General features: G+C 31.3%; 2 protein-coding genes and 2 long non-coding RNA genes across 9 annotated transcripts; 1 reads left to right on the top strand and 3 right to left on the bottom strand.

Moving 5' to 3' along the window:
* Window positions 1–18,061: 18,061 nt before the first annotated feature.
* On the top strand, window positions 18,062–21,804 carry LOC127806884 (uncharacterized). Of its 2 annotated transcripts, none has more exons than XR_008024527.1 (4): window positions 18,062–18,208; window positions 20,066–20,186; window positions 21,040–21,117; window positions 21,225–21,804. It is a non-coding gene; the product is annotated as an uncharacterized LOC127806884 (long non-coding RNA). The 2 variants fall into 2 exon arrangements; XR_008024526.1 differs by having other exon boundaries at window positions 21,040–21,144.
* Window positions 21,805–24,610: 2,806 nt separating this feature from the next.
* On the bottom strand, window positions 24,611–27,280 carry LOC127806882 (trimethyltridecatetraene synthase-like). The gene is made up of 2 exons (XM_052344451.1): window positions 26,345–27,280; window positions 24,611–25,322 (listed from the first exon to the last, which is right to left on the bottom strand). The coding sequence occupies exons 1-2, from the start codon at window positions 27,251–27,253 to the stop codon at window positions 24,696–24,698; spliced, it is 1,536 nt and encodes a 511-aa protein (XP_052200411.1). The 5' UTR covers window positions 27,254–27,280; the 3' UTR covers window positions 24,611–24,695.
* An 11,786-nt stretch (window positions 27,281–39,066) lies between these two features.
* LOC127805991 (uncharacterized) lies at window positions 39,067–48,536 on the bottom strand. 2 transcript variants are annotated; one of them, XR_008024312.1, is made up of 5 exons: window positions 48,402–48,536; window positions 44,627–44,820; window positions 44,431–44,536; window positions 44,274–44,347; window positions 39,067–39,560 (listed from the first exon to the last, which is right to left on the bottom strand). It is a non-coding gene; the product is annotated as an uncharacterized LOC127805991 (long non-coding RNA). The 2 variants fall into 2 exon arrangements; XR_008024313.1 differs by lacking the exon at window positions 39,067–39,560 and having other exon boundaries at window positions 43,890–44,347.
* A 3,044-nt stretch (window positions 48,537–51,580) lies between these two features.
* LOC127806641 (uncharacterized) lies at window positions 51,581–57,159 on the bottom strand. Of its 4 annotated transcripts, none has more exons than XR_008024455.1 (4): window positions 53,347–54,428; window positions 53,014–53,136; window positions 52,567–52,658; window positions 51,581–52,350 (listed from the first exon to the last, which is right to left on the bottom strand). XR_008024455.1 is itself a non-coding variant. In XM_052344054.1 (2 exons), exons 1-2 carry the CDS (start codon window positions 57,123–57,125, stop codon window positions 52,636–52,638), a joined length of 570 nt encoding a protein of 189 aa, XP_052200014.1. In that variant the 5' UTR covers window positions 57,126–57,159; the 3' UTR covers window positions 51,581–52,635. The 4 variants fall into 4 exon arrangements, 1 of the variants encoding a protein (XP_052200014.1); XR_008024456.1 differs by having other exon boundaries at window positions 51,581–52,658; window positions 53,347–54,060; window positions 54,257–54,428; XR_008024454.1 differs by having other exon boundaries at window positions 51,581–52,658.
* Between the last annotated feature and the right edge of the window lie 3,789 nt (window positions 57,160–60,948).

Below are 60,948 nucleotides of genomic sequence, written 5' to 3'. Positions count from 1 at the left end.
TATAAATTTGAGAGAGATTTTGAGACGGAAAAATATCCGTCACAAATTGAGACGGATTAATTTCCCTCTCCAAAATTCCTCTTAAATTGAGATGGAGTTAGAGATGGAAAAAATCCGTTCCTAAATCCATCTCAAATTGAGACAAATTTTGAGATAAAAAAATTACGTCCCTAATTTGAGATGAAAAAATTTTCATCTCAAATTCCCTTTCAAATTGAGACGGATTTAGAGATGGAAATAAATTCGTCTCTAATTTGAGACGGATTAATTTTCATCTCGAAATCCGTCTCAAATTTGAGACAGATTTTAGAGACATAAATTTTTCCAAATCAGAGATGAGTTTTTTTTCGTCTCTAAATCCATCTCAATTTGAGAGGGATTAATTTCGGTCTCTAAATCTGTCTCAAATTAAAGAGGGATTATTTTTTGTCTCTAAATCAATCTCAAATTAGAAACAGATTTTTTTTCATCTCTAAATCTGTCTAAAAAAAATCCATCTCTAAATCCGTCTCAAATCAGTCTCTAAACTGCTATTTTCTTGTAGTGTATTGAGACATGAGTTGTTAAAATTTGTTTGGCAATTTGTGATAAAATAAAAAAGTTGTTTGAGCATTACAAGAAAATAGCGAATTAGAGATGGATTTGAGACGAATATTGTATTTTTTGCCTAAAAAATTTGAGACAGATTTTGAGATAAAAAATTTATCCATCTCAAATTTGAGAGGGATTTTGACACAAAAATGTGTCCGTCTAAAATTTTAAATGAATTTTTCGACAAAAAATTTGTCGTTTAAAATTTGAGACAGATTTTGAAACATAAATTGTCCGTCTTAGATTTGAGACAAATTTTGAGTTAGAAATTGATACAAAAATTTTCTTCTCAAATTTGATATGAATTTTGAGACATAGATTGTTCGTCTCAAATTTAAGATGAAAAAAAAAATCATCTTAAATTTGAGATAAATTTTGAGAAAGATAAATTCATCTTAAATTTGAGAGGGAAAATTACGTATATCAGATATAAGACGAATTTTGAGACAAAAAAAAATTCATTTTAATTTTGAGACGAATTTTGTGGCAGATAATATCCGTCTTATATTTGAGATGAAAAATTACCCGTCTCAAATTCGAAATAGAACATTATCTGTTTGAAATTTGTGACGGATAATATCTGTCTTAGATTTGAAATGGATTTTAAGATGAAAAAATTTTCTTCTCAAATTTAAGATGAATTTTTATCTATCTAAAATTTATAAACAAATTTTGAGATAGAAAATTACCTGTCTCAAATTTGAGACGAAAGATTTGAGATGGATAATATCTATCTAATATTTATAGACGAATTTTGCCACGAAAAAATAGTCATATTAGAGTTGAGATGAATTTTGAGATAGAAAAAAGTTAAATTGAAGATAATATATAAATACTATTTTTAAATAAAAAATATTATATAAATATTCTTAGATTGAAGAGAGAGACAAGAAGAACACATCAAATTTTAAAATCTTGGTAGGAACATCAAATTTGTTGATTCTAGAGAGTTTAGAGGAGTGGTGGCAGTTGTGGGTGAGAATATCATTAAAAAAATTTAGGCTTCTTGGAATAAAGTAATTTTTCATAATAACTATGAAAATTGTCATGGCATATTTATTGTGCAAAGTTAATTTGTCGTCACATTAGTCACACCATGTTTATCTCATTAAGTATGATGTGATAAAACTGATTTTTGTTACAATATCATCAATGTTATTGTGACAAAACTTATTTGACATAATTTTTAATGTGATAAAATAAATTGTCACATATTAACTAATTTGACAATATATTTTTGTTATTTTATAATGACAAATAATTTTGTCAGTTATTTAATATTGTGACAAATATTTTCTTTATAGGTCTATGGCTACTCAAGAGGGGATGAATTGAGTGGTTAAATTTTTTAATAATTTACTTAATTAATTTTTTTATTATTTTATTTTAAACAAAATAAATTTTTGTAACTATGTATATGTGAGTTTGAGATTAATAAATTACAAGCCACAAAATATAGCAATAATAAATAAATGAAATACAAAACAATTTATAATGATTTAGTGTGCAACACTCTACTTTCTCAAGCATGTTATAACTTAAGAATTTTGGGATATATTTTTTTTTTCCCTTAAGAACAATCTCAACATCATATTTATTCCCAAACTTTCCATTTACCTACCTAGCTTCATACATCATAAATGCTAGGGTAGGTATTCACCAATAGCGGAAGTATGAATCGAACCTAGATATACATCGAACCATATTAATAATATATGATCGCTTCGGACATATTCCATAACACAAGACTGTTCATTAGCAGAGCATAAGTTTTTCAACATGACTTGAAACCTAACATCACATAACCAAATCTTCATAAATAAGCAAAACATCATATCTACATGTAAAATTCATCGGCCACGTCATCACGTGCCTTGAACCTTAACTTTATCATTAACCTTAAATAAGGTTGTACATCATCATTTCTCAAAACGTTCATATTTCGAAGTAACAAAACTTAAATACATAGGCTACATAACATTCAATCATTTCATCTTGCACTTTGCTAAGTGTCATATCATGCCTCATTCATCCTCGTTTCTGCTACAATCTTCATTTAGAACGTTTGAATATTTCAGGGGCAAAACCCAAGTTAGATGATGAATCATCTAAGTTAGGGTACATAAATATATTTCGTGTATGAATGCAAAATGCAACATAATATCATTCCTTTCGTTTGAGTCGATAGCACCCAACTACTACTCTCTATTTTAACAGTTTCCTTACCAGACCGAGGTGTATGGGTGCACCATTGGCAGAGTAGCGGCGTCAGTCCATAATCCCAAACCCTTATGCGTGTCAAGATTAATAATATCATCGTAAACTTATGCATAACTTATCATCAATACATGTAAATGCACTCTACATGAAGTATAACATAACATAGCATGTCAATATGATAAAATCACTTGCATAAAATTGGTTTTGGATTGAACCACTTACCTTTTACATTAAATTCGGAGCACCTGAAAATAATGTGCATCATCACGATTTGCGTTTGTTTCATGGCTAGTGAGCTGATTTTTTGTTGCCACAGTTCAAGTGCAATGCATAATTATATATTTGGATTGTAAAGCACAATGCTTGGGAGATAAAGCATCGAGTACCGTGCTTTTCACACACGGATGATGCATCTTCTATTTGAACTTCTGAAACTTAATTGTCAATTTAAGTTGTATGGCAATTTTATAGTACGCATAAAAAAGACATGATGTAAACTTGACTTGAAATTTTTGATGAAATGTACTTAGTTTCTCTTGATAGTTTGTATATATTGACATCATAATTTAATCACTGCTAATTTCTTATGAACTGTTTCTGGGATATAAAGAAATTTCAGAGTACGGCTGTAGCAACAATTTCAGTGAAGCTGAAAAGGAGCAAATCTAAAAATCTAACATTCTTTGTTTAAGCTTTTGAATTTATAGGAAACAGGAATTAACATTGATGGATATGTGTGTTTAACATTCATGGCAATTCCTAGACCAAACTTATATATCATCCTTTTTGTTGTTTCGCTGATTTGGGTCTGTAGCTCGGGTTTTTGATGCTTTCCTGGTGAGTTGATGTTGTATCCTGTTCTGGTTTCACAAGATAGAGAAGATATTGCTTTGTGTTATTAGATTAGATTCGCACTGTTTCTTTTTTTTTTTTTCATTTCTTTTTATATATTCATATATATATATATATATTTTGCTTAAGGGAACCATTCTTCTTGTTTGTTTTCCTGTTTTTGTAGGTTATGGGTTTACCTTTTTCTTTTGAGTACAGTGTACAATTTATTGATGAGCTCTCTTTGAAAATTTTCTCTCTTAATAAAAAAGTTAGCAATGAATGTTTAGTGATATAGAAGGTAAACCAGTTCTCATTAATCATAATATTATATATACTATAATTTTATCTTCCTTTCGTTTTGATTTGATGACCAATAAGACCATTTTTATTTCAAGCAAAAGAAAAATTATAATTAATCCAAAGCAATTCCAAAACTAGATATGAGAACCTTTCTACAAATCTGATTATATGATTGGTTTTGTTAACCTACCCCACACTTTGTTGCATTTCATAGTGTGACTATAATAGGATAGTAGCCTGACCCATAATATATGTTGCTTGATGTGAATCCATCGTAGACCATGGACGTACTTGAGCAAAGGACATGGATGTACAATAGATTGGCACCTCGTGACGGAGGGCTAACAAATGAATTCGTATGTGGGGTTAAGAGTTTCATAAGTTATGTCTCTGCTCGACCACAATTCATGCAAGACAATGAAAGCTTAAGGTGTCCATGTGTTAAGTGTCGATGTAAGAAACTCTTAAAGGTGGATGAGATGAAGTTGCATCTTTATCATAAAGGATTCATGGACTATTATTATTACTGGACATGTCATGGGGAAGAAGAGCCCCCCATGGTCCCACAATTTAAGACTGAGTCTGAAAAGGTCAAGAAAAATAAGGCCTTGGAAGTAGGGGTGTGCACGGTGGGATTTGGGAAGGATTTAATAAGCCAAATCGCATGTGCGGTTTGGCATTAAACTAGACCACGCGGTCTGGTTTGGTGTGCACAAACCGCACTAGACCGCACCGTATTTGCGGTGCGGTTTGGTGCGGTTTCCGCAGTTTGATGCTTCTTTATTGTTTCATTTGGTGTTTCCTTCACTAACTTATAAATTTTTAATTAAAACATAAAAATCAATGCATAAAATCATAATTTTTAAATTTTTATAGTATCTTGGAGTTTAAAACTAAAATAAGTTACTATCTAATAAAAAATGCAAATTTAAAAGTTTTAAATCTACAACATAACCACATGCTCATAATATAAAAATAACACAAAAATCCACAATATAATTCATGGTCAAGAAAGTATATATTTTTAATTATTTTTTTTAATTTTTAAATTATTAGATATTTTTAATTTTTTTATTAATATACTACTTGGCCGGTTTGGTTTTAACCAAACTAAAAAAACCACAAACCACAAACCGCACGGTTTGAGAATTTCTCAAACCGTGCCAAACCGCACCCCCAAAAAATCGCACGGTTTGGTGCGGTGCAGTTTGGTGCGGGCGGTTTCCGCGGTTTGACGATTTTTTTGCACACCTCTACTTGGAAGTTGGAGGTACTATGTACACGTGTGACTCCATACTTGTGCCTGAGCACAAGAGAAGATTGATAAATATTTGATGTTTTCTATTATTTTTATTTTACTTAATTATTTTTCTAAAATATGTATAGTTGCATAAACAATTTTATTTTTTCTCTTTTCAGACTATGAAATTTGATCGCCCACCCGCACAAGCTGAGTTATTCCTCGCCACGCAGAAAAGAAAGGATAATTTGGGATTCGTCAATAAAAGGTCCAAGAAAATTTATTTAAGTATACATTAGTTGTGAATTTTAAATCTTATAATGCTTAACTTGCTTATTAATAATACAAATTATTCCATGTATCTATGATGATTGTAAGTTGACTTTCAAATGCGACAGCAGGAGGCATCATCACAAGCATTGGTAGGTGGCCTATCGGAAGGTGGTGATGGTGAGCAGCTCTCGCAGCCAGCTATTTACAAGACATCTTTATGGTTGCAAGTTGCTCGTGAGAAGAAAAAGAATTGCGTGTATGGGATGGAGTCCGAAGCTCATGTCATCCCTATTCATTGTTCTGACCAGGTACCATCACCATCCATTACAAAAAAAATACTTTTTAGCAACAGATTAGCAACGGAATAACCATCGCTAAATTTTTGCAACGGATTAGCGATAGTTTATTCCGTTGCTAACTTTTTGTAATATTTTTTTAATTTAGAGACGAAAAGACCTGTCGTTAAATAATTTTTAATATTTTTAAAATTTAGCGATGGATGCATCCGTCACTAAATAATTTTTGTTATTTTAATTTTAAAATATAATTTTTAATTTAATGACGAAATAATTCTGTCACTAAAAGAAATAAAATTAAAACTTAATTAAAAATAATTTAGTGACAGAATATATTTTTGTTAAATGAAAAAAATTAAAATAAAATTAAAATCTTTTAACAGCGAAATAATTATGTCGCTAAAAAAAATAAAATTAAAACTTAATTTAAAATTTTTGGCACTAAATAAGAAAAAATTTAAATTAAAATTTAGATCTTTTAATGACAAAATTAATAAAATTAAAATTTAATTTATAATTATTTAATGACAGAATAAATCTGTCGCTAAATGAAATTTTTTTTTGATCTTTTAGTAAAGAAATTTGTTGTTGAAATTAAAAATTAAATTATAAGTTTTAGTGGCCAAAGTATTCCGTTGTTAAAATATAAAATTTATAAAATGTTTAAATTAAATTTAAAATCTCATTTCACAAAGAAATTTTTAAAAACTTAAAATTAATGATAGAATATTTTATTGTTAAGATACAAAATTAATAAAAAATGAAATTACAAATTAAAATTAAAATAGGAATTAAAATTTTCATTGTTATTATAATAATTTATAAAACCTCAATTTGAATTAGTAACAAAATAAAATTAATAAATATTAAAATTAAATTTAATACTTATTATAATCAGCGACAAAATATTCTACTTTCGTTCGAATACAAACAAACAAAGAAATTAATATTCAAATACAAGCTAAAAAAAAATGATATAAGACAAACAAGTAAAACATATTTGAATATAACTCAAGATATAGACTCAAGTATATATTGTTTATCTGTATAAAAATTATTAATACAAATAAAGTTAGGGTTACTTATAAAATTTGTTAGATTTTAAAGATATTTTATATCAAATATTTAGAATTATTTATTTAAAAAATTATTCCTCTTAACATATAAATGGGGAATCATTTTTTTCAGCTAGTTTAACATTAAATTAGAATTTAAAAATATTATTTATATATATTTATTTAGTATAAATATATAATTTATATAATATTTTTTACTTCTTTATTTAATATATATTTTTTATCAAAAGCATCCAAGAACAGGAGCTGAATGGATGCTCAAAATTCCAGCGAACCCAAAGTATAATAATACTCCATCAGAACCACCTTTAAATCGAGCTGGAAAAGTCAATCAGGGCAGCAATAAAGCTGCCCAACCAGTCAAACACAATCAAGCATCCGCCACGTCAGGACCCATTGAAAATTCAAAATTTGAATTTTCAAAAACAGGCAGATCAGCCGCGAATACCAAGGGAACAACTGGGCCCCACCAAACAGAAACCCACCGTGAAAGTATCCACGAGGAAAACCTTTAATCTCTCAAACACCTTTTATATAAATTAAAACATAGACGTTAATTAATAAAAAATTATTAAATTCTAATGATACACACATAATAAATACAATTACCCTGCCGCCCTGTGATCTATTATTAACCCACATTTCTTGTCCTTATTCATCCTTCTAAATGTGGGTTTTCCTAAAAATCTGACACTTAATTGGGCTCCCGATCTAAATCCTTGCCTGTATGATGAATGTATGAAATAATAAGATAAAATACAAAATATTATATAAGTTCTTAAAATTAAAAACATTTAAGTATAAAAATAAATTAGGGTTAATTACACCAATAATAACCCAATTTTGCATTCTATTACTATTTAGTCATTGAATTTTGAAATGTTACCTATTAGTCACTGATATTACAAAACGGTTACTGCTTCGTCACTGAACTTTGAAATGTTATCTATTAGTCACTGATATTTCAAAATTGTTACTGCTTAGTTACTGAACTTTAAAATATTACTTATTAGTCATTAATATTTCAAAACTGTTACATTGAACTTTAAAATATTATCTGTTAGTCATTAATATTTCAAAACTATTCTTCATTCGTCACTCGTGAACTTAAAGTTCAGTGACTATCGAGTGACGGATGAAAAACGATTTTGAAATATCAATGATTAATAGGTAATATTTTAAAGTTAGGTGTAACAATTTTGAAATATCAATAACTAATAGGTAACATTTTAAAGTTCAGTGACTAAGTAGTAACAAACTTGAAATAGCAGTGACTAACAGTTAACATTTAAAAGTTCAGTGACTAAGCAGTGACCGTTTTGAAATATCAGTGACTAACAAGTAACATTTCAAAGTTCAATGACCAAACAGTAATAGAATGTAAAGTTAAGTTATTATTGGTGTAATTAATCCAAATAAATTACCATACTGTTTAAAATTATTATAATATATTTAATAAATAACTACTTAAAAATAATTTTTACAAATAAATTATATATTCATTTTATTTTTTATATATAATTAATATTTCATTAAAAAATTAATATAATAATTTTTTATTTCTAATTTACACATTTCCTAATGATTTCTTGTTTAAATCATCAATAATATATACAACTATATAAATAAAAAATAATATACATATAATAAATATAAATAAGAGAGAAATTAAAATTAATCATTAAAAAGTAATTAATAGAGAAATTAATCAAATAATAGTTAATTATTATAAATTAATAGTTAAAATTAATAATTAAAAATGATATGTTGTGATCATTTTATTTATTTAATATATCAATTAAAACAAAACAATCTATAACTAATATGAATATTTTTTATCTAAAAAACATTCAAATGTGCATTTAAAAATTAAAATAACAAAATACTAAAAATATAATGCACAAAGAAAAAAAAATATCTTATAAATTTTGGTGATGCTCGTGTCTTCTAAATAAAAACTTAAAAAAAAATAAAAAAAATTGAGATAACCAGTTGTTTTCCTCCTACCTTGAGGGGGCGTTTGGTACATGAGAAATTTTAAGATTCCTGGGAATGTTAGGTTGGGAATTTGTATTCTCATATTTGATACAATTTTTTTATAAAAAAAATCCTGGAAAATAGGTTCCCGAGAATAATTTTTAAGTAACTTTCCCACAAAAAGATTTTCATGGGGAAGGTTGGGAATCCAAGTTTCCCATGGACTTTGGAATGTTTTTAAAAAATAAAAAGACTAAAACACCCCTTACCCTTTTATAACCCCATACAAACATATTATATATATTATATATATTTATATTAAATATATTATATATACATATATGTATATATATTTATATATTATATATTAAATATAAAAATATATTATAATATATTTATATTATTTATTATAAAATATTATATATATTAAAGTAGATATTCATACAAACATATAGTATATATATATTATATATATACACATGCATATATATACATAATGTGTAAAAAAATAACATTTTTTTATTTTCTAAAGATATTGTGGGTCCCAATATTTTATATAGTAGAAAATTTTTATTATTTTTAAATAAAAAATTAAATAAGGGTAATTTTGAAAAAAGAACATGAATTCTCAAGAATGTTACATTTAAACCAAACATAGGAATGTATGATTCTCAGAAAAGAATACTCAACATTCCTGAGAATATTTAAATGTATCCAAACATAGAATTGCATAAATTCTAGGAATTAAAAATTTTCATGAGCATTCCCAAAAATCATGAATCTGAGGAATTTAAAAACTTTTCCCGTACAAAACGCCCCCTAAGTTAAGAAGATCTTCAATATCAGTCGGTAGCAATTTGTCATCTTCAACTGCAGTCGATAAGAAGAGTCGTGTCTACGGTCTCGACTCTCGAGTTAATCAGTCATACCCAGTTGCATCTAGTAACAAGTCTAGTAATTCATATGGGTGCATGTCACATGATTTAAAAGAAATGAGACTGAAGTTTACCCAGATGAATGAGAAGTTGCATTCTGTTCGGAATGAGATTGAGAAAATAAGACAGATGATAACCCAATTGATTAATGAGAATGTGCAGTTACGACAGTGGCAGCAAGAGATGAATGCGTGGAAGGATCAGATGGATAATATGATGTTTGTAATATTAAAGCAATCTACCACTGTTGCTGGACCGTCGATAGGCTCTGATTCCATCACTAAATCTATCCATCGCTAAATTCTATTGATGCCAATTTTAGTAACGGAATTTGTTCGTCGCTAAACCAATGCTTATCGGTCTTGGAAGATAAAATTCTAAGCCATTCTTCATTATTACCACACTAGAATCGTTTGAATTATTAGGATTTGCCATTAGCGTTGATAGATTTTAGGTTATAGCGCTTTCTAGATAGATCTATTCACGAACGATGCTATTTATTACTACTATATATTTATGCATGGATGATGTTATTTATTGTGATGAATTTATATTTATACATGGTTTTTAATTTCATTCGTTTGTTTTGTTATATTGATGCATATAAATACTGTGTCTATTAGGTTTAATTTTAAAATTTTGAAAGAAAATGAATTTTATTATTATTAAATTTATTTAAATTTAAAATGATTTTTGAGACGTATTTTATTTGTCTAAAAAAGTAGAGACACAAAATTTGTCTCAAATTTTTCAGACGAATATAATTTGTTTGAAAAGCTATCTTAAATTACAAATGAAAAAATCTATCCAAATATCTATATCGAAATTTCCTTTAAAATTACAGGTGAAAAATTTGTCTCGAAATTCATCTGAAAAAGTTGTCTCAAAATTCGTCTTAAATTACAGAGAAAAAAATCTGTCTCATAATTCATTTGAAAAAATTTGTCTCAAAATTTGTTAGAATATTCATCTCAAATTAAATATGAGCAAATTTGTTTCAAAAATTCATCTCAAATTATAGAGAAAATTTTGTTTCAAAAATTCATCTCAAATTACAGAGAAAAATTTATCTCAAAATTTGTATCAAATTTTGCAACAATTATTTTTTAGATGACTCGAAATTCGTCTCAAATTGACTATTTTCTACTAATAGAATGTTATTTCTATTATTCTAAAATTGGAAAATTTTTAGAAAATTGGTAGATGTTAAACTCCACAAAGTTCGTAGATATAGATTAATTTCAAATATAGAACTTGATAAATTTCTTAGTTTCTTTTAGCTTTAAAAGAATAATTATTTCGACTTATTCATTTTAAAAATTTCCTCCATATTTAACGATTGAAAAGATTATTGAACAACATTATTAAAACTAACACTAAACTCAATATACATATTAAAAATTAACTTCCTAATGTAATTTATTTTTTGTGTAACATTATAATCATTTTTTCCTAAACATTTAATATACAAAGTCAAATAGTTAAACAAATCGTCTAATTACATCTAGGATAAAATAGCAAAAGTAATAAGATAAGTTTCAAGAATTTCATCAAAATAATTACACCATTTTGTTTTCATCAAACTAATTGTTTGTTTTAACTCTTTATCATTTTCATACTCTTAGAGAATATTTACAATATTAATGCATACCATTAAAAATAATGAAGATGTAACATAACAAACACCAAATGATATATATATAGCATCATTAAACACTTTTAATAAATATTCTATTGTTGGAGCTATAAAACAATAGAGCTAACATTATTTACAATAAAAACACATAACAATTGTTTATGAGAAAATAATTCATAAGTTAAGTTTCAACATGTTGGAACATTTTTAGGTAATCTTTTAGGGTGTGTTTGATTGTAAGAATGGAGTTTGCATGAAAAAAAAATATTTTTTAAGCAATTGAATTGCCTAAAATTAAATTTTAGAGAAAATATCAATTGAATGTGTTTGATTAGTTTAATTTTGTATCTATAAATTGTTATATTTTTTTAACTTTTAGTGTTTAATTGTTATTATTTTTCATGAAAATAATTATATACACACATACATAATCAATAATCAAATACACAAATCAATAATTAACTACATAAAATAGTAAAATAAATACATATTTAAAAAAATCAAATATACATACACAAAATATTAAAAAAAAATCAAATATACATACTAATCTACCACGGCCATAGAAAATGCCTAGTGGAATCGAAATTACAATAAAAAACTTATTGGGTTTTGGTATGTGTCCCCCATCCCTTCATTTTTTGTTAACAAGGAACAATAGCCACAACTATAGATTCTGAGCGGAGATCTGAATGCTGGCAACATTTGGCATTGAAAAATCCTGAAGCTGTTGGCGGATCTACAGAAATAAGAACAAAACGTGGTTGGAAACTTTGTAGTGGAAGAAGATGAAGATGCACCGGTGGTTTGAAACTCGAAATCAAAGATGGTATTCTGTAGAGATGGTGATGGACACAAAGTCGGAACTGGTCTTTTGCGAAGATGGTGATGAAGTCCAAGACGGAGCTCGTCTTCGGCAGTGGATGGCAACTCATAGAAAGTCAGAGATGGCAACGAAGCCCAAGTCGAAGCTTGACTTCGACAGTAGATGACGACGAAGTGGAAGGGGACAAAGCTAGTGTGAATGGGAGAGGAAAACCCTATAGAAATCGAGGTGGACAAAAGCTGAATAGATATCGCAGTGAGTGAATTTCTTGAAAATGTAAAACTACCTCTCCTAGGAAAATCATTTCCAGCAAAAGCTAGAAATTTGCCTCACGTGACTGACAATTAGAACTCAATTTCCCTAATAAAATTAGCTAATCAAACAATATAAAAATTAGAATTTGAATGGAAAATAGTCATTTTTTATGAAAAATATAGGCAATCAAAGGCACCCTTAGATCTCTTTCAATTTTCCTTACAAAATCTAGCCATTCTGTTAGTACTTGTGGGTGAACCCACAAATATGAAATAGTTTTTTTCTTTAATAGAGAAAGATAAATTTCAAAAAATCTCAATACATTTTGAATACATAAATTTAATACATTACATAAACATCTTATATGAAAAATTTTACCACCAAAACTTGATTTACAAATATTTTCCAAATCTCTAATAGAAATAGTATTAGTAGAAGCATTCTCAAAGCGAAATAGAAAAAAAAATTCACTAAATAATATTCTTGCAAAATTAAACTAATAATTTTGTAAATATTTTTGGCAGTATGACTTTCATCAAAAAACTTTAAAGACAATAATACATTTTTTAATGTTCCAACTATCATCAATCCAATGACAAGTAATGCCCATATATGAATACTTTTACTAATGATAACTCCAAATATCACTACAAATAGTAACTTTAGCATTTAAATTTTTGAAAGTTTTATGTATCTCTTTTTTTCACTTTTTATAAAGTGAATGAGATGTGCATATAAGAATGGTTCTAGACACACGTTTAGTTCAAGTATTTAAAGCATTTTGACAATAACTAAACAAATTTTATTTTTTCACCAAAACTAAAAGATAAGGTTGTGTTCTCTTTAGTGTTTTTAAATCATTTTTAATTTTCAATTTTCTAAAATAATGAAAACGCGTTCTCTTTACTGTTTTTAAAAATACATTTTTGAAAACAAAAAAAAATTATAAAGAAAACTCAAAACAACAAAAAGTTGTTTTGAGTATTTTCATCCAAAACAAAGTCAAAACTCAAAACATATTTATTTATTCATATTTTATTATTGTAATGGGAAAAAATATTATAAAATTCATTAACTTTAAAATGTATATATATATTTTAATAATATATTAACATTAAATATTTATAATTTAATTAATAATCAAATTTATTGAATAAAATATCATTAAAAAATATTTTCAAAATTTCAAAGAGAACACGTTTTCTAATTTTCTATTTTGAAAAATAATTTTTTAAAATGACAAAGAGAACGCGTTTTTAATTTTCTAAAAACAGAGTATCAAAACAGAAAACTGAAAATGAATTTAAAACTCAAAATTAAAAATTAAAAAGCAAAGAGAACACACCCTAAATGTTCAATAGAACACATTTTAACTAATTCTTCTCTTTTTTTTTTTTCCTCGAAATGAACAAAAAGAGAAAAGAGATTAGAAGTTGCAAACCCAATTATTTAAGATGTGCCTTATCAAGACCCAATCGATGAATTATTTAAGCTGCATGCTTGCTATTCAAGTGCTTTTAAATATCCCATATTCACTACCTTCTTTGTATTTGAATTGTTACCCACAATAGTTGCATGTAACTTATTTGTCAAATAAATTTTTTGAAATATATCTTGAAAATGTTGGATTTCAATATTTTTTTCTTTTTTTATAGATTGCTCTTGTTGATCATCATCTTCATCATCAATGTTTATGTGTTGGGATTTTTGTACGTGTAGAAATATTTTCAAGAAAAAATGGTTCACTTTGGGTAGATTCCCTAACCTTACTTTTGTCTTTGTCACGTGACGTATTTTTTTGATAAAAAAAATTGAATAGAATTCGAAGATTAAGAAAAAAATAATAGCAAAATTAAATTGTAATTACTAAGTGAAAAAAATAAATAAATTGAAGTGGTATTTATAGACTTAAAATGAAAATTAAGAGAATGAATTAATAGTAAGAGGTGAGAATTGATTCGTGAATGAAGAAAAAATATATTGAAGTGTTATTTATAGAGTTTTTAACTAATTTTTTAAAATAATTATAATTATTAAAAGAAAAAACAATGGTCAAATTTTTGGTTGTTGATTTGATTTTTAAGTGCAAGTTATGCGACAATAAAAAATTAGACTGTTACACATTTATTTTTATTTTTTTTTTATGATTGGAACTAAAATTGAAATTCGATTACTATTTCAGTTTCAATTTTGATTATCTATTTTTAGGAATTGGAACCGAATCATAAGTTTTCGATTCTGATTTCGATTTTTGAACTGAAATAAAAAAAGATGATTTTGGTTCAATTTTTAAAGAAACAATTTTGGTTCGATTTACCATTCGAATCGAATTGTAATCACCTTAAACATAAGAGCTTTCTATAGTTCTTCCTCGTGGGCATCACCCAAGGTTTTTGGATTATTTATGAGATTAGTGATTGGATTGAATAATTTTTACTTGTCAATTAGTATCTGTGTACTTAGATTTATTTGTGGATGAATGGGATTGCAAAGAAGTTGCCTTATAATCTTATTGCTCTTAAGGAATCTATAATGTTATACCCACCTTTCATGCACTTATTGTTTTGGTTATGGGTTGATTTGAATTATAGTAATTTGTATTTCTTCATTGGATCAATCCTTTGGGAACGGCCCTAAAATCAAGTTTTTATAATGTCTCTAGCTAAGTTGCATCTTCAATTTTACTTTAGTCAAAAAAAAAAAAAAAAAAGCACCAAAATTGTTAAACTTTCTTGTATCGATTAATATTTTTATATAAAATTATTATAGCAACAGTAAATATTTTTATATAAATTTTTTATGTATTTTAAAATTACTTAAAAATAATTTTAGTAAAAAATAATATTCTTAGTAATACATATACTATGAAAAATATTTTATAAATTAATCAAAAATAAATTAATACTACAATTAGTATATTTAAAAATACTTTTTATTAATCATCAAAATACTATAATTTATATATTGAATATACTATTTTTATTAATCATCGAAAGTTAATTAATATGTGTAAATTGGTTCAACATTCTTGATAAAATAGAAATGGTGATAAAGCAAAAGGTATATGGATAATATTTATGACACTTGACATTTAAGAGAATTTGCTTTTGAAAGTTATAAGAAACTTAAATTCATATAAGAGAGGCAACATAAAATTTAAAAATATAATATAAATTTATTTTAATATAAATGACTTGTAATTTTTTTAAAATTAAATAAAAATATGAATCTAATTATACTTGATCCGTTTAAATTATTAAAATAAATAGTAATTAATTATAAATTAAAGTTGACCTATAGTTATAAATCTACTATACTTATATATGTTGATCTAATATCTTAAATGCTAAATTATTTTTTTTATCATGAATATTTAATTGATATTGAATAGATTTAACTAATATCATTAAATATTATAGATATTTTATGAAATTATTAATATTGCATAACAATTTACAAATTTTAAGCTATAAACATATAACATCTACTTTATATATTAATATTTAATTTATATTGTAAATATAAAATTTTAATTATATTATTGTAATTATTTAAATTCATGATTAAGAAATTAAATTTAATTTGCTATAATTGATAATCATAGTTATATATGTTAAAATTAGTAGAATAGATATTATGACTATTTAAAATAGGAAAGAAAAATATAATTAACTTAGTTTAAGCTCAATTAGTTTGCATCATTCTCCCTTATAGTTTTTTGTATTTTTTAATTATAATTTGCACTACAAGAAAAAGGCATTAACTACAAAAAAAACTAATGACGATATTAATTTTGATAATTAATGTAATATCACTAACGACTAAATATAATTCTGATAAATTTTAACAATAAACTAAAATTGTCATCAATATACTATTTTTCCATAATTATTGACAAATTTTTTTAATTCTAACTATGAAATAATAAAAAATAATTATTAAAATTTAACTAATACTTATATAATCTCTAATATAATTATATTTTTCTACAAATACATGAATATAATTATTAAACTAATATAGTTGAGCATTAATTATTTATTAATAATATAATATATTAAAAAATTATGAACATATTAAAAAGAATACAATATATTGAACTAATTTATTATAATTATTAGATTTTTAATATAATTATATTTTTAAATAAATATTAATTTGATATAATAATTTAAATTATTTTATCAATTATCATAATCATAAATCATTTTATTTTTATCATTAAATAATTATTAATATTATTTTTTATAAATTATTATTTTTTATTTCATAACTAATGTTTCAACAAAAAAAATAAAAAAAACCAAAATAATAGTTTTTCCAAATCCCCATTGCCTTCATCTCCAGCCTCTCCGTCTCCCTCTTTCATACTCTCTTCTTCGTCTCTCTCTCTCTCTCATACTCTCGCCGTCGCCACGTACAGGGCCATCTCTGATCAAGTCTCTCTCTCTCTCTGACACTACTGATTTTGTATTTTTTATATCCGATTTGTGACTAGGATGCCTAATTTTGGCTAAGGGTTTTTTGATTTTGTTGGCTTCCATAATACCCTCACTGTGAGCAGATTGTTGTCTTCGAATGATTGAAGTGGTAGGGAAAGGATGCCAGTTCCTGTTGCTCAGTGAAATAAATTGCTTTTTATTTCTTAAAGTACTACTGATGCAACAACATATTATTAAAACAAATAAACTACAATACTCCCATGTTCAAATCCTTAATACCCTTTATAGAAGAAATTAAGCACCAAACCCCCACACAAATCCTTCAGACCCTTTATTTATTTTCAGATGGTAATCCTATTGATCCATTTGTTTAATGAATTTGTCCAAAAAAATGCATATCAATATTTCCTTGCGTTTTCGAAGTGGTTGCTGAAGCTGAGGCTTGTAGGGGGAGTAGTAGTTCTGGTTGATAGCCTTAGTTGGTGTTCTTTTGTGTGTTTTCAGGTTAGTCTTACAGGAATTCTAACTCTTGGTTCATTTGTGGGATGGCTTCAAAAATTATACAATAAAGTTTGAGTGACTCATTAAAAATAATATACATAATAAAATGTGAATAAAACTCCTTCAATTACGTGAGAAAGAAAAAGAATAAGTTCTTTGGTATCCTATCCATCTATATAAATCTGTGAAGTCTCCGCGTTTGTTATATGGCTAGTGTTTGTTGCCACAGTGCAAGTGCACTGCATAATTATATAATTGGATTGTAAAGCACAATGCTTGGGAGATAAAGCATTGAGTACTGTGTTTATCACACACGGACGATGCATCTTCTATTTGGACTTCTGAAACTTAATTGCCAATTTAAGTTGTATGGCCATTTTATATGTTAATATATGATTCAAAATATATTGATATGTTATATGTTATTTGATTAATTCATGTAAGTGGCATATAGTATATGGTATTATATTGTATGTTAAATATAATTGACAAATAAATGGATTGGGTCAAATGAGTTGGGTTGGGCCAGTGGTGTTTCAAGCCCAAGCCGAAGTCTGTTGCTCTTTTATGTTAATTCCAGCCGTGTCCTCTGCCCCTAAGTATATAAGCTCTCTTTGGGATATTGGGATATTGAACCGTCACTTTTTCACTTTCACACACACACACACACACACACACGAACAGAAGCCCTAATCGGGCAAGAAGAAGAACAGTGCACGCGAGGAGCTCGATCGGGACGATCACGAAGGAACTCGACGATCAGAACGGACGAAGATCGCAAGGCGTTTCCGATCTCTGTTCTCACGGTAAGTGTGTATCACTTGGGGTTTTTCTTTGTGAGAGAGATTGAATTTGAGAGTGCTGGGTTTTGCGGGGAGTTGGTGCATTGTACTCTGTATGGTTGTCTTGTTTTGGTTTGGTTTCTGATTTGTGAGTGTCCGTGACGATCTTGTGCATGTATTCTGTAAATCCTATGTAAATATGTATGTACGTATTCTAGTGGATTGACTAGGGGCGAAACCCCTGCTGTGAGTAGGATCTTTTGATCCGAACACGTACATGCGGTGTTCTTTGATTCTGTTTCCGTTGTGTTGTGTATGGTCCGTTCGTATTTTGTTTCGTCCATTCTGTTTTCGATTTGGATCTTGGTACTGCCGAAGTTGTGGTTGTGTGATTTATTGCACAGGAGATTCTTAACATTATAGTACGCATAAAAAAAACATGATGTAAACTTGACTTGAATTTTTTGATGAAATGTACTTGGTTTCTCTTGATAGTTTGTATATATTGACGTCGTAATTTAATCACTGCTAATTTCTTATGAACTGTTTCTGGGATATAAGGAATTTATTTTAGAGTACGGCTGTAGCAACAATTTCAGTGAAGCTTAAAAGGAGCAAATCTAAAAGTCTTAACATTCTTTGTTCAAGCTTTTGAATTTATAGGAAACAGGAATTAACATTGATGGATATGTGTGTTTTAACATTCATGGCAATTCATAGACCAAACTTATATATCAATCTTTTTTGTGGTTTTGCTGATTTGGGTCTGTAGCTCGGGTTTTTGATGCTTTCCTGGTGAGTTGATGTTGTATCCTGTTCTGGTTTCACAAGATAGAGAAGATATTGCTTTGTGTTATTAGATTAGATTCGCACCGTTTCTGTTTTTTTTTTTCATTTCTTTTTATATATTCATATATAATATATATATATATAATATGTATATATATATATTTTTGCTTTTGGGAACCATTCTTCTTGTTTTCCTGTTTTTGTAGGTTATGGGTTTACCTTTCTCTTTTGAGTCCAGTGTACAATTTATGGATGAGCTCTCTTTGGAAATTTTCTCTATTAATAAAAAAGTTAGCAATGAATGTTTAGTGATATAGAAGGTAAACCAGTTCTCATTAATCATGATATTATATATACTATAATTTTAACTTCTTTTCGTTTTGATTTGATGAGCAATAATACCATTTTTATTTCAAGCAAAAGAAAAATTATAATTAATCCAAGGCAATTCCAAAACTAGATATGAGAATCTGTCTACAAATCTGATTATATGATTTGTTTTGTTAACCTACCGCACACTTTGTTGCATTTCATAGTGTGACTGTAATAAGATAACAGTCTGACCCATAATATATGTTGCTTGATGTAAATCTGTCGCAGACCATGGATGTACTTGAGCAAAGAACATGGATGTACAATAGATTGGTACCTTGTCGGGGAGGGCTAACAAATGAATTCATATGTGAGGTTGAGAGTTTCATAGGTTATGTATGTGCTCAACGACAGTTCATGCAGGATAATGAAAGCTTAAGGTGTCTGTGTGTTAAGTGTCGATGTAAGAAATTCTTAAAGGTGGATGAGGTGAAGTTGCATCTTTATTAGAAGGGATTCATGGCTCATTATTATTATTGGACATGCCATAGGGAAGAGGAGCCCCCCATGGTCCCACAATTTAAGACCAAGTCTGATAAGATCATGAAAAATAAGGCCTTTGAAGTTGGAGGCATTATGTACACGTGTGACTCCATATCTGTGTCCAAGTACAATAGAAGATTGATAAATATTTGATGTTTTTTATTATTTTTATTTTACTTAATTACTTTTCTAAAATAAGTATAGTTGCATAAACATTTTTATTTTCTTGCCTTTCAGACTATGAAACATGATTGCCCACCTACACAGGCTAAGTTATTCCTCGCCACGCAGAGAAGAAAGTCGTGGCGAGAAGAAAGGATAATTTGGGATTTGTTGATAAAATGTTCGGGAAAACTATGTAAGTATATATTAGTTGTGTATTTTAAATTTTACAATGCTTAACTTGCTTATTGATAATACAAATTATTCTATATATCTATGATAATTGCATGTTGACTTTCAAATGCAACAACATGAGTCATCATCACAGGCATTGGTAACTTTAGAGACAGTTTATTTCGTTGCTAACTTTTTTTATTATTCCATATAATTTAGCAACAGTTTATTTCGTTGCTAATTTTTTTTTTATTTTTTAATTTAGAGATGAAAAACTCAATGTTAAATAATTTTTAATATTTTTAAAATTTATAATGGATATGTCCGTCATTAAATAATTTTTGTAATTTTATTTTTAAAATATAATTTTTAATTTAAAAATTTTTAATTTAGTGATGAAATAATTTTATCATTAAAAAATAAAAATAAAATTTAATTAAAAATAATTTAATTATAGAATATTTTTGTCGTTAAATAGAAAAAAATTAAATTAAAATTAAAATCTGTTAGTGATGGAATAATTTATTGTTAAAAGAAAATAAAATTAAAATTAAATTTTATTGTGTATATATTATTTATAATTTAAAGAAGAAATCATTAGAATATGTGTAAATTAGAATTAAAAAATTATTATGTCATTTTTTAATGAAATATTAATTATTTATAAAAATAAAATAAATATACAATTTATTTGTAAAAATTGTTTTTAAGTAGTTATTTATTAAATATATTATAATAATTTTAAATAAAAAGCTTTAGTTGTAAGATGATAATAATTAGTTTTTTTTAGTTTTCTTATTTAAATGTTTTTAATTTTAAGAACTTATATAATGTTTTGTATTTTATCTTATTTACTTTATATATTTGTCATGCAGGCTAAGGGATTAGACTGCGAGCCTAAGGTTTTTAAGAAAACTCACACTCGAAAAGATGATCAAAGACGAGAAGTGCAGGTTAATCATAGATCAAAGGGTGTCTTGGTAATTGTATTTATTATGTATATTATTATAATTTTTATGATTTTTTTTTATTATTAACGTTAATGTTTTAATTTATATAGGAGGTGTTCGATAGTACAAGTATAGAGACATCTTCAGCATTTGTCGGTAGCAATTCGTTCTCTTCAATTGCAGTTGACAAGCACATCTTTTGTCAGGCTATCTCTCTTAAGAATAAAAAGTGTGTTTATGACTTCAACTCTCAAGTTAATCCGTCTTACCCGATTGCATTCGATAATACCTTTAATAGTTCAAATGTGTTCATGTCCCATGATTTAAAAGAAATGAGACAGATGAAGGAGAAGTTGTATTCCATGCAGAATGAGATTGAGGAATTGAGACAGATAATGACCCAAATAACCACTGTGCATGTGCAACTATGTCAATGACAGCAAGAGATAATTGAGTGGAAGGATCATATGGATAGCATGATATCTGTACTATTAAAGCAATCTACTACATTTGTTGGCTCATCGATAGACTCATCAGGTGGATCTTCCATTAGTGTCGATAGATTTTAGGTTGTAGAGCTTTCTAGATAAATCTATTCACGAACGATGTTACTTATTACTACTATATATTTATCCATGGATATTTTATTTATTGTGATGAATTTATATTTATGCAAAGATTTTAAGTTAATTCGTTTGTTTTGTTATATTAATGCATATAAATATTGTATATATCAAGTTTAATTTTGAAATTTTAAAAGAAAATGAATTTTATTATTTTAAATTAATTTAAATTTAAAACGAATTTTAACACATTTTATTTATCTTAAAAAATAGAGTGAAAAATTCTTTTCAAAATTTGTCTTTGAGTTTTTAGACGAATACAATCTATCTGAAACGTCATCTTAAATTATAGATAAAAAAATCTATCTGAATACCCGTATTAAAGTTTTCTTTCAAATTATATGTGAAAAAAATTTGTCTTATCTAAAAAAATTGTTTCAAAATTCATTTGAATATATGTCTCAAATTAAAGAAAAAAAATTAGTTGAAAATTATAAAAAAAAAAATTCATCTCAAAATTTGTTCAAAAAAATTTGTCTCGAAATTTGTTTAAATATTCGTCTCAAATTTAATATAATTTTTTTTTTTCAAAATTAAACTCAACTTACAAAGGCAAAAAAAAAATCTCTCAAAAATCTTTCTTAAATATATCTTAAACTTCGCATCAAATTTTGCAATAACTATTTTTTAGATGAATTAAAATTGTCTTAAATTAAAAATTCGTCTCAAATCGATTGTTTTCTTATAATAGAATGTTGTTTCTACTATTGTGAAATTAAAAAAAATTTAAAAAATGGATAAACGTTAAACTCAAAAGAAGTTGATAGATATAGATCAATTTCAAATATAGAACTTGATAAATTTCTTAGTTTCTTTTCCTTTTGAAATAATAGTTATTTTGACTTATTCATTTTAAAGAATTCCTCCGTATTTAAAGATTGAAAGATTATTAAGAAATATTATTAAAATTAACACTAAACTCGATATATATAAAAAAAATTAATCTCCTAATGTAATTTACTTTTTGTGCAACATTATTATCATTTTTTCCTAAACATTCAACATACAAAGTCAAATTAAACAAATCGTCTAATTACATCTAGGATAAAAAAGCAAAACAAGAGATAACTTTCAAGAATTTTATCAAAATAATTACACTATTTTTTTTCATGAAACTAATTGTTTCTTTTAACTCTTTATATTTTCATACTCTTAGAATATTTACAATATTAATGCATTTCATTAAAAATAATGAAGATGTAGCATTATAAACACCAAACACTATATATGTAGATCATTAAACACTTTTAATAAATTTAATTTTTCTTACAAATATTCTATTGTTGGAGCTATAAAACAATAGAACTAACATTATTTATAATAAGAACACATAACAATTGTTTATGAGAAAATGATTCGTTACATAATTCATAAGTATTCTAACATGTTGGAACATCTTTAGGTAATCTTTTAAATCTCTTTCAATTTTCCTTACAAAATCTAGCCCGTTCTATGAGTACTTGTGGGTGAACCCACAAATATGAAATAATTTTTTTTAATAGAGTAAGATAAATTTTAAAAAATCTCAATACATTTTGAACACATAAATTTAATACATGACATGAATATCTTATATGAAAAAATTTATCGCCAAAACTTGGTTTATAAATTGTCGACGTTCAATTTCAGCCGACCGTGATTCGTTTTGGGTCGCGCTGAGTGAGTCCAAAGTGGCAAGAAGAAGAAAATAAGGATCCCAGATATGAGTCAACACATGAATTTTTACGTGGTTCAACCAAAACGATGCATACTCCACGACCGCACTCTGATTATTCTTTTAGAATGACGGTGTTTGATTATTGTCCTTGTACCCCTCACGGTATCTCTCACTCCTATTTATAATGAGGAGCCTTTACAATTTGTATAATATATAGAAATATAAATATGACATTTTGGGGACAAACAGCCCTTATCATCTACACAAAATTGGGAGTGTGATCCTCATTACGAGGAGCATGGGCTGTTGCAGGTAAAGTAAATGGACCCTGCCCCTGACTTCTCAATAGCTTTGCCACTTATGTGAGTTGGAAGTTTTAGGCTAGCGAACTAAGGGTTTTGTCGCGAGCTCGTTAGTCGATCGCTGAGAGCTCGCTAGGGGCTTTACTGGGAGCTCGCGAGGTGTTCGCTTTACGAGTTTCGGATTTCGATGGTGTATGGACTTTCTTTGGGGAGGCTGCCTGGGCCTTCTGGGCTTCCGGCGATTGGGCCAGCCCATTAGACTGAATCTGGCCCATGAGAAATGATGCGGGAAATGCGTATAACACAAATATTTTCCAAATCTCTAATAGGAATAGTATTAGGAGAAGCATTGTCAAAACCAAAAATAAAAATCGATTCTGATTTTGATTTTTGAACTGAATCAAAAAAGATTGTTTTGGTTCAATTTATAAAGAAACAGTTTTGATTCGATTCACTATTTGAATCGAACTGTAATCACCTTAGACATAAGAGCTTTTTATTGTTTCTCCACGTGGGCATTCGTCTTTTTTAATTATTTATGAGATTGGTGATTAGATCGAATGGTTTTTACCTGTCATTTATTATGTGCGTATGTAGATTTATTTGTCAATAAAGGGATTACAAACAAGTTTACTTATAATGTTATCGTTGTAGTTAATCGCTATTAGAGAATCTATAATGTTATACCCACCTTTGATTCACTTATTATTTTGGTTATGGGTTGATTTGACCTATAGTAATTGGTATTTCTTCATCAATCCTTTGGCAACGGCCCCTAGAATCAAGTTTTTATATTGTCTCTAGCTAAGTTGCTTCTTCAATTTTACTTTTAGCAACAAAACAAAATATATTGTTGAACTTTACCGTATCGAGAAATAAATAAATAAGCATACAGTACTATCAAACCCTTCTGATAAGCAAATACTTCATCAAGACTTATTTCTAATTAAGTCTCCATTTTATTATTTGGATGATTATTAATTATAATTAAGGCAAAGTTCACTGATAAAGATAACTTGGAAGCCGAGGCTCCATAACTGCAACAAGAGGAACCTTTCGAAAAGTAGCCAATCCATAAACTTCCTCCATGCTCACATCTTCTTCCTTCACATCCTCAGGCAACTTCAAATGAAACCCATGCAGAACATTGGCCAAGCTCGAGCATATCATCTTCAATCCAAGGTTATATCCTGGGCACATCCTTCGCCCAGACCCAAAAGGTATCAACTCAAAGCTATGTCCCTTCACATCAATGGCTTTCCCTAAAAACCTTTCTGGCTGAAACTGTTCAGGTGATTCCCACAGCTTAGGGTCCCTTCCCATGCTCCATACGTTGATGAAAACCCTAGTTCCTTTGGAGATATGGTAGCCGGCTACCTGACAATCTTCAAGCGCCTGGTGCGGTGCAAGCAGTACGGCCACCGGGTGGAGACGCATTGTCTCCTTTACTATTGCGTCTAGGTAAGGAAGATGGGGAAAGTCTCTTTCTTCTACCCATCTTTCCTTGCCCACAACTCTGTCGAGCTCTTCGATTGCCTTAGTGATTAGGTTTGGGTGCTTCAAGAGCTCAGAAAGAGCCCATTCCACTGTTGTTGCTGAGGTATCTGTGCCGCCAGCTATGAGGTCCTGCAAACCGTGTACATGTATTTTTCAGAGGAAGACGATTGAAGATTTGGCCGTATAAATAGTATTTTCAAGCATAGTTATTATAATTAGGCTAGGATACGGTATCCTAGTTCATGGGTTTTATAGTACTGTAATTCATTATTTGAATTGTTGATAATATTATCGAAAATTATTAACATTCAAAAAAATGTTAACATAACCCAAAAGCACGATCTCCAATTTAATAGTTACAGACTAATTAAGATGTTAAAACTTTATTATCACAATATATGCAAATATTTTATCAAAAAAATAACAGTACATGCATGCAAATATTAGAGTTTGATATAAAGTATTAATTATTGAAGATGAACACAAAGCTATGGTTTTTAGATGAAGATAGCTTGAAATTGAGGATTTTAAAAAAGATCACTGACTCGAAAATGTTGGGTCGAGTGGAAAATTTGTCACAGGGAGTTGGAATACTCTTAAATCTTTACTTTTTAAATTTGTCAACTTATTAAAAAAAAAAAAGATCTTTAAAAATATAAAGGATTATTCTTTTCGTGTTTCAGTTTTTAATTTTGAATCTTGTGTTTTGAGTGTCTTTTCTGTAAGGTTTTTCGCATGTTGAAAATTTTGAATGTATTTATGACGAAAACAGTCAAAATAACTTTTGTTATTTTGAGTTTTTTTTATAAATTTTTTTCTTACGAAAATAAATACATTTTCACTTTTTGAGAATATGAAAATAAACATATTTTCATTTTTTAAAAAATTAAAAATTAAAAATAACTTAAAAACAACGAAGAAAACAACAAGAGCTAAGCTATTTCGTACCTAACAGAAAAAAATACAGTCTATTAACAGCGACGGCTTTTTATGAACAGATGAAACCAAATAAACCAATGAAATCAACCAATTTTGTCTGTTTTTGATCAGTTTAAGCTTAATTTTGGTCTTTTTCAGAACCAAACCGACTTGGTGACCAATGCATGATCCGACCAATATAGTTTGGTCGGATCTTAGCTGCTTATTTGTACCTGAATGAACCCCTTGACACTGTCGCTGGTAAACTTAACCTCGAGATATGAGTCATCAGCCAGCTCCAGCAGCACATCCACCATGTCCCTGGGCACAAAGCCCTTCCCTTCTAGCTTCCTCCTCACCTCATGCTCGACAAGCACATGCTCATTAAACCTATCCAACTTCTCCTTCAAGGTCTTCATCCTTTTCACATACCCCTGCAAATCCAAGAACTCAATCCATGGTATCCAATCTCCAATATTCAACACCCCATTCAGCAGAAACAATTCGTCCAAGATCTCCTGGAACTCTTCAAGCACCACAATCGACTTATCATCCACAGATTCCCCAACATACTTTCTTCCCAGCACGATTCTACTTATAACGCTTAGTGTCAAACGCGAGAGATGATCTTTCAGCCTGATCGGCTTGCCCGAAAGCTTGAATAGCCGAGCAAGGGAAGCCTGCCGCTCCTCGACGCGAATGTACTCGAAAGATTCCAACCTTTTGAGGCTGAACAGCTCTGAGAGGAAAACCTTGCGACCTTGGCGCCAGAACGGCCCGTAGGGCGCCCAGGTTAGATCATTGTAATTGTAAGTGGTGTACTTTCCGGCAGCCATCGCGGGACGAGAAGCAAAGGTCTGATCATGTGTTTTCAGAAATTGTTTGGCCATTTCGGCCGATGAGGCGACAACCACTGGGAAAGAGCCGAATTTTAGCTGCATTAGGTGGCCGTATTTCTGGGAAAGGTTGTGAAGGGATTGGTGCGGGAGAGGGCCGATGAGGTTCAGGTTGCCGACGATGGGCCAAGGTCTAGGACCAGGTGGAAGGTTACGCCGGCGCCCGAAAATGAAGAGTTTTGAGAGGATGGCTAGTGTAAGAAGCGATGCTATGGATGGAACAAGCCATGAATAGGAAGGCTCCATGGCTTCAGATGGTTGGGTTTGTTTGGGTGGTGCGAAAGAGAGTGGAGGAGATTTGAGTATTTATAATTATAAGATCAAGAAATTAAGATGGCTACAACTTCTCTTTCACCTTAACTTGTACCCATAATTTGTACAATTGTCATTGTCAAGTGTAAAATAATATAAATAATTTATCAACCAAAAAAAAAACGTTTTAGAAAACATTTTTAAATCTTTAATTCTATTTTTATAACTAAACATTTTATTATGTTCTAAAAATCATAACATTCATTTTCAAAAAAATATATATATATAAAATAATTTTTTTTAATTCATGTTATGAATTTAAAATTTAAAAAATTGATTTTTTTTTTCAATTTTAATAGAAGATTCAGTTAATTAATTAAATTAGAAAATTGATTAGTGATTATATATTGTGTGAACCTAATTGGTAGCAATAGTAAGATTGTGCAAAATAAGGTCAATACTGCATATAATTAATATAAATTTCTCAAAAATATATTCTCGTGTATTAAATGTGTCTACTTAATGATATGAAAAAAAAAAAAGGTGAAAGTTTTGTCTTTTGTCAAAAGAGAAAAAATGTTTTTCTTCAAGAAAAAAGATAGGAATTTTTTTTTAAAATGAATAAAATGTTAGGTTAAAAGAAAAAGAAAATAGCTAAAAAGATGAAGGAAAAAAAACTTTGAAGATGATAGTATTTAGTCAACCAAATCATGGTTTGGTTGACTAAACAGTTTTCTCAAATAAATAAGTTTGAAAAATCATAAACCATTTTAGATGAGCCTAGTCGACTAACATATGGTATTTGATTAACCAGATAACCATGGATAAGCATTATCTAGGGCTAATAGAACACTTTCGTTAACTAAACACTAGCTTTAGTCGACTAAAGTTTGGTATTATAAAAGATGAATAGCTTATTATCCAATATTATTCCACTAATCTTCCGCATTAGTCAACTAAATCGATTCCCAAAACCTTCTAGAGTGGTTCAAAACATTTTAGACTTATTTTGTTAATAAAGTTGATATTTTAATAGATTACATGATGAGTTTTGTGTGTCTTGTGATTTTCGATAGAATTGATTAATTAAGAAAAGGAAAATAATTGACCGGATAAGTCTATATATAGTGACACTTATGCATTGTTAAGATTTGATCGACCAAATTAGAATAGTTGGTATTAGATTTCATTAGATTGCAAGATTCAAAACTTTTATTCAATTCCAGCCAAGCGTTCTCTCTATAGTTGGTCAACCAAAAGTATATATTTGGTTGACTATCCTAGTAGTCAACAACATTTAGATGGTTTAGACTCAGATAAATTTTAATGAATTTAGCTAGAAATACATTTTGACATAAAAATATTTTGTTATCATCAAAAATATATAGATTGTTATACCTTGATGTTAACAAAATACAAATATATCTAATTTGAAGAAAATTATTGGGAAGAAAATTATTTTAGAAACTAAAATAAACTCAAGTCACCCCTCTTTTTAACTCTTCTCGACTTTAAACATAAGAAAGAGACCAATAAGTAGGGGTCAAATTAAATAGAGTGAACTTTTTTCGAAAAATCAAATTGAACGGACTAAATAATTGCTTAAATCAAAAAAAACTGAAACAAAAAATAAAAATTAACCCTTTTGTTCTGATGAATAGCTTCTTCTTGTATGGTTCCATCGAATTTTTCCTTCTCTACTTCTTAATTTAGTTCAAAATGATATCGTTTTAGACATTTCGGTCGGTTTAATTATTTTAATTTTTTTTTAGTAAAGAGAGCGAAACAAACTAAAATAACTTAAAAACTCAAATTTAACAATCGAACCGAATCGGTCTGCAAATTGAACTAATTCGAACCACTAATTTTTATCAATTCAAATCAATTATTTTAGTTTAACCAAAATTTTAGAGACTACTCTTTCAAAAAATAAAGAAACATTTGTTCTATCAAACCAAGCTCATTACATTTTTTTTTTAATTATTAGATTACTCTATATTCTGAACAAGAACCAACCAACTTGTCTTCACTAAAATAAACTTTCATCCTAATTGGGGACTGGAATAAGATGACACTACAAGAGAATTAATTTTTTCCGGCGGTTAAAAAATCGCCGGAAAAAGTAAAAAAACCGCCGGTAAAACTTTTACCGACGGTAATTTATTCTGCCGGAAATACGTCCGTCGGAAAATATTACCGGCAGTTTTCAACCGCCGGGAAAAAAAATTTACCGACAGTTTTGTTGAACCGCCGGTAAAAATAAGAATTCCCGGCGATTACTCAACTCTGCCGGTAAAGCGAAAAAATTTCCGACGGTTTTAAACCGCTGGCAAAATAAAAACATTTCCGGCGGTTTTGAAACCGCCGGTAAAGGTGAACCGCCACAGAAAACCAAATCACACCAGCTAAAATTTTTTTTTTTACAACCTGTACCTATATCATTAATCAAATACAATCAAAATCAGTATAACAAAAAACTACCAACAATTTTAAAAGATCCACCCACTACACACAATACGTATAATAATTGTATATAATAAATCTATTTAAATACCATTACAATTTTAAAAGATCAATCTTGTCTCATCTCATTACACAATATCATTTTTGCACATACAAATCAACCCTAAACTAAAACACATCCAAGTGACCTCAGATAACCCTTGATTACCACCATGCTGCTTCAACCAAAATTGCATATCATATTTTTTCAATCTGCATTGAAAAACAATAGATCTATAAGTATGTACATTAACTATGAAATTGCATAAAAAGATAATGCATCTGACATAGTAAATAGTAATTAGTAATTAGTCTAGATCTCAAATCTATATCACAGAGCCACAAAAGCATATTCTATTATATCCTGTTCTCATGGTATCTTACCAAATAAAAAGGAAACAACAATATACCGAGCAATTAATAACAGAACTTTTAAAGTTCACACTGGTGCCGGTCCTACAAGCCAAAATTTTGGCACATGCTTAGTTTGTCCTCACAGTGGCAACCAAAATACGGATGCCCCCAAACTACTTCCAGCAATTAATGTCAAGCATATCCAGAGTTCTTGCACAAACAATCATTCTAGAGAGTTCTAAGAAATGGTAAGAAAGTACAATAAAGCAAAACATAAGTTCCCATTACAACAGTGTCGGGTTAAAGTACACTCCTAGGTTACTGAAACAATGCCCGCTACAATTTGAACTATAGAACACAAACCAGAGCCGATAGACGGCCCTGTATTGACTGAACGAGACAAAATGAAGCTTGAAAGAAGGAAGAGGAAGGAGGAACGCCAAAGGGAGGTAATTTTTTTTGTTCTGTTTGCTCTCTCTCTCTCTCTCTCGCGAATAAGTTAAAAGTCCACAGAATAAAAGGTGCTATTGAAAGTGGGTGGCAGTCTTCACAAAAATGCATGTTAAAACCCCCCAAAGCTTTATATCCACAAGTACACATACATTTCACAAAATTCAAAAATGGAAGGCCAGAAAGAAACTGACTCTGCCATCTGATTGGATAGGGAAACAAAGAAGATTCTGGTAAAACTATGAATCAAATTCTTCCCTATCATTTGTTTCCTCTTAGTGCTCCATCCACATCACTTCAGACTGGAGCCACTTCTCAATGCCATTCCTCCCTTTGCCTTGGGTAAAAACTCCAGCACACCATTAACTCCACAACTGAAGATGGCATAACCTATTGTACTCCAAAAGGAAAGAAGATAAAGTTTCATAACTACCCCTGAGGCAATGAAGGAGGGGATGATTGACTAATAAAACAGTCTTTCTGCACATATACATGAATAAAAAATAACCATCCTCCTCTTCCAAAGTCTATGCACCAATTGATCAATCACCAAGGAAACTGCTGCACCAGAAAAGGCCATGTTAGGAGTACATGAACCAGAGCTAATTCAAAGCTTCCAAATGCCCAATAAAACTAGCAGACAATAAAGTAACACTTGGACGCTTTCCACATTAGATGTTTAAAGTTTAGGCATTACTAATTAAATTATCAATAAATATATATAAGTAATATCCATTCTATTCTTACCTGGTGTCTAACCTGAGGATGTGATCGCCTACCACTGGTGTGACCCATCTTTTGCTTATCTCGATTGGCACGATTTGTCGCACTACGTTCCTACTTGTAACATAATATTAGAACTAGGTATAGAGAATCCATTTGATATATCTACCATACATAAATCATACATACCTGTGTTTGCTCACATCCCCAATACTCCACAAGAACCTTCCACTGTTCCGGGTCCACCCCAGGCAGTATTTTTGATAGACGAGCCGCATCTGTCTCATGGCAATCATAATGCCTCTTCAAGGTGGCTTTGTACTCTCTCCACTTCTTGGAAGCATGTTGCAAGCAAATTGATCTCCATGTTGTGGGCACATTAGTGTTATCCTGCAATGATACACTTGTTAGAGTATAAAAGTTTAGGGTCAAATAGATAAGAATCGGAGATGTTATTTACTCACCAAGACCTCTTGCCAGATGCGCTCCTTATATGGTTCCATCCCTGGTGATCTCCAATCAATAAATGTAAGGGGAGCAATACTCCTTACCATCACACCTAATTGGGTTTCCAACTTAATTGCCATCTCCCCAATTGGTTGTCCTTTAACATCAAATTCAATATGAATCTTTTCCTTTCCCCACTTTGAAATTTGTCTTGATATTCCTCTTCCTTTCTTGGCAGTAGATGACATGGAGCTTGTACTTGCTAAAACATAATAACACAATATTTTCACATTGAATTACAAAATAATAATAATTTATGCATATTGAATAATTTTTTGGTATTTACCTTGCTGATTATGTGAGTCTTGGGGATTGGATTGTGAGTGGATCAAGTCCTCTTCAGGATGCTGGGGATGTGATGGGACTGGGTTTGGGGTTGGATGATGGGATGAAACTGATTGTGAACCATTGTGGTGTGAATCTGTACTACGTGACAAGGATCCAATTGGCCAACGAGTCTGCCTCTTAGGTGCCATCTGTTAACATATCACAATTAATATCTGAATAGGCAATACAGTCTTGGGTCCATTAATGTACCAAGGAACCTAGTATTTCCCAATATACCAGTCTCGTTTATCACCCTAAATACCCATTGGAGTGATTGACATATACCAATATACTAATCTCATCTCTTCTTGTTGAGAAACTAAAATTCAGTTGTAGTTAATTTCTAGTTGCTAGAGTAACCCCTGGGATTTCACATGGTCCCAAAACAACTTATAACACTTGTTAAAAACATCAATGAATCTTTTCAAGTTTCTGAAAACAATTTCACAAATCAGCATTCTCACCACCCTCTTTTTTTCTTTTTTCCCAATTAAGCATAGAGTTAGCTATAATTATTAGTATTTAATTAATGTGTGCTAGAATACTCAAACTCTAGATATATAATTATAATAATAATAATCTTTATTAGACATTAAAGTGATTTGTTATGATAAATATATTTTACATAATTTTATTTTTAATTATTAGTACTGGAAGCCAGCCTAGTTTAGGACTACATACGTACGTAACCCCTTCTTGAACTAGCTAGCTAGCTAGCTAGTAATATCACATTTGTTTGTTGCCCCTTCCCCACAAGTCATCCACCCCAATTGGGAAACATTTATACGTAAATGAATATTATATATTATAAAATTAATAGTAACTTGGGTTTAAATTTTTTCGAAAGTAATTAGTGTACCTAATTTATGAGTTATACATGTATCTAGCTAGTACTCATGATTCATGCCACTTCAAAATATAGATAAATGAAATTATTAAAACAACAAATCTTGGTGATCCAAGAAGCACGACGTCGTATATATGGGGGTACAAGCTTTGAGATCTCTCTCTCTCTCTCTCTCTCTCTCTCTCTATTTTTTCTTTTTGGTCCCTGTTTTCAAACCTAGTATGATTACATATGCATACAAAGGCAAAATGGCCATGTCTTCCAATCTTTTCAAGTTTCTAAGAATGTTACATTTAAACCAAGTTTTCAATCATGCATGAGAATAATTTTCAAAACATATTATACGTGGAAATAACCATTCATCTGATTCATTTATAAAGAAAATCCACAAAAAATAATCTTTCTTGATATCCTTAACATAAGCAATCACATGATATTTCCATGTCATCTAAATCCAAAATTTAATGGTCTTGGTCAAAACCAGCTTTTTTCCTTCAAGATTCAAAAACCAAAAGTTGTCCCCCCATACTTTTTACAAACGTTGGTGTAAAGGCTTTTAAGCTAGGTAGAGCTTTTCGCTATTGGAGCCTAGCCAAAATAGGTAACCTTTTTAGAAAAGCTGATCTATAGCTTTGAAGTTCTAAGCTTAGCCAAACACCCTCTAACTTATATTCATTCATGCACTCAAATTCCTTGATGCTATCACTTATGTACATTCACATGCTCAAATTCCATGAATTTGCATGCCTAAATGCACATAAGTTCAATGCATAAAACCATAAAATTCAGATACAAGTAGAAGTGGAAATCTAAGCAAGTGACCAAGGTGGTCAGTTTTTTTTGTAGAAGCTTGTCCTGTTAATAAGTGCATGTCACTTTCAGTTGACAATATATTTTGTTTTGAATTTGAATCATTCTATAAATGTTTTCTTTGTTCAACAAAAGGCCTAGTTTTCTAAATTTGTCATGTATTTCCTTAAGGTTGCGTATGGATAGGTTCATGACTTCATCATTTGGAATTTGAAAAATTCCAAATACATTTTTGGTTATATAATTGTTGGAAGCATTTGTATTTGGGTCCAAATCCAGGATTTGAAATGCAAGTATTTCAAAATGACAGAATCAAACATGGTCATTTGAAATTTCTCAATCCAAATGCAACATGGTCAAAATGTTTAGTGTTTATATATTCAAATAGTATTTGGATATATATATGAACCAACATTTTTCTTTCTGCTTCCTAATGCAGCAGCTAAGCATTTCATTTCATTGATTGATTGATTAACCAAAACGAATGGTATCTTTTATGGGAAGGACTACTCAAAGATCAGGGCATTCAATCTTTAATCTAATTTCAAGTATTTTTATTTTAGATTTTTATATACTAGTCATGGGCAAGTAATGAAATATTAAGCTATAGTTGCTGTCCATCAACAAAGAAAGGTAGTCACCAATCCTTTTTAAAATTTGAGAGCACATACATCAGTAAATATCAGATATATGCAAACAACAATTGTGAGTAATTGAGGGGATTTGGATTTGGATTGACGAACAGATTCAGGGGCTCTGTTCGTCAATCCAAATCAAAGCAGAAGCTTCGAGGCTAACCTTTTTTGAGGGCGAAGGCGAAAGCAAGCGAGGGCGAGAGCGATTGAGGGCGAGCGACAGAGACAGAGACGAAGAGGGCGAGAGCGAGCAGCGAGGGCGAGAGCGCGCGATTGAGAGTGGGCGAGCGAGAGCGAGGCGAGGAAGAGAGAGGCAGCGACTCAGCGGCGAGAGCGAGGGCGAGTGAGCGAGCGAGAGAGACATGGCGAGGCCCGAGCGAGAGAGGGTTCTAGGGTTTGCGGGGGGGGGGGATTTTATAAGATAAGGGGATGAGAGGAAGATTTGGGTGGGGGCGCGAAGGAGTGGTTAATTTTGGCGGTGCTATATTAAATCATATCCCCGGCGGTTTCAAAAACCGCCGGGGATAGTCAACATCACCGGCGGTTTATAAAAACCGCCGGTGATGTGTACTCATTACCGGCGGTTCATAAAAACCGCCGGGGATTTTGGTGTATTCCCGACACTTCTTTAAACCGCCGGGAAAAATTCGCCGGCAATGCCCCATTTTCCTGTAGTGTGAGAAATGTGACGGAGATGAGCAACTCGTCCTTAGAGCGGTGTTGTCCCAAGTTAAGTTTATGATCAGTCATTCTCTTACACAGCATCCCCTTCTCATGCCCCTTTTAGGTAAGAGACAAGTGTTCCAGTGGGGCATTGATCAACAGATCGAGATGGATGTAAGTGATCGTGCCATGTTCATTTTGTATTGGAAGGTCTGTATGCCTTCATTCAGGGACAAAATGTGGTGAAGAATTATATATCGAAGGCATGACTGGAAGTTGTATGCATTGGTACTGCAGAGCGCAGAAAGTGGAAGCATTTCGTCGAGAATGTATGGAGAGTGATGAAGTGCTTGAAGGGGTTTTCTACATGCAGAGCATCATCTAGTTTTGGTAATCTAGAAGCTACCATTGTTTCTTTTACAAGAACTCAATACTTTGCTCTCTTCTCACCAAAAGTGATTGAACCAACTTGAGTATCTCCTAGATTCTCAAACTAGACATTTGGGACTTTCCTTCCTACACCAAATTGCTCTAGAATGGGACTTCAAAGTCTTTGAGTATCTCTTTTTAATTAAGTTACTAAAATCCTTCTTCTTCTTGTCCTTTTCGGACCATGAATTGCTTCTTTTAGGTATTTGAGAAGTTTGTCCAACCTTCTTTACAGTGGAGTTTTGCTTCTTTTTTCTAATTCAGCTAGCTAGATTTTAAACACTCCCTTATATCAACTTTGATTGTAAGGAAAGATATCAATTTAATAATAGTAAGGAAGTGTATAACTTGACTCTCACCACAGTGATAACAAGCCGACACTCACTTCTTGGCCTTCTTCCTTTCAATTGAAGTACTAGGTTTGCTAGATAGCACAAAACCTTAGTCAGAAGGATTTATGTGTTTTGAGAATTGTATGTAGTATTACCATTCCCCCAAGTGAAACCTTGCGGGCTTTCCTTTTAGTCGCGCTACTTTGTTCCTCTCCCTATTCTATTAGTCGAGTCAGTTCATTCCTCTCAAAGATCCATAGCTCATTTAATTTTTTGTTATTTTTTACTATTTTAATTCTTAATGTAGAAGTTAGTTTAATTACTTTTACGGCTGTAATTCTTAATGTAGAGATAGTTACTCCCGCATGCAAGGAAGTTAGGGGAATATCAACTTGTTAGGCTATAGAGCTCACCCTGACAAGAGAATCCCTCCTCTCAAAGGCTGGTGTATATTCTCTTATTCGAAAAATGAAGGAAACTAACGAAAATATCAAAATTCTGCAAGATCTCTCTTCTCCTCTCTCTCTTTCTCTCATTCTTCTCTCTGTTTCTGCTCTCTATTTTTGTGTTTGATCCTTCTAATTTATATCAAATTAGAATGCATTGCCAGGCTCAGACCGTGACACGCATCACATGTATTCACTATATTTAAGTAAGTAGTCTCTAGAATACTTTTTAAATTTTGATAATAACCAGAGAACGGATGCAAAGGGGGGCCTGGGGCTAGACTATGCCTGGATTTTTATATATTTATACATATATTTTAGTGTTTAGTATATATATATTTTACTATTTAGTTGGGGCTGGCAGCCCGTGCCAGCCCCCCCTACATCCACCCCTGATAATAACTTGTACAATTATTTCTTCTCTTATTTTTGTTAATTGTTACAGTTATTTTCCTGTCTTTTCTTTTCTGTTTGTCTATTTATAGACTCCCTTCTCCCATGGTTAACACTAATCTCAGTGTGCTCATCGATTGTTCATTTCTCTTCTTCTTTTTTTAAGTTTATTGTAGTGTCATTTGCTTTTATCTTTTATATCTGGGTCAATTGCCTTTAAAAACTCTATGATTTGGATTATTTGTATAAAGAACTTATGTGATTTAAAGAGAGAAGAAGAATCCTCACCCTCTAAAGTACTCAGTGGGAATCCAGGTTGAAGATCACAACCTTCTTCACCCAATCAATCTCCCCTTCTCTCTCTCTCTCTCTCTCTCTCTCTCTCGTTGTGGCTGCCACTGTCAAATTTGGTTTTGACAAAATAATCAGGTGGGTTAAAAGAGTTTTTCATAATTGGGTCCATTGATGGAAAACCATCAATGGTTCCAGAAGCGATGGGTTTTCATTACTCCCATCGCCATCGATTTTACCTTCTCCTTGTTTTTATTTTCTTTTAATTTTTAATGCTTAATTACTAATTTGATAAATAACAAATAAATTAACTTTAATTTAATCTTAATTAGTGCCCATTGACTCAACAATTAGTGAATGAGTGTCCAAACAACCACATATACCTTATAGATATTTTTAACTCACGAGATCTCCGTGCAACATATCCAAATCATAAAAATAAAAAAAGATTAGAGTAATTTATCTTTTTACACTGTATTTTAGTAAGCTCTCTAACAAGAATTTTAAGTGTCATCAATAATAATCTAAGATCCTTGTGTCTGTAATAGATTCTATCAATTTCGAATAACTCGCATATTGATTCTCATCAACTCGTAATTTTTAACAAATTCAAGATTCTCAAAAATGATTCATATCACTTCCATGTATCTCGACCCTCTATCCTTCCACGACAACTAACAACATGCAAGATACTTTTATTTCTATATAAGCCAGCCTGATTACGGAACAAGGTAAGTTCTTTCTAAACCTTATCAATACTCTGACATTTTGAATTTTTATTAACTTAAGCATCGAAATATTTATAAATCCCAACCACCTCATCACGAAGATTGCTAGATCGTAACATTCCACCGTCACTACAACCAATCCTATCAACCTAGTTGGGCCAGAATGAACATTTACCCTTTTACATATAATCCTATGAACCTGGGTGAGTTTATCCATTCACTTCAATTAGATTGAAGCTTGAATATGTCAGTCTAACCACATTCTTAATATAGACATTGATTCATATAGCCTTGTATTATTGCTCATGGTTAGGCAATCATGCTTTTAGCAAAATAATATCATATTTTGTTTGGTAACAAGTCTTGCTCACGGTTAGGCAATCATGCTTTTAGCAAAATAATATCATATTTTGTTTGGTAATAAGTCGTTGTTTCATTATTGAATTTGATCTCTAGTCTTGACATATGCAATTTGTTAATTTATAGGATGAGTCATTCATAGTTTTCTAAGTATTTAATATATAAATATCGTTGTATATAACCTTTATTAATTATAAAATTAAGCGTGAGAGTGAAAATCTTTCTTTTCTTTTATTTATTTGAGTACGCATCATCTCAATAGACGTAATTGAGTAAAGATCTTTCTTTTCTTTTATTTACTTGAGTATGCATCATCTCAATAGACGTAATTGAGTAAAGATTTTTTTATTTTTGTACAAGTAAGATTATTATATCATTTAAAATTAAATGAAAAGAGCAATTGAAATTCATAAAACTTAAATTTTATATCTGACTCACCAACATTACCACGTTTCATTAGACTATTAAGTCCAAGAACGGATTTAAGAGAGGCAGGTATGGACTGCAGCCCTCCCCCATTTAAGAGAGGAAAGACTAAAATACTCATGGATGGCTAACTCTCCCTAAGGTCTACCCCTAGATCCATCTAAGTCCAATTATTAGCTTCCCTATATCTCCAAATCCATTATTGTTTGTTAACCAAACCTTAGTCATGAGACCATCACTATCGATAATATATATATATATAAGTATAAATCAACTACTCCATCTATCTATTCGTATGAATAGATGCATAGTCCAACACATTCATTTTTTAGATAAAAAAAGGTTTCCATTCCCCTGGACTTCACGTGCTAATAAGGTGGTAATCAAATGATGTTGGTAGGTTGGAAGATTAAAAGTATAACTGCTTTCCAATTGGTTGATTTTGCATTAATTGCTATATCATCGATCTTGAAATGATTGCTCTTATATGATTCTCAATACTCGTGCTTTCAATTACGTCAATTGAGATAAATCACTAGTTGAGCCTTTAACCCTTACGCATGACAAAAATCGAACTCACAATTCACCAAATTGACACTAACATATTACTTATCCGATCGCTCAACCTATACCCCCGAGAGTTATAACATCAATCTTATCAACTAGGCTACTCATTCGAGATGTAAATTTTAAGCCCTAATAAAAATATTGTATTTTTAAGAACATCCCTGTGGATTGGATCGGTTTTTAGGTGGGTACCGGTCATGGTTGGCGATTTTTCTTCAATTTAGGAACTGCCAAGGCAGCAGCTTCTTCTGTAAGCTTCAAACTCCTTTTGTAAGGTAACATCCATCCTATGATCCTTTCTGTTTTGAGCTTCATTGGTGGGTATTTCATGCATGGGCACAGTTACAAATTGATATTCACTTAATATTATACTTCATTTGTTTGGGAAGAGCAAGCTCCATGAGAGAAAAGTACTGATGAGATGATGAGGTCATGGGAGGGGCTTGGGATTAGCAGTTGCAACTAGTAAATACTAGTCATAGTAAAGCGACACCTGTAACAACATAAAATACTTCCAAATATAATAAGAAAAATGTTAGGATCTTATAGTGCAAACCCAAAAACATAAACACACAAATGAAAAAATAACATTGCAAAAAATTAACATAATCTAGCTCAACATATGTGCAAGATCCCATCATAATCTACTAATTAAAGCAAAATAACCTCATGAGGTCACACCACACACCCGAGCTAGTTATCAAGATGTGGGACACACCATAGACTAAACTAGTCACGCCTATATAGGCAAAAAAATGGAGTCATATTGAGGTTGGAATTCCCCTACACGAATCCTAATCCCCTAATCAAATTCACCATCAAAGTGAGATTAATGTGAGAAATGTTTCCTCCATCAAATTATTCACATTATCTCTAATCTAAACAAATGAGATAAAACACAAACACAAATAAAGTAGAATTTAACGAGTTATCTCAACTATTACTACCTCCATTCAAATTCCCAAACACTTCAACCATACTAGAAAATTGTTTTCAGCCTTTGTTGGAGTATTCTCTGGACTGTTGCTCTCAAATTCAATCTTCATAGGCAGGGAATTTCCATCCAAACAAAACATAGACTACACATTCTGCTTCTATCGCAACACCAAGCGATCACCTCCGTATACTTAGTTCCACCTTCTATCACTAACATATCTAAAGCCCCAAGATGCTAGCCCACCTAACGAAATCATGTTAGCACTCACATCTAGCATATACCTCACATTGGAAAGTCTCATCACAACTCCATGGCAAAGTTTCAAGCAGACGCATCCGCCACCTTCAATCTTCATCTTGTTTCCCAAATTGATGTGGACCGTTTCTACATTAATACGCAAATTATCAAACAAAGTATTGAGGTGTGACACCCAACAAATCCAAGGCGATGATGTTTTGGTTGGGTAAGTTATCTATCATAGGCCTTGGCCCAGAATTGATAGTTATATTGAGAGGTTCAATCCCACAAAGAGGTGGCCCATCAAGAAGATGGCCCAAGCACATTTATTTTGATTTTGAGGAAAGCTGGGCTTGGCCTAGCTGCTCAACACAAAGACCAAGCCCATTTCTTCACAAGCCCACTGCCTTATCTAAAAGCCCACATATATAAGTCCTTGTTTGACCTAGCTTCTTCAATTCTGTTCTCCCAGCCGATTCCTACGCAGGTTTGTTTTCTGCTTCCCTTATCTTATCTCAATCGTTTCGGATATCCTGATGGTTATCCTCATCCTTGGAGAGATCTTTCCTGGTTCTTGGGAGTTATCTGGATTTTTAAATCGGGGATATAGGAGGCGCCAAATCGAGGAGAATGCGTGTGAAGAGAGAGAGAGAGCCGAGAGTGAGAAGAGGGTTCTCCTTGGTGGGGTTTCTTCGTCCTTGTGTGGGTGTGCGATTCTCGGTTGTGGGTTTTGTGTTTAAGGCAGTTTTGGGTGTTAATTGAATGCGGTTCTTGGGTTGTGCTTGGAACCGATTCTTGGTTATCTTTTGTGGGTGTCGAACTGATCAACGCTGAGCCTTGAAAATCCACCTTCTTCTTCCTCATTTTTGAGCGCCTAAAGGGAGTTTACTGTTCTTATTTTTTCAGCTTGCTGTTAATCCATTTTACATACTGTTTTTGCTATTTTCTTTGCCCTAACGATCTGTTTTTCTGGTTGTTTTGCGAGGCACAAACACAACACAAAGCTTGGTCTTTAAAAAAATAAGCATTGAAGCAGGCAAATCCAATACTTAATGATTCTCAACAGAATCACTAACAGCAGCATCTTCACCACTAGCCATCAGGATATTTCCACCACTGAACTGGCATGTTTCATGGAGGAATCTTCATTAGAGTCGTCTCATCATTCTGTATCTTGCCGATGTGCTCTTGCATCTGTTGTTTACGTCTTCTAATATTCAGAAAACTTCAGGTAGCAACTCTTTTTATGACTCATCTCGTCGCAATAATGGCACTCCACGTTACCAGGTCTCTCAACCAAAATCTCCTATAATAGCCACCTTTCTTCCTACATCAATTCCTCCCTAAAACAGAACTCTCCACAGCTACTGTTCATCTTTTCCCATTGCGTGCTCGGACCTTATCGTCTTCCATTCTCAAGTAGAATCGCAATAACATCATCCAATCTTAATGTATTCCTTCCTACCAACACTGTTTGCTCCAACCAACTGTATGATGAGGGCAAAAATACCAATAAGAACAACAGTTGGTCTTCGTCCTTGAGCTTCACATCTAAATTAAACAATTGGCGCACTACCGAGATAAATGACATGACATGGTCAACATTACCTCCTTTCATCCATTTTGAACGAATATCATTCCATCTTCAAATAAAAAAAATCTCTTACCATTTAAATAAAGTTTTAACAAATAACTTTTGAGATTTATCTAAATTGCACCTATCACCTTCTGTATTTTTAAAATGTCACTGACCACCCATAAGATTAACTACCAGGTAACACATGCCCCCTTGACGTTAACTAAAGAACTTAGGTTTCTCAGATTAGGAAATTACAGGCAAACAAAATCAAAGAGGTGAAAACGAAATTGTATCTAGTGATTTAGGTTTCTCAAGTACATATCTCTTTTTTGTTTACAAAATTTTGAAATCAAAAGCAAAAAATAAAAACAAAATTAGAGCCATACTAGTCCTTAGTAATTAAAATATTTTTGTATCTAGTGCATTTAAGCCTAGGCCTTGAAAATATATTTTTTGCCTGTATCTCAATCCATAATCACTCCTTGTAGTGTGCAGCAAGTTCAATGTAATTTAGAGAAGCATAGGATCCATATTGTGCCAAGGCCCTTAATTATGTGGCCATAATACTAAGCCCCTCCCTACATGGTTGGTCCCTTTCATGGGCAAACAACACATGTTTTCTTGCCATCCTTTAACCAAAAAGTGTGTCACATGTAGGTCAGCCCACATACACACCTACAGGAAGAATCTACACAAATGACAACAGTAATAATCCATATCATTGTATTCCTATTATAACAATAATTGTGACACCCCATTATAGCCAAGAGTATTACAGATGCACATGACCTTTCAACTAAAGGAGGACACCCGACTAGATAATATCAACTTGGGATGGTAGGGTTTTGGATGACTAAATCGTCCTCCCTAACCAGGCTAGTAAAATTTGCAAGCATGAAATCTTCTTGATGAGTACTCCTTTCACATTTAACTGAAGTAAATGTAAGCTTTTTGCATTCTACATTTATGAAATTCAGTTTACATATATAAAACGTAAGCATGCAATGACCTCATTCGAGATCCAAAATAAAATCAAACCTATTGACTAACATTACATAACATCCAAATCTAAAACAAGCATGAATAAACATGAAACATAAACTGAGCCTCTAACTTGTTATACTCGTACATTCTTCAAATAATATAACAACCCACAACAACCTACCCTCTGACTAGGGATTACACGTGCATAACTCAAAACAACAATAAACTTTACAAAAAAGCCTTGGGTTAGAAGTTACAACTTAAAAACAAACTTATTTACAACATAGGTGTTCGTCATATCCTATGCATCCAACTCGTCGACAGCGCCTATGGTCTATTGGTCTTTACCTTTTCCCATGTCACTGACCCTTTTCCTAGACCTCTTTGATCACTATCCTCTTATCTTCTAAGGGAACCTAATGACTAACAATAGAGGAAGAAATAACATGAGTGATACGAGCTTACTAAGATCTACCTACAAATGTGTGGGTGCCATGTGAGTGCAAGTCACACAAACCTTCAACCACCACAGGTTACTTCTCCTAACCCATTCAGTTCCCAGTGGTTCCACATACAGTTATCGAGATATACTATTTTTGGGATCTATCGAATCAAGTCTTTACAGATTACTAAGATAACCACACAGTTTCTCACCATTTCCAAATTAATCCACATAAATTTAAACTAAACATTTATGGACCCAACCATACAGTTTCCTTCCCATCTTAGGTATGACAGTGTGTCCTCTACCATCTATCCTAATGACCGTAAATAACTAAACTCAAAATATAATAATTCAACAGTTTAAATCATGGATATGAATGCATTATGCTATGCACACGAGTTGGCGTTCTTGTCACAAAAAACAAGAAATCCTGTGTTAGTGACTACCTTGGGATTTATTTACACTTAAGCCCTTAAATTTCTCAAAAGTACACTTTTATCCCTATACTTCTAGAATTTACATTTTAACATTTATTTCTTTTAGAAGTCCTTTTTGAGCCAAACTTTTACCAAACCAATACTACAGCCCCAAAATCCTGCAATATTTACATCTTTACCATTAAACTTCTATGAATTGCATATTAGCTCCCCAACTATTATAAACTGCATTATTTACAGAAAAAAATTATTATAAACTGCATTTTACCCTCATAATTTCTTTAAAATCTCATTTGAGCACTAAGCTTCCCAAAATATCACAAAAAACCCAAGACTTTCACATTCAACCGCACCAAGACCCCAGGATCTTCCTTTACCGCATCCAACACCCTTAATCTTTAAGTAAATTTCATTACTGCCTTTGGATTCTATTAATATTACACAAATCCCTTGGTTGAATACAATCATGATTTAAACTCCAATTTCTACCAAATTTCTTGCTATATTTTTACATGCCACCATTTACCAACAACGAGGGGTCTCAAACAATTAGAAAACAACTATTAAATAAAAATAAACCAAGCAAAATCAAGAATAAAACTCACCCAAAATTCACAACAAACTGGTTAAACCTTCTTTGGCATTAAACTTCACATTTTTGCCTCCCTTTTGCAGAAACCTACACATGCAAGACCACGATCTAGGCCAAATCTGAAACAAAGTTTCTAAAAAAATCAAGAGATAAGCCAACTCAAAGCTTACCAAAAATTGTTCCAAACTGGTTATGCTTCTAGCCTTCTTCTACAACTGCAGTTCACCCAACTCATTGTTGATTGCTCCTCTTCAAATCAATACCCATAAATCAGTCCTAGACACATGCAAATCATCCACAAAGGTGTAAAGAGTAAGTAAAAGATGGAACTTGGGTTAGATCAAAAAATTTGGTAAGAAAACTCACTAAAACAGTATGTTACTCATTGCTACTTCTTTCCAACTTTTTTGGTGAGATGTTTCAACCCTCCAACAAAATTTTCAAACAATCACCGGCGTTTATCCATGCCAGCAGTCACTTCCTCTCTTCTCCCTTATCCTTTCTTGTTTCTTCTTTCCCTTTTTTTTTCCCTCGACAAGAATGCTTGAGAAAACAGACCCCTACATACATATACATCTTCAAAAAGTCATTCTCATTAACCCCAAACAATTATCTTTAATTACATTTAGGCCATAGTCAGATCCAAATATGAATTCTAGACAAACTATCTGTTAGAACATAACCCACATAGAAGTCTAAAATTCATATAGCTGACCCCACATAATGGGATAAAGGCTGGATATGTTGTTGTTGTTTACATTTAGGCCATCTTTTTATTCCACTTGGGCCCTATTCATTTCAATAAAAGATTCTCTTTAACCTTACTGCATTTATTAATTTTACACTTCAACCTTAAACTTTAATTTTTAAGTTTCTTGTGCACTTAAAATTCTTCACAATATTCTCGAGTTTGACCTTCAAGGTCTCTTCAAGCATGTTTTAAGAATTTTCCATAACCCAAGCCCATTAACTAGTAACTTCTCTCAACTTGAGTACCTACAAACCTTCAGGGTCCTCTATTTCATCCAGACTCATTTTAATTCATCATTAGCCAAAAACATATTCTCACTTAGGTTTATTTTGATTTCCCAAAGTCCCTTTTGATGTTCCGAACATTGTCCCAATTTTGAAATTGAATCCTATCACTAACTTGTCTTGAGTTCCTCATTGTGTTTCTCATTGTGATTCCACTCTCATTTTCCATTTTTTGAGGTTCAAGACATTTATGTAGATGAAGGTTGCACGGAAACAGCTCAGAGTCATTTCCCTGTTTCCAAAACGTTTCCTATTCTCGTTTCGGACCCTATTTATGCCTATTTTTTTTAGAAGAATGTCTGTTTCTACATTTTCATTTTGTATCAGAAATGTTTCCCGTTTCCGTTTCCGTGTCACCTAGGCTGATTCAATACTCCCCTAGCTTATCGAGTCATTAATCCTCAAATCAGCTTTTTTCAACCCTCAATGTCCACCTTAACCCTCAAATTTTCCTTTGGACATGCTTTAAACCTCAACTAAAAATGGGCATGTAATATTGGGTATTACAATAATAATCTTAATTCCATTACAAAAATACTATACCCCCAAACAAATTTGACAAATAACCCTCACAAACTAATAAAATTTATAATAGTTCTACCCAAAATTAACAATAGTTCATAGTGGTCCTATCCAAAATTAATAATGGTTTATAATAGTGACCTAATCTAATATTAATTTTGGGTAATACTATTATGAACTATTGCTAATCTTGAGTAAAACTATTATGAATTTTGTGTGTGCCACATCAGTTTATGAGAATTATTTGTGAGAGTTATTTGAAGGTATAGCATTTCCGATTGAATTTAAACAAAATATAAGAACTACTAGCTAAAGAAACTATAACTCATTGTTTGACAATTTGTGCAGTTCTCAAAAAATTTGAAAAAAAGAAAAAAAAATGGCAAGTGTTGCAATAAGGATCTCAATAAAATTCAATAGAAAGTAGAATTAACATTCTTTGTCAGATCGTAACAAATTAAATAAACCTATATTCATGGACAGACATAAAACTATAATGCATATGATGCATATCCAGAATTTTGCTTACAGAAATTTAGAAAAAGAAAAAAGGATTGAAAGCGAATTATATATGTGAAAAAGTCCTCATAGAATTAGGCAAAAATGTATATAGTATAGTTTGTGACAAACTATAAAATGGAAATATAAAAACGAGTTGACACATTCATCTATCTTGCTAGTTTTTGTTGGCAGCAGCAATGAGGGATGGATGCTAAAACCAGAATATGAAACAGAAAGAACGTGTTAAGTCGTCATATATGTGTCATGGGGGAGAAGTAGATGCTTCCATTGTGGATGATATGTTTTAGTAAGTCTGTTTGAAAGATGCAGGTTATGTATGTGTGTGTGTGTGGATATATATATATATATAGGAGGATTAAACCAGATTAGAAAGAAAGTGAATAATAACAAGTTTCTCTGATTTTTGCTGAGGAGAGATGGAAGAGAGAAAAAAACTGGGCAAATTCCAAGAGAAGAGTTGTTGCATTGTATGGAAATCTAATGAAAATACAAAAAGCTTTGCTGGAAGGGACGTATCTTAGGAACCAGCAAACTGTGAGATGAAGAAAAAGAGTTTGTTACATATATATATATATATATATATATGTATATACACAAACAATTGTTATGTGCGTGAAAAAAACAGGGGTTACACAGTAATGGTTCTGGGAAGAATTAGAAACTGTGCATTGTGAACCGTAATGTTAAATTGATAGGCAAAAAGATATGCAAAATATAATAATCTTAAATTGATTGCCAATCACTTTAGGGTTCTTGAGAGTCGTGTTACCTTTCTTCTCGTATAACATATTCATGTCGGTGAAAGGATTTAAGTAGCTTACAATAATCCTGAAGATAATGATCTCAATCTTCAGCACGAATGGCTCAATCATTCATACTTCCATTTGATACATAGTTTTTACAATTCTTGCGGCTGGATGTAGGACTGATCTTTGATCAGTTCGAACCAAGATAGATTGTGTGCCTATTGTGTTGGTTTGGTTGTATCTTTTTCCTTTCTTTCATTGTTAAATTCTGTTCTTATATTTTACAGTTTATATTTTCTGTTGTTGATTGATATCAGGTGAGGAGTGTTGAGAGAATTGGCAATTAGAAGTATTGATTGAGTAAAGATCATCAACATAGTAAGTTGAGATTCAATCATACACTGTTCGCCAATTCTATTGTGGTCACCTTGTTGCTTGATAACTAGTCAATTTGAGCCAAGCAATAATCACAATAGTCACAGTTCTGTTGATTATTATCACATTGCTTCAATTATAATTCTGTTATAATGCCTTTTCTTTTATTTTTTCTCCAACTCAAAAGTAAAAATCCGAGCGGGAAGGGAATAAGGTAAAACTAATCTTTCAGATAGGAATGAACCAATCTAATCTTTCACAGTAAGCTCGCAATAACAACACAAAGCAGCAATCTGAGAAGATTAAACTCCAAGTCTGAATAAAAAGCATCAATAGATTGAATTGCATTGAAAGTATCAACACATAACGGTGAGGAAGCAATCTAATTTTTTCATAGTGGGGTATGGATTAAGGGAAATTGCAACTAAGCCCTTGCGTTCTGAGTTCATGGGCAGCATCCATTGATGAGATGCTAAAAGCATCTAGATAGACCATTACAAATATTCAAGTGGTTACCTTGCAAAAGTTGTTGAGAGATATATTGGAGACAAATGTAAAGAAAGGGCAGCCAATTAACCTCCTCACTTCTCAATCTAAACAGAGTACAAAAAGAGGAATAGAGTGAATCACTGCCACAGCAGGCAATTTTTCTGTACTTGCACTAGTGAATAGTATGGTCCCAGAGCCCTCTGTTTGTCGGTCATCAGTTTCCATTGGGAAAGTAACAACATTTAAGCACTAGATATCACTGCATGTCTTGCATCTAACTAGCGAAGCAATCAAAGAAACCGGCAACTACCAAACGCGAAATCACTATATTACGGAACAACTCGTTAAAACCCTATTTCAGTCCCAACTCCAACAATAGCAGAGACGGTACAGCTTAAAGACTAATTTGATTACGCATAAATGGAAAGATAAAAGGGAGAGATTTCATAAACCTAAGAAACGACTAACGGTGAGCGATAAAATGGCAATGATCGGCCAGCGAGACCACGGCGGCGAAAGAGAGCCCGGAGGTTCAGCAGCGATTGGCGATAACGGTAATGACCGACAGCAACGAATAGCTCCGGAGCCTCCACACACACAGAGAGAGAGAGACAGAGAGAGGCAGAGCGCCGCCGTATGGTTGGTTAGTTTTCGACATCATATTAACGTAATAATATGGTATTTTATTATAACAAATGTTTTTTCATGCGTATTATTATTATACAAGTAAAAGAATAAAATATTATAATTTTTAGTGGTTATTTTTTAATTTTTAGGTGAGTATGAGACTTAATGTAATGTTAAGATTATTATTGTTTCATTGGGATTTAAAAATTATGTGTTTAAGACTTGTAATAGTTGTATTTTTTAGGTATTATTTGTTAAATGAGTAAAATAAAATTATATTAAGATAATTTATTTATAAAATTTAAAATAATTTATGAGGGCGAGATCAATTTATTTAAAAAATTAAAATAATAAATCACATAATTTTTTTTAAATAAATTTAACAAATACAATTGAAATTAATTTTGTTCAAGATAATTTTCATATCTCGTTTTTTTCGATCTATATCTTAATTAAAAAATTCTACCTAAGTAAATTGATATATAAATAGTATTTTAAAAATAAGAAAAAAAATTGTATACCAAATCAAGTATTTACTTATGTAACGTTTATTAAAATGAATAAAATAAGATTGTATCAAGATAAGATTTAAATAATTTCTGAACCAATATATAAAATTATTAAAATAAGCTTAAAAAATATTTCAAGATTGTTATCAAACTATTTTATTAAGTTTTTATAATACACTGGAGGGCATATGCGTTATTTTTTCTTATGTGTAAGGTCCAATATATACTTATTTAGAGTGAAGAGAAATAAGTATATCTAAAAAATGACAATTAAAAAGTCACGGGACTTATTTTTCAAGGGCCGCTAGATAATTTTAACAAATATATTGAAAATGACAAAAATCTGTAATGTTTTTCATATCTTATATTTTTCGGTCTGTATCTTCATTAACAAATACTACCTTAAATAATAGAAGGTGTAAGGGTTTATAAATTCAATGAAGAAAAGCGATAATTACATAGATATACTTTAAATTTGTTATACGATACAATTTTTATAAATATGTTAATCCTATAAAAATATACTTGAACCGTTTTTAAATGTAATATAAACATGCACCTTTTAAAAATAAAACTATCCCTCATATCTAAAGTCTAAATTTTTCTAGATAAATGTAAAAATAATCAATACCTATTTTAATAGTAGATTAAAAAGTCAGCCAAATTACTAGTCCAAAAATTTTCATTTGATTTTAATTTTCCTAATTTACAAGAGTTTTAGGTATTTGAAGGCCCATTTGGCAAAGCGTCTTTTTAAGGAACTTTTAAGTTGCAAAGTTTTTAAGTTGTTTAAAACTTTTAAGCTAAGTAGCATTTAACCTGATAATATATTTAGATAAATGTGCTTATAAGTTATTAGTTAATAGTTATGTATTTAGTTTGAAAGAACTGATAAACTATCAAAATGTGATAAAAAGATAAAACTAGACATGTTATTGAATAATTCAAAAAATGCATCAAATATTTTTTTAATAAAATTAATTATAAATTGTTGTTATATATATGTTAAAATTAATTAATATATATATGTTACTATTGTTATTATATATATACATATATACACACACAAACATAGCAACAGAAAAGATGAATGGATAAACGATGACGGAGGAGATGGGGATAAGGACGACGACTAGTAACGGTTGATGGAGGCAATTAGAGATGGGAAATGGCTGGGCCAAGCCGGCCCGCCTCCCGCTTGGCCCACCCATTTGGTGGGTCGAGCCGAATTTAGCCCGCAAAGGAGATGGGTCGAGTCGAGCCGGGCTAGGAAAGTGGAAATTAGGGCCCGACACAGCCCTATGGCCCTTAATAAATGGGCCAAAATGGGTCGGGCTAAGCCGTGGGCCTACTGGACTTGGCCGTGGGCCTATTGGGCAAGACCGACTCGTGGGCCTGGCTGTCTGGGCCAGCCCATGGGCTTGCTAGCCCGTGGGCCTTTTTTAATTTTTTAAATATAATTTTTTTTATTTTTTCTCAAATGTAACAAATATGTTTTAAAATATATTTATAAGTAATTACAAGCAAACAATTTTACCCTATTATTTAAAAAGTTTTATTAGCCTTTTCTATAAATTATGTCCCTTATGTATCATTTTATCCACATATCTTATACTTGTTTCATTATATACAAAAAACATGAAATAAATTCATGATCAGGTAAGTGTGTTATTTTCATATTTTATTTCAAACGATTTGGGACTTTAATAAAACTGTCTCATCGGTGGTCTTCTACTGGTTTATTAAGGATTGATCCCAAATCCTTCCCATATGCAAGCAATCAAACTTTTGTGAAGGGATGGTTCCTTTCCACCTGAAATCCTTATTCCTCTCAAATTGTAGATGGGTCCCACTAATTTTATTTATTTGATTCCTTCCATTTCGCTTCTCAACCTTCCCTACATTCTTTTATTTTCCAGCCATCACTTAAATTCAAAATTAATCTTAATCCATAGAAAATACAATTTTTTAAAAATCATTTATAAGTAATTACAAACGATTGTCGATTTTTTATTTTTCAATGTTCCTCAACTTGAAAGGCATCCAACTCCTTCATATGTTAAAAATACATATAAAAAACTACCCTCGGGGCAACCTTGAGGGCACTCCAATACTTCAGTTAGTATGGTTTCAATAACAAACATATATTAAGATACAAATGAATAATATATTATTAAATGACATTAAAAAAATAAACTCATAGTTAAGTGTTGTCCAACCTCCTTGATTCCTTCAAACGATATAAGTATCTACAAAGAATTGCCCTCGAAATTGCTCCCGATGGCACTCCGATGCTTAAGTTAGTATAGTTTGAAGAAAAAAATAATAAAATCTAAAGTACGATAAAATAATTAACTACTAAAATGCATAAAAAAGTTCAAACCAATAATTGCAAGGCGAATTCCCTTTAAGGGGAAATATCACTGTGATGTGGATAGCCCCGCACTGTCATTATGTTATGATTTGCTAGATTCATCGTATAAATCTATCCCTTGTTTGTCAAATTCAACATCTAACCAATCCCTAAAACATATACACATTTCTAGTGTCGTATGTTGCAACCTCGATCTCTTTGGGTTAAGCACCCTATTTCTTGTAGAAAAAGTTGACTCCGATGGCACTGTGGACACTAGGGGGTTAATATGTAACGCCCCGTTTTTTTTCGAGCACGTTATAACTCAGAACAATTCTGGGATAATTTTTTTTTTTTATACTACTAAAACTAAGACTAAACCATATTATTGCTCTTATTCATCCCAAAATTTTCATTCATTTATTTCCAAGGATAATCATCATATACATTAAATGCGGAAGGTAGAATCGAACCTAACATCATAACATTAATCATACATAAGTTCTTACATCATAGGAACATAAATTTCTCAACATGACTTAATACATAACATAAGTTCTCAACTAACATTAACCCTAAATAGGGTTCTACATCATCATTTCTTAAAATGTTTAGAATTCGAAGTAACAAAACTTAAATACATGAGCAACAAAACATACGTTCAACTGATTATATAACTCATCATGTACTTTGCTAAGTGCTATTACATGCCTCATTCATCCTCGTTTCTGCTACTATCTTCATCTTGAACGTTTGAATATTCCAAGGGCAAAGCCCAGGTTAGATGATGAATCATCTAAGTAAGGATACAAAACATTTAATGCTCATGTATGTATGCAATGCACATAACATCATAACTCTCATGTTTGGGTCGACTGCACCTTAAGATTACCCGTCATTTTTTCAGTCTTCCTGCCAGACCGAGGTGTATGGGTGCATCATTGGCAAAGTAACAGACCCAATACCTAATCCTAAACCCATGCAACATATGACCGTGAATCTCATTATACTCATATGCATATCTCATAAATCAAAACATGTAAATGCAATCTATATGACATACTCATAACAAGTAATGACAACATGATAAGATCATAACACTTAGTCCAGTTGGAAAGTACTACTTACCTTGCAAAAAAATAATTCTGCCTCTAACATAATTCTGCCTCAAAATTCGCGTCGAACTTCCAATCATACTCAATTATGAACCTTGGCGTACCCTGACATCATAATTGTTTAAGAAAATCAGATTTCTAATTTTTTCTAATTTTCCTAATTTCTCTCATTTCCTCCTATTATTTCCTCAAGATTATGAAATAAATACTTTCTCATAAAATTTTCTCAATTTCTCTTCTCAATAATTCTTAAAGCAATATTCCTAAGCTCCATAAATTTCCTCATAATTTTCAGAATCCACATTCTATTTATTTCTCATTTTCTCTTTGATTTTTAAGTATCTATTGCCTAAAAAAAAATCCATAATAAATACTAATCATGCATTTCTCTTCCAATTTCATCATAAAAAATTTTAAAATATCATTCTCATATATTCTGAAATTTTTGAAGATAATTCACCTTTCTGCGGAGCGATTTAGCTACCTTGATATTCGTGCCTTGCCTCGAAATATGTGCATCATCTCGATTTGCGTGCCCTCCTCAAAATTTATACAAGTTACTTCAACTTAAGCCTCAAGCACCCTAATCATCACATTTATTTAGATAAGTATTAAAACCTATTTTTCCATAATTTCTTACATTTTCTTTTATTTTTCTCTCTATTTCTTCCTATTTTTCCTCAATAAATCAAAACTAAATATTTTCTCATAATTTTCTAAAATATTTCACTATAACAATTCATAAAATAACATTTCTAAATTTTTAGAATTTTTTTTAAGAAATTTTACTTACCTAGATTTAGCCTCTTGGATTTCCTCGATATGCGTGCCCAAATCTCAAAATGCATGCCCGAAAAATTTCTTGAACTCGAGCACGCTCGTCAAACCCCAAATTAATTTTTAGAATTTTCGAAAATCTTTTCAGAATTTTTCTCCAATTTTTTTCATTTTTCTTCTATTTTCTTCTTTTCTTTTTCTTTATTTCCTTTTTCTTTTTTCTCTTTTTCTTTTCTTCTTTCTCTTTCTTCTTCTTCCCTTCTTCTTCTTCTTTCCTCCCCTGCTCCTGCGCGCACAGCCAAGTCTCTTCTTCTCTTCTCTTTTCTTCTTTTTCTTTTTCTTTCCTTTCTTCTTTCTTTTCTTCTTCTTCTTCTTCTTCTTCTTCTTTCCTCCCCTGCGCGCTGCCTGCAACTCCCACGCCCATGCCCAGCCGCTGCCAACCGCACGCATCGCCTCCGACCTCACCGCGACCACCCCCGCTGCCTCCAAGCACCACCGCGAGCCACCAGCGATGCTGCCTCGGCCCTGCGCGTTGCCGAGCGCCGCTTCCGGCCGCCCCTGCTTGCTGCTCGTAGCTCCCGCGTGCTGCCATGGTCGCCTCCAGCCGGCCATGATCGGCCTCCAGCTGCTCCGCCACCTTCGCGCGCCACCATCGCGCCCTCGCTAGCCATCACAGACTCGCCTCTGCTGGCCGCACCTTGCTGCCTCGCTTTCATCGCGGTTGGTTCACCTTCATCGCGACTGCCATGGCCGCTCGAGCTTATTACTCGCGGCCATGGCCGCCGCCCACTCTCTCGCTCTCAATCTCTCTCTTGCTCTCACTCTCTCGATCTCTCTCTTAATCTCTCTCTCGATCTTGCCTTCTCTCCCTCCTAGCTCTCGGCCATTGCTCTCAAGCTGCCTCGCTTTCATCACGGTTGGTTCACCTTCATCGCGACTGCCATGGCCGCTCGAGCTTGTTACTCGCGGCCATGGCCGCCGCCCACTCTCTCGCTCTCAATCTCTCTCTTGCTCTCACTCTCTCGATCTCTCTCTTAATCTCTCTCTCGATCTTGCCTTCTCTCCCTCCTAGCTCTCGGCCATTGCTCTCAAGCTCCCTCTCTGCCTCTTCACACACACACGGAGCATGTATATATATATATATATATATATTACATCACTTAATCAAATAATTGCAGCCAATCTCTCATTTGCCATTCATTATGCACTTATATATATTTATATCTATTACACTGATATGATTACAAGAAAATATACATTAAATCCCTATATTACATCTTTATTTATCTTTAAAAATTTCTTAAATTGCTAATATTGCCTCTAACGTCTAATTAATTTGCATTGCGATGTCAAAAATTCAAAATTAATAATTTTAAACTTAATAAGGACAATTTCATCCTTGTGCCATCCTCGAATATTTGATTTGTCCTGAAATCACTCCAAGGTTGATTATTATGAAAAACCAGAGCCCCCTTAGGGTTCTGTTTATTTTTTGAGAGTCCCCTATGATAATTCAGTTTTTCAGTCTGAATTATAGCTGTATTTTAGCTGTACCAAAAACAGTCTCGATTCCCATTTCTTTTAACACCACAAATCCTATCTCGGGACACTCATTGAGACCATATCATTTTGCTTAGATAATTATGCTCTAGAGCATCCCCTCCAGTCGATTTAGTACTTATAATTGCTATCAAGCCATTTTTTTGGTATTTTAACTTGCTTAAATTATGTGGCAACCTCACGAAAATATGGGTTCTTACATAGTAGATCTCGGGTCATGGCGACCAACACCAGATACGTGTATTGATTTTGACACCACTATAACAAAATATCAAATGTATTAAGTTGGTCATCAGAAAATGAAGATCTCCTATTTAAATAGAATTCAAGTTTGTTAAACCCACTAGATGTTTGTGGACCGCCCTTTGATTTTTTTGATTTGAGGTATGTGGACCGCCCTCATTTTAAGAATCCCTTAGAGTTTCTTTGTGAAGAACAATTTTCATTACTTGGTTTATTACTAAAATAGGACTCATATAAATTATATATTTCAAAAATTAAATTTCAAACTTTTGTTTTTATTTCTTGTGTCAACTCCCATAGTCGTTTCGTAAAACTCCAAAAAATATTCAACACCTTCCCACTTTTGTGTGAGATCTAATACAGCTGCCATAAGATATAATAATGGTATATTAGTCCAATATTTTCTAAATTTTTTTTCCATGGGGGTTATAAATTGTCCATATATATTTGAATCCCTATATTCTACAAAACAACTAATAATAGGAAATATTTCACGAATAAAAATGTGTGGTAGGATATTTACAACCAAAAAATGATTTTGTTGCACTATAAAATGTTTCTAATATATATATATATATATATAATAACATCTAGTTGTTCTCAATCATTGTCCCTTAGTTGATATGCTTCTACCATTTTCCTATTCTAAAATAATTTAAGTTGCTGTCTATATGGTTTAGTTTTTTTATAACAACGAATAAGTTGAATTCTACTTGATTTGAACATCTGTTGGAAATTTTCTATATGATAAGCCAAATCCATTAACAAGTTTGTTTTCACTCTCGCGAATGGGATTCACTACTTTGAATTAAAGTCAAAACACCATTTATTTTAGTTAGTGCCTCATTATATATTTGCAGACCATCCTGTACATATAAGTTTAAAATATGGCATACGTATCTATTGTGAAACAATTGTCCATTTAAAATTAATGGAAGTTCGTGTCTTAGTCGTTCAATGGCAAAACCATTGTTACTCGTATTATCAAATGAGATTGTCATTATTTTATCACTAATATTGTAATTATAACTGGTTTCTCGAATTTTACTTACAATTAAATTACGTCTATGTTATTCTACTAATTATATTAATCCAATTATTCTTTTTTGAATTTTTCATTCTTCATTAATCCAATGCATAGTGACACACATGTAGTGGTTATTTATCATAACATCATACCAAATATTTGATGTTAATGACACACTTCCATTAAATGCATTAAATGTATTTCTTAATTGTTCTAAATATTCTAAATATAACCTCATTGCTTCATTTTTTTATAGTCTTTCGTGAAAAACCCCTACCTGCAGGTTGTAATGCATTTTTATAATACCATTTAAACATTGCATCCTCCCTAAACAAAAAAGAAGATTCAGTTTTAATTATTAGTTTTGCTAAATTAGATTTATCAAGTTCTCTATTATATCGAAAAATCAAACCCTTACCTTGTTGCAATTGTGTCCGCGTTGCATCCAGGCCGCCATCATCATGTTTCAAGGCATGTCTAATCAAATGTCCAGTCCCATCCCCTGGTTGGCATGAGTAGTCTTTTTTACAAAATTTGCACAGAGCTTTTTGACAATTCCCAACTATATTAATGATCTCGAACACCTGCCAGACATTATTAGTTCTTTGTCGCTTGGAGTTGCGTCGTGAGCTGGACGGCTCCTCATTTGGTTGTTTTGAGAATGTTTGACCCTCATTTGGTAAGAGTTGCTCAATTAGTAGAGGTGAGGGGTTATCAAACATTTGCATATCAAGATCTTGTGATTCGAGAGGTTGTGTATCTGATTCAGTAAATGATGGGTGTTCCCATGCCCATTGAGTGCCACTCAAATAGTTAAAAAAATCATGGGGGAATTGTCCCATTGGGGATGGAATAAAAGATCGTTGGGGGTTTGTAGAAGATGTACTAGCTCGAGGGGGTTCCATGGAAGAAGCACTGTGATGATCATTTATGCGAGTAGTGAGAGAGCGACAAAAGGAAGACATGATTGTAAATGTAGAGTAATGAAATCAATCAAAGATATTGTGACACTAGAAAGTATAGTAATTAGCAAGATAGTAATAGAGCAAGACAACTTGTAAAATAGCGTATCAGCAAGAGAGTAAAATAGTGAAAGCAAATTTTATGATTGAATAACTTCAACAATCACTTATTTATAGACGCAAACATTTGAACGTTCCCACGAGTTGCAATGAAAATTCAAAATTTGAATTTCAAATGATCAAAATCATGGGAGCCTAGAAAAGTATTGAAAACTTTTGACAATTGATAAAAAGTATTCCCTGAATCTCTGTCATGTTCTCTTCCATCAACAATAATGGGTGCATAGCATGGCAACAATAATGGGTGCATAGCAATTTCTAGGCTGCCAAGCCTGGCATATTCTCTAAAAAGTTTAAACGTACTAAATAAGCTTTTATTATTTGCATATTGTGTATTCTTATTTGCACAATAATGGGTGCATAGCAATTTCTAGGCTGCCAAGTTTGGCATATTCTCTGAAAAGTTTAAATGTACTAAATAAGCTTTTATTATTTGCATATTATGTATTCTTATTTGCACAATAATGGGTGTATAGCAATTTCTAGGCTGCCAAGTCTGGCATATTCTCTGAAAAGTTTAAACGTACTAAATAAGCTTTTATTATTTGCATATTGTGTATTCTTATTTACATACGATACTATATATATATATATCTTGGTGAATAAGACAAAATATGGTATGAATAATAATCTCATGATGTTAATTAAGAAATATTCTAAAATTTGAAAGTTTTAATAAAAATATATAGATTAAAAATTGAATATACAAAATGTAAATTTATATTTGTGAATACTTTTATAGTTTTATTATTAGATCAAATCATGTCAAGAAGAAATTAATTTAAAAATCTTGAACTAATTATTTAAATTAATACATTGAGAGATTAATAATAGAAATTAATATTGCTATTCCTAAAATTAAAAGAATGATTTAAATAAATTATTTTTTTTATAGTCTGAATTAGGAGCCTGTGGTAAGGCTGGCCCCTCAAGAAGGGGCTTGTGCCCTACCAATTACTTAATTCCCTATTTTGGTTTTAAATAAAAGTTTATTTATTGAGGAGAAAAAAAAATGAGATGAATTATATAATTAAAATTATTTGATTATGTGAAAAAAAAACAAAAAAAAAAAACTTCTATAAAGATAATGGATGAAATGAAAACTATATCAACCTAATAAAGACATAGGAGAAAACTAAAAAAGAGAATTGGTAGGATACACTTATATATGAGCAAGTTAATAAGCTTTTATACTAAATAATTTAATACACATTTTTTTCTATAATAATTTTTGTACAGTTTATTATGGCACCTAATTTGGTATAATAATTCTTAAAATAAAAATATACTAAATATATTTTATTTAAAAAGTATGTATTAGTTACAATTTATCAATATAAAAAAATATTATTTAAAAATTAATCCATATTTCCTGCCAAAGCCCATGATTCCTTGCCATATTCCCTGCTATTATATGCAAGTGAGTTAAATCATAGGAGTCTAGAAATTGCTATAAAAATTCAAACTTTAAATTTTATAGTGATTAGAATCGTGAGAGCATAGCATGACAACAATAATTGGTGCATAGCAATTTCTAGGCTGCCATATTCTCTGAAAAGTTTAAATGTACTTCTATCATTGTATCTATTTTTTAAATTCATATGATTTTGACATAATTTATTTATTTATTTAGTTTTATAGCTATGAGCAAGTTAATGAGCTTTTATACTAAATAATTTAATACACATTTTTTTCTATAATAATTTTTGTACAGTTTATTATGGCACATAATTTGGTATAATAATTCCTAAAATAAAAATATACTAAATATATTTTATTTAAAAAATATGTATTAGTTACAATTTATTAATATGAAAAAATATTATTTAAAAATTAATTCATATTTCCTGCAAAAGCCATGGTTCCCTGCCATATTCCTTTCCATCAAATGCAAGTGGGTTGAATTATGGGAGCCTAGAAATTGTTATGAAAATTCAAACTTTAAATTTTATAGTGATCAAAATCGTGGGAGCATAGTATGACAACAATAATGGGTGCATAGTATAGCAATAATACTATAAAATTAGAAGATGCTTGAGCCTATAAAAGCCTAGAAAATGTTTGTTTGTTCCTACCATCAAAAGCCTAGAAAAGCTTATAAAATTATTCTTGCCATATACTTGAAATTATTCCTCCCATATGCTTGAATAGTTTAAAGTTATTCATTCCATTTGCTGACAATTGTAACTATTATGAAATTAACTTTTAAATTATTCTCTGGCATTTGAATTTTGAAGTTTGCAAGTTAAATTTCAAGAAATTGTATTTTTTACATAATTTATGGAGAAATTTTTAAATTATTCATTGCTAGGTTAGGCTTGTTGGGCCATTTTGACAGGCCGAGCCATTTTGGCGAGCCAGTTGGTGGGCTAGCCCACGGGACCACATATCACTGGCTCGACACGACTCGCATTATGTTGGGTGAGCCAGCTCGTCTGTTATAGTAATGGGCCAGCGGCCGAGCCCATTTCTCATCTCTAGAAGCAATGGACGGACGATGGAGACGGGGGTGAAGACGGATTGTGGGGGTGACATAGGCAGGCAAGAGACAGATGATTGAAGAAGAATGGCAATGGCAAAAAATTGCTTAAAATGTTGAGGGTAAAATGATCATTTACTCAATCAACACAACTTATTTACTAGTAGCATTTTGCAAAAGTTGGAGAGAAAGGGGAAAGCTTTTGCAAAACACTAATGTATATAGTTTAGACGCTATTTGTCAAACCAAACACTCACAACAAATAAACTGGATAGTTTAAAAGCTACAACACTAGCTTTAGTCAAATAGGCCTTAAAACTATCCTTCATGGTTGGTTTTCTAATACCTAATTTGTTTTAAAAAGGTTAATTTCATACATCACCTCTAAGATTTGTCTAAATTATACTGATTATTCCTATATTTTAAAAAATAACATAGATTTCCCTTGAGGTTAACTCTCCTTAAAAACATACACATACCACTCTGTCATTACCTAATCAACGTTAATTTTATTAAAATTTTCCAGATATCTTCTCCCTCTCTCATGCCTTCTTAAATTTAAAATAAAAAAACTAATTTATTAGTGAATCCACCACAATCGTGGGTTCTAATCGGGCAAACTATTAGTGGGTAGGTTCACTAGTCAAAACTCAGTTTAATAAAAAAGGAATAAAGAGAGAGATATAAAACATAAGAACAATAAAGAAATATAGTGATTGGAATTTATCATGTCTAACAAACCCAAATTGTAACAATGCTCCCAACACGTCGACGATATTGCAAATCGTGAGGCCTCCATGACTTCAACTTGGTGTCATTGTCATCCATCCTCGACATTGATCTAAATCAATTGGGGCCATCTCATATAATTTTATGATGATTCTTAATTTGAAATAAAAAAATGTACACATTAGTCAGTATAGGACAATAAAATAAACACAGATATAAGAAAACTATTGATTTATTCTTTACATATGGCCAGAATTGAGAGAACATGATAAAATGTTTAACCTTGTGTTTACATCAAATTTTTGGTAAACCATTCTATCGTAAATGGTAGATGATTTTCCCTGTAATACAAAATTTATCAAAATATTGATAATGATATGATGCTGGAAATTTTTTTTTTTTCTTCTTTTGTTCTATGTAATTGGAATTTATGCTTGAACATTTGTTGAAGTTTTGTACATGAATTGTTGAAGTTTTGTTCTTAAACGTGGAAGCATC

The sequence above is a fragment of the Diospyros lotus genome, chromosome 7, assembly GCF_014633365.1.
Source record: "Diospyros lotus cultivar Yz01 chromosome 7, ASM1463336v1, whole genome shotgun sequence".
NCBI lineage: Eukaryota > Viridiplantae > Streptophyta > Magnoliopsida > Ericales > Ebenaceae > Diospyros > Diospyros lotus.
The sequence above is the reverse complement of the archived record's forward strand: the minus strand, read 5'-3'. Positions and strand labels throughout refer to the sequence as shown.

Coding starts and splice junctions, on each gene's coding strand:
- LOC127806882 (XM_052344451.1), bottom strand. CDS start 27,253: ATGGAGCCTTCCTATTCATGGCTTGTTCCATCCATAGCATCGCTTCTT. Junction 25,323..26,344: donor GTGTCAAGGGGTTCATTCAG/GTACAAATAAGC, acceptor CACGGTTTGCAG/GACCTCATAGCTGGCGGCAC.
- LOC127806641 (XM_052344054.1), bottom strand. CDS start 57,125: ATGTCTTCCTTTTGTCGCTCTCTCACTACTCGCATAAATGATCATCAC. Junction 52,659..56,578: donor GCGGACACAATTGCAACAAG/GTAAGGGTTTGA, acceptor TTATGATGTCAG/GGTACGCCAAGGTTCATAAT.